Raw genomic sequence first — 72,089 nt, 5'->3', positions numbered from 1 at the left:
TCTATGTAGCTGTTATAAACTGACTTTATGAAGGCTCTATGTAGCTGTTATAAACTGACTTTATGAAGGCTCTATGTAGCTGTTATAAAACTCAACAAGTTGCTGTTAATTTTAAGTCTGTTTTTTTTGGTATCTTTCCCAGAGCCTCCTCTCGTTCTAACACCTGTCTCCATCTCTTCCTCAGTGACGGCCCCCAGCTCCCCTCTCAGCCCCCCTGTCTCCCCCACCCTGTCTCCCCCACCCTGTCTCCCCCACCCTGTCTCCCCCACCCTGTCTGCCCCAGAGCTGCCTTCTGGCGGTAAGAACGGGGAGTGCACAGTCTGTTTCGACCAGGAAGTGGACACAGTCATCTACACCTGTGGTCACATGTGTCTGTGTAACAGCTGTGGGCTAAAGCTGAAGAGACAGGTCAATGCCTGCTGTCCAATCTGCCGCAGGTCCATTAAAGACGTCATCAAGACATACAGACCATGACGGGGACATTACTGCAGCAGGTCTATTAAAGACGTCATCAAGACATACAGACCATGACGGGGACATTACTGCAGCAGGTCTATTAAAGACGTCATCAAGACATACAGACCATGATGGGACCGGGACATTACTGCAGCAGGTCTATTAAAGACGTCATCAAGACATACAGACCATGACGGGGACATTACTGCAGCAGGTCTATTATTAAAGACGTCATCAAGACATACAGACCATGATGGGACCGGGACATTACTGCAGCAGGCATTGTCTAGAGCAGGGATATTCAATTCTGACCCTACGAGATCCGGAGTACTTGCTGGTTTCCTGTTCTACGTTATAATTCATTGCACACCTGTTGTCCCGGGTCTATAATCAGTCCTTGATTAGAGGGGAATATATATTTTTGTTTATAAGCAGTGGAACTGGCTTTGAGTTCCAGATGTATTATTTGAGGGCTATAGAGATAGACTGGACACTATTTCAACAGGCCCATCAAGGTCATCATTAAGCCCTACCATCCACGAGAGGAGGAACTACTGGGACAGGGCAGGCAGGGCTCTGTCTCCACCCCAGAGACGTCTCTTACCAAACTGGACACTCTACACTACAGCAGTTCATCAAGGACCTCCCTCATCAAGACATATTGGCCCTGATAGACTGGACACACTGCCGCAGGCAGGCAGACTCTCTCTCTCTCTCTCTCTCTCTCGCTCTCTACCCGAGACTCTGTCTCTCTCTCTATCTGAGACTTTCTCTCTCTCTCTCTCTCTCTCTCTCTCTCTCTCTCTCTACCCGAGACACTCTCTCTCTCTCTCGCTCTACCCAAGACTCTCTCTCTCTCTCTCTCTCTCTCTCTCTCTCTCTACCCGAGACACTCTCTCTCTCTCTCTACCCGAGACACTCTCTCTCTCTCTCTCTCTCTCTCTCTCTCTCTCTCTCTCTCTCTCTCTCTCTCTCTCTCTCTCTACCCGAGACTCTCTCTCTCTCTCTCTCTCTCTACCACTCTCTCTCTCTACCACTCTCTCTCTCTCTCTCTCTCTCTCTCTCTCTCTAGACACTCTCTCTCTCTCTCTCTCTCTCTCTACACACTCTCTCTCTCTCTCTCTCTCTCTCTCTCTCTCTCTCTCTCTCTCTCCTCTACCACTCTCTCTCTCTCTCTCTCTCTCTCTCTCTCTCACCATAGCTGAGGGCGGCAGGGCTTTCTTCTCCTGTTTGTCTGTCTGTCACATGGTTTTCTAACTGTGTGGTTTTAACCCTTCACGTGTTGGAAGGACAGCTGAGGGGACTCTTCTGTGAGCCACCACTCTGCCAAATACCTTCTATCTTTGTGCCTTTTAGACAATGTTTGTCGAATGTCTTTATATCCAAGTTCTAAATATGACGGCAATCCTATTTGTAAATGAAGGTGTTGCGGGGTTAATGAAGAAGCTCATTGGTCACCGCAGACAGTTTATGTAAAATAAGAAGAGACTTTTTTATGTGATGTTTCTAAATGAGAAAAATATATAACCTTATGTTGATGAATTGTTCAGGGTTTTTTACTATGAAGAGAAAGATGTTTGAACAAGACATGTACAGTGTTATTAAATGGAATGTGCTGTACAGACGTCTCCTTATTGTGTTCCATTTATAGGGTTCCATTTGGGGCACAGCCTTATTCTGTGGTGTGCTAGAATGTAAATGTGATTTCTTGTGTAGTCAGGTGCTCTCTCTGGCCCCGTTTTATAAATGGTGCTTTGTCCTGTTCTCTCTGGACCCGTTTATACCTGGTGCTTTGTCCTGTTCTCTCTGGCCCCGTTTTATACCTGGTGCTTTGTCCTGTTCTCTCTGGACCCGTTTATACCTGGTGCTTTGTCCTGTTCTCTCTGGGCCCCGTTTATACCTGGTGCTTTGTCCTGTTCTCTCTGGACCCGTTTATACCTGGTGCTTTGTCCTGTTCTCTCTGGGCCCCGTTTATACCTGGTGCTTTGTCCTGTTCTCTCTGGGCCCCGTTTATACCTGGTGCTTTGTCCTGTTCTCTCTGGGCCCCGTTTATACCTGGTGCTTTGTCCTGTTCTCTCTGGACCCGTTTATACCTGGTGCTTTGTCCTGTTCTCTCTGGGCCCCGTTTATACCTGGTGCTTTGTCCTGTTCTCTCTGGACCCGTTTATACCTGGTGCTTTGTCCTGTTCTCTCTGGGCCCCGTTTATACCTGGTGCTTTGTCCTGTTCTCTCTGGACCCGTTTATACCTGGTGCTTTGTCCTGTTCTCTCTGGGCCCCGTTTATACCTGGTGCTTTGTCCTGATCTGTTCTACATTCTGATTGTGCCCATATTTACATAAATATGTCTACACAAGGTATTAAAAGTGTCTGTTATCCATCCACTGTCTGCATTGTGACCACATTTCCTGGTCCCTTCATTTAGGCAAATTATTTCAAAGCAATTATTTCAAAAAATAATATTTATTTATTGCAAGACACAAATGTAATCAGTCAATGGTGCCACCGATCAATGATTTTTCGGGGCCAGAATATTTATGATTTAAATGATTTTTCTGTCCAGATCTGTCTACACTTGTACGATATCCAGACACAATGTCTGTCTGACTACCTCTGCAGGTGATCAGGAAGATCTGACCACAATGAGATCACAATGTGTCCTTTGTTTTGTCTACATTGGTCAACAACAACAAAAAAATGTGGGCACAATCAGAATTCGGACAAGGTCAGGACAAAGGACTCAAGTCAGAAGCAGATACAGAACAGGGCTTCTGTGAGAGGAAAGAGACGTGACGTCATTTAGCAGACGCTCTTATCCAGAGCAACTTACAAATTGGTGCATTCACCTTATGATATCCAGTGGAACAACCACTTTACAATAGTACATCTAAATCTTTTATGGGGGGAGGGGGGGGTTAGAAGGATTACTTTATCCTATCCTAGGTATTCCTTAAAGGTGTCTGAAACACCACCTCTTTAAGGAATACCTAGGATAGGATAAAGTAATCCTTCTAACCCCCCCATAAAAGATTTAGATGTACTATTGTAAAGTGGTTGTTCCACTGGATATCATAAGGTGAATGCATCAATTTGTAAGTCGCTCTGGATAAGAGCGTCTGCTAAATGACTTAAATGTAAATGTAAATGGATTTATTTAGTGAATTCACCCCTAGGGGGCAGCCTCTGCATTGAGACGTAATAATCATCCTAAATCAAGAGACATTACTATGGCAATCACAACGTTTCACTCGACCTTCCCACTGTACCATTTATAGGAATCATAACGACTAAACAAAAACAACAAGACGTTATGGGTCATCCAGAACCAGTTCCTCCACGTTTCAGCCTGTCATCCAGAACCAGTTCCTCCACATTTCAGCCTGTCATCCAGAACCAGTTCCTCCACGTTTCAGCCTGTCATCCAGAACCAGTTCCTCCACGTTTCAGCCTGTCATCCAGAACCAGTTCCTCCACGTTTCAGCCTGTCATTCAGAACCAGTTCCTCCACGTTTCAGCCTGTCATTCAGAACCAGTTCCTCCACGTTTCATCCTGTCATTCAGAACCAGTTCCTCCACGTTTCAGCCTGTCATTCAGAACCAGTTCCTCCACGTTTCAGCCTGTCATCCAGAACCAGTTCCTCCACGTTTCAGCCTGTCATCCAGAACCAGTTCCTCCACGTTTCAGCCTGTCATCCAGAACCAGTTCCTCCACGTTTCAGCCTGTCATTCAGAACCAGTGCCTCCACGTTTCAGCCTGTCATCCAGAACCAGTTCCTCCACGTTTCAGCCTGTCATCCAGAACCAGTTCCTCCACGTTTCAGCCTGTCATTCAGAACCAGTTCCTCCACGTTTCAGCCTGTCATTCAGAACCAGTTCCTCCACGTTTCATCCTGTCATTCAGAACCAGTTCCTCCACGTTTCAGCCTGTCATTCAGAACCAGTTCCTTCACGTTTCATCCTGTCATTCAGAACCAGTGCCTCCACGTTTCAGCCTGTCATTCAGAACCAGTTCCTCCACATTTCATCCTGTCATTCAGAACCAGTTCCTCCACGTTTCAGCCTGTCATTCAGAACCAGTTCCTCCACATTTCATCCTGTCATTCAGAACCAGTGCCTCCACGTTTCAGCCTGTCATTCAGAACCAGTTCCTCCACATTTCATCCTGTCATTCAGAACCAGTTCCTCCACGTTTCAGCCTGTCATCCAGAACCAGTTCCTCCACGTTTCAGCCTGTCATCCAGAACCAGTTCCTCCACGTTTCAGCCTGTCATCCAGAACCAGTTCCTCCACGTTTCAGCCTGTCATCCAGAACCAGTTCCTCCACGTTTCAGCCTGTCATCCAGAACCAGTTCCTCCACGTTTCAGCCTGTCATCCAGAACCAGTTCCTCCACGTTTCAGCCTGTCATCCAGAACCAGTTCCTCCACGTTTCAGCCTGTCATCCAGAACCAGTTCCTCCACGTTTCAGCCTGTCATCCAGAACCAGTTCCTCCACGTTTCAGCCTGTCATCCAGAACCAGTTCCTCCACATTTCAGCCTGTCATCCAGAACCAGTTCCTCCACGTTTCAGCCTGTCATCCAGAACCAGTTCCTCCACATTTCATCCTGTCATTCAGAACCAGTGCCTCCACGTTTCAGCCTGTCATTCAGAACCAGTTCCTCCACATTTCATCCTGTCATTCAGAACAAGTTCCTCCACGTTTCAGCCTGTCATTCAGAACCAGTTCCTTCACGTTGCAGCCTGTCATTCAGAACCAGTTCCTCCACGTTTCACCCTGTCATTCAGAACCAGTTCCTCCACGTTTCAGCCTGTCATTCAGAACCAGTTCCTTCACGTTTCAGCCTGTCATTCAGAACCAGTTCCTCCACGTTTCAGCCTGTCATTCAGAACCAGTTCCTCCACGTTTCAGCCTGTCATTCAGAACCAGTTCCTCCACGTTTCAGCCTGTCATCCAGAACCAGTTCCTCCACGTTTCAGCCTGTCATCCAGAACCAGTTCCTCCACGTTTCAGCCTGTCATTCAGAACCAGTTCCTCCACGTTTCAGCCTGTCATCCAGAACCAGTTCCTCCACGTTTCAGCCTGTCATCCAGAACCAGTTCCTCCACGTTTCAGCCTGTCATCCAGAACCAGTTCCTCCACGTTTCAGCCTGTCATCCAGAACCTGACAAGGAAACAACACAACCTTCCAGGTTGAAGCTCATTGGACGTAGCAGACAGTAACAAAAATAAGAAGACTGTATAAAATGTTTTTAAATGAGAAAGATTAAGCCAACATAAGGTTCTTTGTTCAGGTTGTTTTACTATGAAAATACAGAGCCATCAGAAAGTATTCATACCCCTTGACTTATTCCACGTTTTGTTGTGTTAAAGCCTGAATTCCAAATTGATTTGAGGCTGGTGAGGGGAGGACGGCTCATAATAATGGCTGGAATGGAGCGGACGGAACTGGAATGGAGCGGACGGAACTGGAATGGAGCGACCGGAACTGGAATGGAGCGGACGGAACTGGAATGGAGCGGACGGAACTGGAATGGAGCGGACGGAACTGGAATGGAGCGGACGGAACTGGAATGGAGCGACCGGAACTGGAATGGAGCGGACGGAACTGGAATGGAGCGGACGGAACTGGAATGGAGCGGACGGAACTGGAATGGAGCGACCGGAACTGGAATGGAGCGGACGGAACTGGAATGGAGCGAACGGAACTGGAATGGAGTGAACGGAACAGTATCAAACACATGTTAATTCCGTTGCAGCATCACAATGAGCCATTAAAGTGCCAGCAGCAAACCCCTGAGTAGAACAGAGCAGGAGGAGAGTAGCAGAGATGCTGTATAGGTCTGTAGGTAGAGATGCTGTATAGGTCTGTAGGTAGAGCTGCTGTATAGGTCTGTAGGTAGAGATGCTGTACAGGTCTGTAGGTAGAGATGCTGTATAGGTCTGTAGGTAGAGATGATGTATAGGTCTGTAGGTAGAGATGCTGTATAGGTCTGTAGGTAGAGATGCTGTATAGGTCTGTAGGTGGTGATGCTGTATAAGGTCTGTAGGTAGAGATGCTGTATAAGGTCTGTAGGTAGAGATGCTGTATAGGTCTGTAGGTAGAGATGCTGTACAGGTCTGTAGGTAGAGATGCTGTATAGGTCTGTAGGTAGAGATGATGTATAGGTCTGTAGGTAGAGATGCTGTATAGGTCTGTAGGTGGTGATGCTGTATAAGGTCTGTAGGTAGAGATGCTGTATAAGGTCTGTAGGTAGAGATGCTGTATAGGTCTGTAGGTAGAGATGCTGTATAGGTCTGTAGGTAGAGATGCTGTACAGGTCTGTAGGTAGAGATGCTGTATAGGTAGAGATGCTGTATAGGTCTGTAGGTAGAGCTGCTGTATAGGTCTGTAGGTAGAGATGCTGTATAGGTCTGTAGGTAGAGATGCTGTATAGGTCTGTAGGTAGAGATGCTGTATAGGTCTGTAGGTAGAGATGCTGTATAGGTCTGTAGGTAGAGATGCTGTATAGGTCTGTAGGTAGAGATGCTGTATAGGTCTGTAGGTAGAGATGATGTATAGGTCTGTAGGTAGAGATGCTGTATAGGTCTGTAGGTAGAGATGCTGTACAGGTCTGTAGGTAGAGATGCTGTATAGGTCTGTAGGTAGAGATGATGTATAGGTCTGTAGGTAGAGATGCTGTATAGGTCTGTAGGTAGAGATGCTGTATAGGTCTGTAGGTGGTGATGCTGTATAAGGTCTGTAGGTAGAGATGCTGTATAAGGTCTGTAGGTAGAGATGCTGTATAGGTCTGTAGGTAGAGATGCTGTACAGGTCTGTAGGTAGAGATGCTGTATAGGTCTGTAGGTAGAGATGATGTATAGGTCTGTAGGTAGAGATGCTGTATAGGTCTGTAGGTGGTGATGCTGTATAAGGTCTGTAGGTAGAGATGCTGTATAAGGTCTGTAGGTAGAGATGCTGTATAGGTCTGTAGGTAGAGATGCTGTATAGGTCTGTAGGTAGAGATGCTGTACAGGTCTGTAGGTAGAGATGCTGTATAGGTAGAGATGCTGTATAGGTCTGTAGGTAGAGCTGCTGTATAGGTCTGTAGGTAGAGATGCTGTATAGGTCTGTAGGTAGAGATGCTGTATAGGTCTGTAGGTAGAGATGCTGTATAGGTCTGTAGGTAGAGATGCTGTATAGGTCTGTAGGTAGAGATGCTGTATAAGGTCTGTAGGTGGAGATGCTGTATAGGTCTGTAGGTGGTGATGCTGTATAGGTCTGTAGGTGGTGATGCTCTATAGGTCTGTAGGTAGAGATGCTGTATAGGTCTGTAGGTGGAGATGCTGTATAGGTCTATAGGTAGAGATGCTGTATAGGTCTGTAGGTAGAGATGCTGTATAGGTCTGTAGGTGCAGCGGAGATGGCAGTTCTAACTTATGTAACCTTTATTTAACTAGGCAAGTCAGTTAAGAACAAATTCTTATTTACAATGACGACCTGCCAAAAGGCAAAAGGCCTCCTGCGGGGTAGGGGGCCTGGGATTAAAATAAATAAATAAATAAATTCAATACAGTATGAATATGAATATGAATATATAGAGAGACCTAAGACAACAACATAGCAAGGCAGCAACACATGACAACACAGCAAGGCAGCAACACATGACAACACAGCAAGGCAGCAACACATGACAACATAGCAAGGCAGCAACACATGACAACACAGCAAGGCAGCAACACATGACAACATAGCAAGGCAGCAACACATGACAATACAGCAAGGCAGCAACACATGACAACATAGCAAGGCAGCAACACATGACAACACAGCATGGTAGAAACACATGACAACACAGCATGGTAGAAACACATGACAACACAGCATGGTAGCAACACATGACAACACAGCATGGTAGCAACACATGACAACACAGCAAGGCAGCAACACATGACAATACAGCATGGCAGCAACACATGACAATACAGCAAGGCAGCAACACATGACAATACAGCAAGGCAGCAACACATGACAACACAGCATGGTAGCAACACATGACAACACAGCAAGGCAGCAACACAACATGACAACACAGCATGGTTTGATTTGATGACGGACCGTAACAAATCAAGTTTCACTTTCATTGTTTTCTTTGTAATGAGAGGTGAGGTAGTTAGTACCAGTTCTTTGTAATGAGAGGTGAGGTAGTGTATACCAGTTCTTTGTAATGAGAGGTGAGGTAGTTTATACCAGTTCTTTGTAATGAGAGGTGAGGTAGTTTATACCAGTTCTTTGTAATGAGAGGTGAGGTAGTTAATACCAGTTCTTTGTAATGAGAGGTGAGGTAGTTTATACCAGTTATTTGTAATGAGAGGTGAGGTAGTTTATACCAGTTCTTTGTAATGAGAGGTGAGGTAGTTAATACATGGGCGTGATTGATGGCACTGGGCACAGTGTTTGACTCGCCACTTCGTCTTGCCCGCTCTGGCACACCAATGGAGACCAGTTGATAGAAGCAATTAATTGCAGAGGAAATTCCCGAAATCAAAAGGAAATGGGTGGGAGGAGGTGTTGTTGGCAAACTGAGAGCATAATTCCAATGCGCTCTCTTATTATGAAACATAGTAAATAGGGAATATAGAGAATAGGAAACAGGAAATAGGGAATAGGAAACAGGAAATAGGGAAAACAAATCATAGTGGTTAGAAGGGATGATCTGTTGTATATTTAGAGGAAAATACAATATGTTTCTGTGTGGACATTAATCCCTTGAATGTGGTGATATGAGAACACCAAGCAAACCCCTCTACCACCTCACTGTGTTTAATAGAAGTACTACAACTCAAAATGGAGGCCGACATTATATTTGTGTGTTGCATAAAGCTTTTCTTCTTCTTTTACGCTTCGTTAAGTTAGCTAAGTAATAGAAACAACCGTTTAATTAAATGTTTTTTTTTTTTTTTTACTGATGATGCTTCTCTTCGAACGATGACCGCTAACCATTAATCACGCTGCACACCTCATTTCCAACGACAACAGCGCCGGTCGGCAGGACTGGGATGAGGGCTCGACGCGGCGCAGAAGCATGAATCATCACGGTCTTCCCAGTAAATCACTAGCTGGTTCATTAAGAAAGCAACACACTGGAATCCCTATAGTCCCAACCTCACAGCTATTCACTGAACCAAACATCAGCATACTAGTTAACCACCAGCAAACCACATTACACGTGACATAATAATAATAATAATAATAATAATGTTTTATTTATCAGTATGTTCTGGTAGAAGCAGAAAGTAACACAATCAAATCATATTATACTCACTGTCAAAGCATCCAAAGCACTGATAGAGGTAGAAAGGGATTCCAGTGGGTTACTATCTCATTGATAAGAGAATTATCTAATAAAAGGTAAATGAATCAATAAACCATGATGAATTATTAGTCATACAGCATGGTTTAATGAATAATCAATGTAATGATCAATGTAGTGATCGATTGGTCTGATTAGTCCCAGAAAGTCCAGGAACCACTGGAGAGGGAAAGAAATGTGTGTATGTAATTAGTATAGAGAGCAGGGGACAGATGGTCAAGGGAGTGAAACTTCAAAGGGTTCTTAACCTTGAGGGAATGGAACAGGCTGAGCTAGAATAGTGATAAACAGTGTGTGTGAAGTCAATGGGGGATGCAGGTCACCAACAGTTTGTGTGTAAATGCGTGTGCGTAAGTAAGCAAGAAACTATATAAATGACTGTTTTGTGTTCCTGACCTCAGAACGTTCTCATGAATAAAGCTACAGAAACCTTTCGCAGAAAGCTGAGTCCTTGCCTAATTATTATAACCCATTGTCTTACAAACCTTGGGCATTAGTCAAGGCGAATTGATTATTGATTATTATCATCAAGATATCAAATTATTCTAACACTCATCCACACACACACACACACACACACACACACACACACAAAGTGAAAATATGTTTTTAGACATGTTTACTAACTAATTGTAAATGAAATTACAGAAATCTCTAATTTCTGTACATTTTCACACCCCCCAAGTCAATACTTTGTAGAAGCACCTTTGGCAGCGATTACAGGTTTGATTCGTCCTGGGTATGTCTGTATCAGCTTTGAGTCGTCTTGGGTATGTCTGCATCAGCTTTGAGTCGTCCTGGGTATGTCTGTACCAGCTTTGAGTCGTCCTGGGTATGTCTAACAGCTTTGAGTCGTGTTGGGTATGTCTGTATCAGCGTTGAGTCGTCCTGGGTATGTCTGTACCAGCTTTGAGTCGTCCTGGGTATGTCTAACAGCTTTGAGTCGTCTTGGGTATGTCTGTATCAGCTTTGAGTCGTCTTGGGTATGTCTGTATCAGCTTTGAGTCGTCTTGGGTATGTCTGTATCAGCTTTGAGTCGTCTTGGGTATGTCTGTATCAGCTTTGAGTCGTCTTGGGTATGTCTGTATCAGCTTTGAGTCGTCTTGGGTATGTCTGTATCAGCTTTGAGTCGTCTTGGGTATGTCTGCATCAGCGTTGAGTCGTCCTGGGTATGTCTGTACCAGCTTTGAGTCGTCTTGGGTATGTCTGTATCAGCTTTGAGTCGTCTTGGGTATGTCTGTATCAGCTTTGAGTCGTCCTGGGTATGTCTGTACCAGCTTTGAGTCGTCCTGGGTATGTCTGTACCAGCTTTGAGTCGTCTTGGGTATGTCTGTATCAGCTTTGAGTCGTCTTGGGTATGTCTGTATCAGCTTTGAGTCGTCTTGGGTATGTCTGTACCAGCTTTGAGTCGTCTTGGGTATGTCTGTATCAGCGTTGAGTCGTCTTGGGTATGTCTGTACCAGCTTTGAGTCGTCTTGGGTATGTCTGTATCAGCTTTGAGTCGTCTTGGGTATGTCTGTATCAGCTTTGAGTCGTCCTGGGTATGTCTGTACCAGCTTTGAGTCGTCCTGGGTATGTCTGTACCAGCTTTGAGTCGTCCTGGGTATGTCTAACAGCTTTGAGTCGTCTTGGGTATGTCTGTATCAGCTTTGAGTCGTCTTGGGTATGTCTGTATCAGCTTTGAGTCGTCTTGGGTATGTCTGTATCAGCTTTGAGTCGTCTTGGGTATGTCTGTATCAGCTTTGAGTCGTCTTGGGTATGTCTGTATCAGCTTTGAGTCGTCTTGGGTATGTCTGTATCAGCTTTGAGTCGTCTTGGGTATGTCTGTATCAGCTTTGAGTCGTCTTGGGTATGTCTGTATCAGCTTTGAGTCGTCTTGGGTATGTCTGCATCAGCTTTGAGTCGTCCTGGGTATGTCTGTACCAGCTTTGAGTCGTCTTGGGTATGTCTGTATCAGCTTTGAGTCGTCTTGGGTATGTCTGTATCAGCTTTGAGTCGTCCTGGGTATGTCTGTACCAGCTTTGAGTCGTCTTGGGTATGTCTGTACCAGCTTTGAGTCGTCTTGGGTATGTCTGTATCAGCTTTGAGTCGTCTTGGGTATGTCTGTACCAGCTTTGAGTCGTCTTGGGTATGTCTGTACCAGCTTTGAGTCGTCTTGGGTATGTCTGTATCAGCTTTGAGTCGTCTTGGGTATGTCTGTACCAGCTTTGAGTCGTCTTGGGTATGTCTGTATCAGCTTTGAGTCGTCTTGGGTATGTCTGTATCAGCTTTGAGTCGTCCTGGGTATGTCTGTACCAGCTTTGAGTCGTCCTGGGTATGTCTGTACCAGCTTTGAGTCGTCTTGGGTATGTCTGTATCAGCTTTGAGTCGTCTTGGGTATGTCTGTATCAGCTTTGAGTCGTCCTGGGTATGTCTGTACCAGCTTTGCACATCTAGATTTGGAGTTTCCTCCAATTGTTCCTTGCAGATTTTGTCAAGCTCTGTTAAATTAGATGGGGAGCGGCTGTGAACAGCAATCTTCAAGTCTTTCCACGGGTTTTCAATGTGATTCAAGTCTGTGCTTTTGCTGGGCCACTCAAGGACTTTGACATTCTTGTTCTGAAGCCATTCCAGCGTAGCCTTGGCTGTATGCTTGGGGTCATTGTCCTGTTGGAACGTAAATCTTTGCCCCCCCAGTCTAAGGTCGTTTACACTCTGAAGCAAGTTCTCATCAAGGATTTGACTGTATCTGACTCCATTCATTGTTCCCTCTATACTTACCAGTCTCCCAGTACCTGATGTTGCCACCACCGTGCTTCACGGTAGGGATGGCGTTAGGTGGGTGATGAGATATGTGTCTGGTTTTCCAGACATAGCACTTTGCATTCAGGCTAAAGAGTTAAAATCTTAGTCTCATCAGACCGCAGAATATTTTTTTGCCTTATGCTCTGTCTTTCACATGCCTTTTTTGCAAACATCAGGTTTTCGATACTCCTGTTTTTCTAGTCCTCCCGGTTCCGACCTTTTCTGCCTTCCCTGACCCTGAGCCCGTCTGCCATACCATTCTGTCTGCCCTGACCTCGAGCCTGCCTGCCATCCTGTACCCGACTAAGACCTGGTTTACGAACTTCTGCCTGTCCTTGACCTGCCTCTTGACCTGCCCCCTTGTCTGTCATGTACCTTTTTCTCAGAAGCCGTGTCCGTCTGGCCGCTCTTCCATAAAGCCCAGATTGGTGAAGTGGAGACTGTTGTCCTTCTAGCAGGTTCTCCCATCTCAGCCGTGGAACTCTGTAGTTCTGTCAGTGTGGTGATTGGGTTCTTGGTCACCTCCCTGACCAAGGTCCTTCTTGCCCCGGTTGCTCAGTTTGGTCAGACGACCAGCTCTAGGCAGAGTCTGGGTAGTTCCATATTTTTTTCCAATTTCTCAATGATGGAAACCACTATGCTCTCTGAAACTTCAACACTATAAACATTGTTTTATACCCTTCCCCAGATATATGTTTCAGCACAATTCTAGCTCAAAGATCTAAGGACAGTTCCTTGGACTTCATGGTATAGTTTCTGCTCTGCTCATGCTCTGTCAACTGTGGGACCTTATATAGACAGGTGTGTTTCTTTCTAAATCATGTCCAAACAATTGAATTGGCCACAGGTGGACTCAAATCAAGTTGTTGTGACACCTCAAGGATGATCAAAGGAAATTGGATGCACCGGAACTTAATTTGGTGTCATAGCAAATTGGTGTGAATACTTATGTAAATTATATATTTCTGTATGTAATTTTTAATACAATAATTTGCTAAAAAATATCTAAAAACATGGTTTTCACTTTGTCATTATGGGGTATTGTGTGTAGGATGGGTGAGAAAAAAAATATTTTATCCATTTTGAATTCAGGCTATAAGAAAATGTGAAATAAGTCAAGGGGTATGAACACTTTCTGAAGAAACTGTAAATATATACTTTGAAACATTAAGGCAATCAATGAAAAATGTATAATTCTGCACATAGAACGTGCCATTAAAAAGGTGTCTATACAGAGTCAGAGAGAAGAACGCTTCAAACACACTAAGAAATGTAGGCAGGCCTCAACAAAACAGCCAGACATTTCAGGTAAATATTTCCAACAGGTCACAGTAATGCTAATGTTATGACAACATTTACTTAGGCCTCTATTCAATCCACATCACAGAAGCTCAGCTTTCACAGCGTGATTGACATTTAGAGGCATAGTTCCTGCTGTAGTGGAGATGTTACGGTAAAACAGCAAATATGCCGTGCTCCATTACCTTCATATTTCTATCATGGAATCTGTAACACTGAAGGTAACCTGCCTAAACGACTACCGACCCGTAGCACTCACGTCTGTAGCCATGAAGTGCTTTGAAAGTCTGGTCATGGCTCACATCAATACCATCATCTCAGAAACCCTAGACCCACTCCAATTTGCATACCACACCCACAGATGAGGCAATCTCTATTGCACTCTACACTGTCCTTTCCCACCTGGACAAAAGGAACACCTATGTGAGAATGCTGTTCATTGACTACAGCTCAGCGTTCAACACCATAGTGCCCACAAAGTTCATCACTAAGCTAAGGACCCTGGGACGAAACACCTCCCTCTGCAACTGGATCCTGGACTTCCTGACTGGCCGCCCCCAGGAGGTAAGGGTAGGTGACAACACATCCGCCACGCTGATCCTCAACATGGGGGCCCCTCAGGGGTGCGTGCTCAGTCCCTTCCTGTACTCCCTGTTCACTCATGACTGCGTGGCCAGGCACGACTCCAACACCATCAAGTTTGCTGATGACACAACAGTGGTAGGCCTGATCTCCGACAACGATGAGACAGCCTATAGGGAGGAGGTCAGAGACCTGGCAGTGTGGTGCCAGGACAACAACCTCTCCCTCAATGTGAGCAAGACAAAGGTGCTGATTGTGGACTACAGGAAAAAGAGGGCCGAACACGCCCCCATTCTCATCAACGGGGCTGCAGTGGAGCAGGTTGAGAGATCAAGTTCCTTGGTGTCCACATGACCAAACTAACATGGTCCAAGCACACCAAGACAGTCGTGAAGAGGCCACGACAAAACCTATTCCCTCTCAGGAGACTGAAAAGATTTGGCATGGGTCCTCAGAAGGTTCTACAGCTGCACCATCGAGAGCATCCTGACGGGTTGCATCACTGCCTGGTACGGCAACTGCTCAGCCTCCGACCACAAGGCACTACAAAGGGTACTGCGTATGGCCCAGTACATCACTGGGGACAAGCTTCCTGCCATCCAGGACCTCTATACCAGGCGGTGTCAGAGGAAGACCCATGAAATGGTCAAAGACTCCAGCCACCCTAGTCATAGACTGTTCTCTCTGCTACCGCACGGCAAGCGGTACCGGAGCGCCAAGTCTAGGTCCAAGAGGCTTCTAAACAGACTACATGCATCCCCCCCCCCCCCAACACTGCTGCTACTCTCAGTCATCTATGCATAGTCACTTTAATAACTCTATATATTACCTCAACTAACCGGTACCACCGTGTAGATTGACATTTTACTGCTGCTCTTTAATTATTTTCTTAATTACTTTCATCAAACTGCATTGTTGGTTTGTAGTCAGCGCATGTGATAAAAATACAATTTTATTTCAGCTTTACAGATTAAATTGAAACCTTATTCCATGGTGCACAGGAATCAATATGCAATGAATGGTGCTTTCACTAACCAAGTTAAACATTCAACTACATGCAGGCGTATAGACAGTGCCATCAGAAAGTATTCAGACCCCTTGATTTTTTTTCACATTTTTGCCTCGGCCTTACTATAAAACGTATTACATTTCATCCTTTTGTATTTTAAACACATTGTTTTCCATTCCCACTGTACCTTTTATAGGAATCATAATGACTAAACAAAAACAACAAGACGTTATGGGTCATGCAGAACCAGTTCCTCCACGTTTCAGCCTGTCATCCAGAACCAGTTCCTCCACGTTTCATCCTGTCATTCAGAACCAGTTCCTCCACGTTTCAGCCCGGCATCGAGAACATTCCAGTTGACAAGGAACTTTGGTAAAATTGTTTTAATTACAGATAAAAATAGGTGGACACGTAAAAAAAAAAAAAAAGGCACAATTAAGATTATTCCATTTTAAAAAATACAATTTTACCACCAAGACGTACGCTACACAAGTCTTAAAGACTAGGTAGTGAAGGGTTAAGTGCTCTACAGAAGACAGACAGGGAGCCCATAAGGATTGGAGAAGGAAACAGGTGTTGAGGAAAACAATTCAAAGTACATTGAAGCACTTGTGACTTACTGACTCCTCAGCATATAGAAAGCAATAGAATAGATGTCAGAATAGATGTCAGTGTTTTTGACAAGGCAACAGGAAATGATTTAAAGTAATGTTGAGAGGCCTGGTGGGTCACTGAGACAATGGATGATGGTCATGTCTGGTTCAGCACTCTCCTTTACTCTGGATGAGAATGTTAGTGTTCCACTCCCTGGGAACAGACACGGAGCAGAATTTAAAAACACCGAGCGAAACAAGGCAGGCAGACCGAACAAGACAGTCACAGAGCAAGAGAAGTCAGTTAAACGTTTAAGTTGGATACTTACATGTTTTGAAAGCACAGCATGCATTCGTTAGAGTAGGTGATGCCGTCGCTTCCACACACTGGATCGAAGTTACGGGGGCACATGGGCAAGCTGTACTGGGAACAGTCAGGCTGTTGGACAAAGACCAGGTTATGTAATAAAGGTGTTGGTAATCGTTGTACTGGGAACAGTCAGCCTGTTTTTTGGTCCAACAGACTATGTAATAAAGGACTTGTCTCAATAAATAAATAAAAGTATTGGGAACAGTGTACTGGTATAACACCATATGAAGAGAACAGGGTTATAATACAGTGTACTGGTATAACACCATATGAAGAGAACAGGGTTATAATACAGTGTACTGGTATAACACCATATGAAGAGAACAGGGTTATAATACAGTGTACTGGTATAACACCATATGAAGAGAACAGGGAACAAAACATACGTTTCTTGCTGGCACAGTCCACCCGGGGTGTATTCATTAGTCAGATTCTGTTGCAAAACGTTTTGCAAATGGAAGCTAATTACAGTTTACTCTTGGAAACGTTTTACACGGAGTAAATGGTTCGTTTCATAAACGTTAAGCAACAGAATCCAACTAATGAATACAGCCCTGACTAACGTCAACTAAGGAAATGACTGTAAACATACGGGTGTACTTGTTGAACAATTGAACGTTGTCCTGAGGAAGACCCATACCACTGTTCTACATTAAGTAATGCAGCACATAGAGCTACGTGTTTTAGAAATACGCATATCCTTTCACTACACGGAGTAAACAACGCGTTCAGCCTGCTTACCTCTGTGGCGCCGTCCAGGAGACTCGCTCCTCGTACCAAAACTAAAACAGAGAGAGATGTTAAACCGGGGAATAATTCATTATTTAACGTCAGAATGTTATTTCCAGGAGTTTCAATCTAAAAACGACAAAATGGTTAAGGTTTTCTCTAGTCGAAAATATGCGCGTCGGTCATCAAGGCAGTTCGCTGGAAGTATCGACTACTGTGTGTGTCTGTCTAAACTGCTCTTAGAGGTTAATGGACCGGTGTTTTATTGTTATTTAATACAACGATTTGACTGCCACTTGGTACTAATTATGTAAAAGGTGAACAACACTCACCGGCAACACTGAGAAGGCACATCGTTAGCAGTGTAAAGTTCCACATTCTCTCCGGTGTGAAGGTGCGTAGGCAGGTGACTCTCCCAGCCACCGGAACCGTATTTATACCTTGTAGGTCTCCACCCGACCGCTTAAAGATCAGCCCCTTTATTTCAAATTTCCGCCTAAAATGACATCCCCAAATCTAACTGCCTGTAGCTCAGGCCCTGAAGCAACGATATGCATATTCTTGGTACCATTTGAAATGAAACACTTTGAAGTTTGTGGAAATGTGAAATGAATATAGGAGAATATAACACATTAGATCTGGTAAAAGATAATACAAAGAGAAAAAAAAACTGTATTTTTTTGTATTTTTTTTTGTACCATCATCTTTGAAATGCAAGAGAAATACATTTTCAAGTTCATAACTGTGCACTCTCCTCAAACAACAGCATGGTATTCTTTCACTGTAATAGCTACTGTAAATTGGACAGTGCAGTTAGATTAAAAAGAGTTTAAGCTTTCTGCCAATATCAGATATGTCTATGTCCTGGGAAATGTTCTTGTTAATTACAACCTCATGCTAATCGCATTAGCCTACGTTAGCTCAACCGTCCCGCAGGGGACCCACCAATCCTGAAGAAGTTGGTTCGTCACTAGTTACCAGAGTCACAAATCATTAACTCCGACTATTTCTACAATGTATCTTCTTAAAATGTGCCTATTGTTAGGGTTGAACTGGCTATTTTGTTTGCATAACCTATATAATATACCGGGGAAGCTATGCTACAATATTAAGTATATAAACTACGGATAAGTCAACTGCTGAAGACAAGAACTACACCCGGCGACAGGAAGTGCGTCACGAGGCTGGGACCAGCCTGCACGCCGACGACAGGATGAGGAAGTTTAAACCACGCTCATCCTCGCTCTGACAGGCCAGCAGTAAGCCGGAACTATCTCTGTCAGAGTATATAAGGATGAACAAAGGATATGTCGTGCTCTTCTCTGTCTGCCCTGCGTGGTGTCACAGAGAGACCGTATATACGAACATCATATTTACCATTTGTACTATCATTCTATTTATGAATTAAATAATCATTGCAAAACTAAGTTGCATGGTTTGTTTATATCCTAATACCAGATTCGAATTGACGCGACTTGACAAAAACCCTCTTAACCTTACATTTTAATGAAATTTGGCTATGGAAACTAGTACCTTTGTGAGAATGTTGTGATTAAGCATACCAAAGTGACTTACATCAATTTATTCCCCTCAAAATATCCGGAGAACATAATATGTAAGATAGTATGGGAACATAGGCTACACAAGCTTTCTAGATAACACTGATTCTATAACAACAACATCGGCCTATCAGTAGTCTGCTGTTATGGGCATGTGGTATCTGCGGGGGCGTCATGGTTACTACAGCGAAAACAGCTTCTAGACCAATCAGGGCCCGGTTTTTTCCCCGATAGAACTAAAAGGCTTTCCATGGTCGATCAGACGCCTGCATTGACCGTAGAGCATCAAGCTTCATGTCCATCAGATGCGTCAAAAATATTACGTAGCGTTTTTTTTGTTGTGTTTTTAAATAACATTTTTATACAATCTTTATTTAACTAGGCATTGCAGCGGAAGTCATTCATTGTCAATGAAGCAGTCGCTGCGTTTCATTTTAGTCATTTAGCAGACGCTCTTATCCAGAGCGACTTACAGTAGTGAATGCATACATTTCATACATTTTTTTTTTTTTGTGTGTACTGGCCCCCCGTGGGAATCAAACCCACAACCCTAGCATTGCAAACACCATGCTCTACCAACTGAGCCACAGGGAAGGCTGGGGATGCTGCACTGTGATCCGCATGTGGTCAATAGTTTCAACTCATGTTTTGCTTTTCCATGCGGTGGTACAAACAGAAGTTCATAAACAGTCAATCCAGTTAGCTAGCTATCTAATTACAAAGCTAACCATTTTGCTAGATACACTATATATACAAAAGTATGTGAACACCTCTTCAAATTATTTCAGCCACACCGTTGCTGACAGGTGTATAAAATCGAGTACACAGCCATGCTATCTCCAAAGACAAATATTGGCAGTAGAATGGCCTTTTCTGAAGAGCTCAGTGACTTTCAACGTGGCACCGTCATAGGATGCCAACTTTCCAACAAGTCAGTGTGTCAATTTCCTGCCCTGCTAGAGCTGCCCCCCGGTCAACTGTAAGGGCTGTGATGTGGAAACGTCTAGGAGCAACAACGGCTCAGCTGCCAAGTGGTAGGCCACACAAGCTCACAGAACGGGACCGCCGAATGCTGAAGCACGTAGCGCGTAAAAATAGTTTGTCCTCGGTTGCAACAGTCACTACCGAGTTCCAAACTGCCTCTGGAAGCAACGCCAGCACAATAACTGTTCATCAGGAGCTTCATGAAATGGGTTTCCATGGCCGAGCAGCCGCACACAAGCCTAAGATCACCATGCACAATGCCAAGCGTCGGCTGGAGTGGTGTAAAACTCGCCGCCATTGGACTCTGGAAAAGTGGAAACGCATTCTCTGGAGTGATGAATCACGCTTCACCATCTGGCAGTCCAACGGACGAATCTGTGTTTGGCGGATGCCAGGAGAACGCTACCTGCCAGAATGTATAGTGCCAACTGTAAAGTTTGGTGGAGGAGGAATAATGGTCTGGGGCTGTTTTTCATGGTTCGGGCCCCTTAGTTCCAGTGAAGGGAAATCTTAACGCTACAACATTCAATGACATTCTAGATGATTTTGTGCTTCCAACTTTGTGGCCACAGTTTGGGGAAGACCCTTTCCTGTTTCAGCATGACAATGCCGCTGTGCACAAAGCAAGGTCCAGACAGAAATGGTTTGTCGAGATTGGTGTGGAAGAACTTGACTGGCCTGCACAGAGCCCTGACCTCAACCACATCGAACACCTTTGGGATGAATTGGAACGCCGACTGCGAGCCAGGCCTAATCGCCCAACATCAGTACCCGACCTCACTAATGCTCTTGTGGCTGAATGGAAGCAAGTCCCCGCAGCAATGTTCCAATATCTAGCGGAAAGCCTTCCCAGAAGAGTGGAGGCTGTTATAGCAGCAAAAGGGGGACCAACTCCATATTAATGCCCATGATTTTGGAAAGTGATTTTCGACGTGCGGTTGTCCACATACTTTTGGTCATGTAGTTTAGTGTAGCTTAGCTATGAAATTGCCAACACCTAGCTTCCACTGTCCAGCTAATTATTTCACATTCAACTGACCAGGTACATTGTGTTTTGTTTAACCTTTGTTTAGCTAGGCAAGTCAGTTAAGAACAAATTCTTATTTACATTGATGGCCTAGGAACAGTGGGTTAACTGAGGGTTCAGGGGCAGAACGACAGATTTTAATCTTGTCAGTTTGGGGATTCAACCTAGCAACCTTTTGGTTACTGGCCCAACACTCTAGCCACTAGGCTACCTGCCTAGAAGGCCAGCATCCCGGAGTCGCCTCTTCACTGTTGACGTTGAGACTGGTGTTTTGCGGGAACTATTTATTGAAGCTGCCAGTTGAGGACTTGTGTGGCGTCTGTTTCTCAAACTAGACACTCTAATGTACTTGTCCTCTTGCTCAGTTGTGCACAGGGGCCTCCCACTCGTCTTTCTATTCTGGTTAGAGCCAGTTTGTGCTGTTCTGTGAAGGGAGTAGTACACAGCGTTGTACGAGATCTTCAGTTTCTTGCCAATTTCTCGCATGGAATAGCCTTCATTTCTGAGCACAAGAATAGACTGATGAGTTTCAGAAGAAAGTTCTTTGTTTCTGGACATTTTGAGCCTGTAATCGAACCCACAAATGCTGATGCTCCAGATACTCAACTAATCTAAAGAAGGCCAGTTTTATTGCTTCTTTAATCAGGATAACAGTTTTCAGCTGTGCTAACATAAGCTAACACAACGTGCCATTGGAACACAGGAGTGATGGTTGTTGATAATGGGCCTCTGTACGCCTAAGTAAATATTCCATTAATCGTGCTAAAAATCGGACGTTTCCAGCTACAATAGTCATTTACAACATTAACAGTTGTCTATCCTCCTAAGAACCTGTGTTGAAGACTTGAGGTGTGAGGAAGTTTTGGTTGTATGGTCTGTCAGAACAGTGTGTTGTCCACGCTGTGACCAGTCTCCTCCTCTCCTCCTCCTCTCCTCCCCAGTGGAAGGAGAACCCGGCTCTAACGGAGGCCCAGGTCCAGGCCATGGCTCTGGGGAGACAGGCCAGTGTAGAGATGGAACTCAAACGAAGAGAAGCTGCCTACAGAGACGTCCTCAATAAGCAACAGACTGTAAGATCACAACTTCTAACCTGACACGACCTAACACGACATGATACAAGCTAGCACGACCCGACCTAACACAACATGATACAAGCTAGCACGACCCGACCTGACATGACCTAACACTGATTTATAAGGCCATATTGGGTAAAATTCAATTTTATCTCTGTTCTTTTTTTAGTCAGGTCGGTAAATAAATATCAATTACGGTCCTATTCTCATTTGCGTCTAACAGTACCAAAAATTAAAACAGGTCATGGTAGGAATAGTTTTAGTTACTCAGCTCCGTGGTCCTGGAATTCTCTCCTGAACATTTGTGATTTAGTTTTGTTGGTGGAGTTTAAACATGATCGATGTTTATATTATAGATTATATTTATAGAGTGGAATTGTTTTTAGTCAAGACTTTTGTGTTTTTTAACGTAAAATGTTTTTGTTGTACTGTATGTGTGTTTATAGCTGTGTTTAATGTTGTGTTAGTGTATGCAGGGGCGGAAATCCCGGGGGGGACGGGGGGACACGACCCCCCCCCCATCCTGGGAAAAATATGATTTGTCCCCCCCAATATATCACTGAAACATAACTATGTAATTTAAATAATATTAATAATACACAATGAAAGCAATTGTGCTGATTATAGACACTTAATAGCGCATTTTTAAGTTTCAAAAGATTGCGACCCCCCCCACCCTTTGCCTCACAATGGTTTGATCCACTGCCAGTTCCTTAGTTGGCAAGGTAACAGAGGGGTCGTATCCACTGTCTGAAAGGCACTCAATGAACGTAACTGACGTGAGGTTTATCCAGTCAATCGCGCACACACACTAGCTGAATATGCAGAGCTAGCGCGCAAATATTAACTATTAAGCTAGCTAGTACCTATTCCATTTATGTGGCGTCGTCAAAGATGGAATCTTTGCTATGGTTAATTTATTCCGAGATCAGCATGCAGATGATGTAAGTTAGTGCTTCAAAGTCCCTGTGATAAGGTTAGCGATAAACTGAAGTCCAAACTGAACAGAACTACTCTCTTCTACCATTGTCTTAAATATATTTAATGGTCTCGTTGCAAAAGCTAAATTGTCGCAAGGGAACTTTTATTTATTTATTTTATTTCACCTTTATTTAACCCGGGTAGCAAAGATTATAGCAAACACCACTGAAACTGAATTGGTGCTCGCTAGCTTTGCAAATTCAGCTATTGTTGGAAGCCAGCCAATATGAAACAAACTATTAAAATTACAAAAGGTTGCAGCATATGTTGTGTAAATGGTGAACTCATACAGCTGTCAACTCTTGTCATTTTAATCCGTTTCACATTTGCTAGCTACCTTTTAGATCGAAGCCCAAATAGAATGATAGAAGATGATAGAAGCCCATCTCCTACTGTAAATAACCTACACACTGTGTGTGTGTGTGTGTGTGTGTGTGTGTGTGTGTGTGTGTGTGTGTGTGTGTGTGTGTGTGTGTGTGTGTGTGTGTGTGTGTGTGTGTGTGTGTGTGTGTGTAGCCAGCCAGCCAGCCAGGTAGAAAAATGGCAGAAAAATAAAAGACGGACATCAGAGTATTTTTCAGTACACCAAAACGCATAGTAAGAACCCGAGTAGCCTAATATCTCAAAGACTAGTTGATAAAATGTTCATAAGAAAGAAATGAAATTCTAATGGAAATGTTTCACAATGATGTCATTAGGCAGAGCAGGCAACAGATGGCACACAGACAGCAGAGTTGGGGACAGATATGCAGGGACAGACTGGCAGAGACAGGGAGTCTCAGGTAAGTTTGTTGAGTCTTTGTTTGGCAACATTATGAAAGGTTCTCCATTTTTTTGGACTTGTAAAATAGGAACATAATTGGAAAATGCCATGGATACCCCCACTCTCAACTTAAACTGGTGACTGAACTAAGATTTGTTAAAGGCAATGGTATTGCTGTTGTGATTAGTTGTGTAGTTTTGGGTACCGGTAGTTAGGAGTACGGCAAACACCTTATTTCTTTGGTTACTCAATATACATTTACCATATTACAATGTAGGCTATGTGTTACAGCACTACTTTTGGTGTCCCCCTCAGGAATTGCTCTTGAAAAAATTTCATGTAATTGTCCCCTCCAAAGTTGATATCAGATTTTCGCCCCTGAGTGTATGTAAGTTGTTTTGTCTGAAACGTTGTTCCCCCCTGCTGCTATTGGACCAGGTCTCTCTTGGAAAAGAGATGTTATCTCAATGAGGAAAAACCTGTGTAAATAAAGGTCAAAATATATATATTTTTAAAACACGACATGATACAAGCTAGCACGACCCAGCACGACACGACCCAGCATGACAACACTACCTTAATTAAACGTTTCCTTTCCACCTGTTATCTAAACCTCTCCTGCTTCTCTTTCTATTGTTCAGGCTGATCACCACCTAGTCTCTCTAACCTCCCTCCATCTGTCTCTCTCTGATGAATATCTGGTGTTTCCCTCACTTTGTGAGCATATATTTATGTGATAAAGTCCATACCTTTGGCCAATTTACAACATATTGCAAGTTCCCACCTCCATTTTGCTATTGGAACATCACTGTCATAAAAAGCTTTTTTAATGACTGAATTGTAGATTTTTTTTCATCAGTAATTGAGACACTGTTAACTACTATGGTTGGATTTCCAAGTGATGGATCTGTATTGAACCCAGTTGGTTTCTGAAGGGTTACAACACCACCTGGTATTGTATTGAACCCAGTTTGTTTCTGAAGGGTTACAACACCACCTGGTTTTGTATTGAACCCAGTTTGTTTCTGAAGGGTTACAACACCACCTGGTATTGTATTGAACCCAGTTTGTTTCTGAAGGGTTACAACACCACCTGGTTTTGTATTGAACCCAGTTTGTTTCTGAAGGGTTACAACACCACCTGGTATTGTATTGAACCCAGTTTGTTTCTGAAGGGTTACAACACCACCTGGTATTGTATTGAACCCAGTTTGTTTCTGAAGGGTTACAACACCACCTGGTTTTGTATTGAACCCAGTTTGTTTCTGAAGGGTTACAACACCACCTGGTATTGTATTGAACCCAGTTTGTTTCTGAAGGGTTACAACACCACCTGGTTTTGTATTGAACCCAGTTTGTTTCTGAAGGGTTACAACACCACCTGGTTTTGTATTGAACCCAGTTTGTTTCTGAAGGGTTACAACACCACCTGGTATTGTATTGAACCCAGTTTGTTTCTGAAGGGTTACAACACCACCTGGTATTGTATTGAACCCAGTTTGTTTCTGAAGGGTTACAACACCACCTGGTTTTGTATTGAACCCAGTTTGTTTCTGAAGGGTTACAACACCACCTGGTATTGTATTGAACCCAGTTTGTTTCTGAAGGGTTACAACACCACCTGGTTTTGTATTGAACCCAGTTTGTTTCTGAAGGGTTACAACACCACCTGGTATTGTATTGAACCCAGTTTGTTTCTGAAGGGTTACAACACCACCTGGTATTGTATTGAACCCAGTTTGTTTCTGAAGGGTTACAACACCCACCTGGTTTTGTATTGAACCCAGTTTGTTTCTGAAGGGTTACAACACCACCTGGTTTTGCTTTACACACCATTTCATTTTCCTTCGATGAGACAGGGAACTCATACATTGTAATTAAAAACTCATTGTATGTATACAGATTTCAGTCTGAGGTGAGCAGCTGGCCCACAAGTAAAATGTCCTTCTTTATGGCAAGATTATTCCATATAACATACTTATGAGTGGGGAGATTGTTTGTTTTGAAGGGATCGTTTGTTGTCTGTGAAAATCAGACGTTTTACAGGAAGTTTTTCAAACGCATAAGGAAACCTAAGCCATCAAATGTATTGAAAATAAGATATGGTATTGTAAACCAAAAACTGTTTTGTGTCCTTAAAGTAACGCTTTCTCCAGGGAATCTTTAAGACTTGGTAAAAATGTGTGAAGTCCAACACATTAGCACTGCCCTCATTCACTCTGTTTAAGAACATGTTTTTTTTTTCTTCCACTTTGTGAGGTTTATTTTTCCATATAAAGTTAAACAGTGTCTTATCTAATTGGGAGAAAATAGATTTGAGACTGTCAAGACAGGAGAACACATACGAAGGCCTTAGATAAGCCTTAGTCAGAAAAAGTCTCTGTCTAACCATGAGTTGAATTTATTTTTTATTGACAACTGGGGAAAGATAAAGGTTCTTCATTATTTCCTTGTCTTTTAATATTTTTATCCCTAAATAATTCACTATGATCTGTCCTATGGTATATTTGTGTAGAACCATATTAAAGTCTCCCCCCCAAATATCTTGCAATAGTTTTTGCATTTCTTGAATTATAAACATTACAGAGTAAGAACTGTTTTCCAGCAGTTTCAATTACAAAAAAATCCCTGTGACCTCTTGTATCAGTCTTACTTTTCCTTTAAACTTGTTTTTTTGAGAACAGCGACCCCTGGTCTGTAATTGGAATAAAATGTGATCTGATTTGCAGAATGATCTTCGCCATGTGTGTCGTAATGATCAGACCAAAATGCAGCGGGAACATTCTTTTTAATGTGAAGAAGGACAAAACAAACGACACTAACAGTCCTGTCAGGAGACAACTACCCACAAATCCCATAGAAAAAAACACCGCCTCTTAAATAAGACCTTCAATTAGAAGCAACGAGGAGCAGCTGCTTCCAATTGAAGGTCAACCCCCATTAACTAAACATAGACATAGAAAGACTAGAACTAACATAGAAATAAACAGACAAGAACATAGCCCAAAAACCCCGGAACACTCTAAACAAACACCCCTCTTACATAACAACATAACCCAACAAACCCCGAACCACATAAAACAAACACCCCCTGCCACGTCCTGACCAAACTACAATAACAAATAACCCCTATTACTGGTCAGGACGTGACAATGTGATAACGTTCGATCCTTGCACCACTGATTTCCCCAAAATTGCACATCCTATGAGCATGAAAAGCATTCCTGTAAGAAGATCAAATCTGACTCGTTTAGGCCCTCAATAGATTTAGAGCGTCTTGTACTGAGCGATTAGAGAGAGTGTTTCTGCTGAGGCTGTTAAAACCTCTTACATCTAGACGTTCCGCTAGCGGAACACCTGCTCCAATATCCAATGATAGGCGTGGCGCGAATTACAAATTCCTCAAATCCAAAAACTTCCATTTTTCAAACATATGACTATTTTACACCATTTTAAAGACAAGACTCTCCTTTATCTAACCACACTGTCCGATTTCAAAAAGGCTTTACAGCGAAAGCAAAATATTAGATTATGTCAGCAGAGTACCCAGCCAGAAATAATCAGACACCCATTTTTCAAGCTAGCATATAATGTCACAAAAAACAAAACCACAGCTAAATGCAGCACTAACCTTTGATGATCTTCATCAGATGACACGCCTAGGACATTATGTTATACAATACATGCATGTTTTGTTCAATCAAGTTCATATTTATATCAAAAACCAGCTTTTTACATTAGCATGTGACGTTCAGAACTAGCATTCCCACCGAACACTTCCGGTGAATTTACTAAATTACTCACGATAAACGTTCACAAAAAAACATAACAATTATTTTAAGAATTATAGATACAGAACTCCTTTATGCAATCGAGGTGTCCGATTTTAAAATAGCTTTTCGGTGAAAGCACATTTTGCAATATTCTGAGTAGATAGCTCGCCATCACAGGCTAGCTATTTTGACACCCACCAAGTTTGACCCTCACCAAACTCAGATTTACTATAAGAAAAATTGGATTACCTTTGCTGTTCTTCGTCAGAATGCACTCCCAGGACTTCTACTTCAATAACAAATGTTGGTTTGGTTCAAAATAATCCATAGTTATATCCAAATAGCGGCGTTTTGTTTGTGCGTTCAAGACACTATCCAAGGGTGACGAAGGGTTACGCGCCCGACGCGTTTCGTGACAAAAAAATTCTAAATATTCCATTACCGTACTTCGAAGCATGTCAACCGCTGTTTAAAATCTATTTTTATGCTATTTTTTTCGTAAAAAAGCGATAATATTCCGACCGGGAGTCGTTGTTTTCGTTCAAAGACGAAAAAATAAAAACATGGGGTTGCCTCGTGCACGAGCCTCCAGTCTCTGTTCTCTGATCAACCACTATCTAAATGCGCTAGTGTTTTTCAGCCAGGGCCTGCAAAGCCACCATTCAGCTTTTTGCCGCCTTCTGAGAGCCTATGGGAGCCGTAGGAAGTGTCACGTTACAGCAGAGATCCCTTGTTTTGGATAGAGATGATCAAGAAGGCCAAGAAATGGTCAGACAGGGTACTTCCTGTACAGAATCTTCTCAGGTTTTGGCCTGCCAAATGAGTTCTGTTATACACACAGACACCATTCAAACAGTTTTAGAAACTTTGGAGTGTTTTCTATCCAAAGCTAATAATTATATGCATATTCTAGTTTCTGAGCAGGAGTAATAATCAGATTAAATCGGGTACGTTTTTTATCCGGCCGTGAAAATACTGCCCTCTATCCATAACAGGTTAAGGTGTGAAGGCCATGCGGCATTGGTTGTTGAAACAACAGATAAATATGTGTGTCCTGGTGCCAATGAAGAGGTTTACATGGGCTGATAAAAAAGCTTTCAAGGTCACTCTTCGCGACTGTCTTGACGCGCTTGGACCTTTCTAGTTTGTTGGTGATGTGGACACCAAGGAACTTGAAGCTCTCGACCTGCTCCACTACAGCCCCGTCGATGAGAATGGGGGGGGGGGCGTGCTCAGTCCCCATTTGCCTGTAGTCCACAATCATCTCCTTTGTCTTGATCATATGACATTTTACAATTTACAATTCGTATGATATGTTACAAATTTGCAAAATAGGGTATGATGTGTTACGAGTTCCAATTTGTTGTGGTGGCTAACGTTAGCTAGGCGGCTAACGTTAAGGTTAGGAGTTAGGTTAAAAGGTTACGGGTTAGGGGTTAGGGGTTAGGAGTTAGGAGTTAGGAGTTAGGTTAAAAGGTTAGGGGTTAGGGGTTAGGAGTTAGGTTAAAAGGTTAGGGGTTAGGAGTTAGGTTAAATGGTTAGGGGTTAGGGGTTAGGAGTTAGGAGTTAGGGGTTAGGGTTAGGGGTTAGGGGTTAGGAGTTAGGTTAAAAGGTAAGGGGTTAGGGGTTAGGGGTTAGGGGTTAGGGGTTAGGTTAAAAGGGTTAGGGGTTAGGAGTTAGGAGTTAGGGGTTAGGAGTTAGGAGTTAGGTTAAAAGGTAAGGGGTTAGGAGTTAGGAGTTAGGTTAAAAGGTAAGGGGTTAGGAGTTAGGTTAAAGGGTTAGGGGTTAGGAGTTAGGGGTTAGGAGTTAGGAGTTAGGGTAAGGGTTAGGGGTTAGGAGTTAGGGTAAGGGTTAGGGGTTAGGAGTTATGGTAAAAGGTAAGGGGTTAGGAGTTAGGGGTTAGGGTAAGGGTTAGGGGTTAGGAGTTAGGGTAGGGGTAAGGGTTAGGGGTTAGGGGTTAGGGTAAGGGTTAGGGGTTAGGGTAAGGGTTAGGGGTTAGGGTAAGGGTTAGGGGTTAGGGGTTAGCTAATATGGTAAGCAGTTGCAAAGTAACAAAAAAGTAGTAAGTAGATGCTAATTAGCTAAAATGCTAAAGTTGTCCGTTATGAGATTCAAACAGACAACCGTTGGGTTGCTAGACGATCGCATGACACGCCTACCCATCCAACCTACTTTTGTTTTTGCATTAAGTGATCTTCTGTCTCATAACAAACGTAACATATCATACTCATTTCAGTGTTTTCGTATTTACATGTATTATGTTATGTCTAGTCTATGAGACCAGGCTGATTTCCTCGCCAGCAGAAATGTGAGTTTATTTGTGCCTGTCCTCAAGACTCCGCGCCCCAAACTGATACTGTTGGGTAGCCAGCCAGCCAGTCAGCCAGCCAGCCAGTCAGCCAGCCAGCCAGTCAGCCAGCCAGCCAGTCAGCCAGCCAGCCAGTCAGCCAGCCAGCCAGTCAGCCAGCCAGCCAGCCAGTGTCGTGGAAAATTGTCTTAAGAATAACACTTCTTACAAGAACTTGTAAATTCAATATAGACTTTAATACAGAGTAGTAAAGCCGAGCCGGTCCGCGGACAACAACTCCCTTCCTTCGGCCCCGGCTCTGCTTTTATGCACATACAATACATAGGTCCATCCTTTATGTAAATGAAGTAAAACCCCCTATGCGTTCTGCCACCATTTTCTTTCAACCCAATGGATAACGCCCATATCTGCTTTTAGCTCTAACATAGTAGTGGCTGGTTAACGCACATATCTGCTTTTAGCTCTAGCATAGTAGTGGCTGGATAACGCCCATATCTGCTTTTAGCTCTAACATAGTAGTGGCTGGATAACGCCCATATCTGCTTTTAGCTCTAACATAGTAGTGGCTGGATAACGCCCATATCTGCTTTTAGCTCTAACATAGTAGTGGCTGGATAACGCCCATATCTGCTTTTAGCTCTAACATAGTAGTGGCTGGATAACGCCCATATCTGCTTTTAGCTCTAACATAGTAGTGGCTGGATAACGCCCATATCTGCTTTTAGCTCTAACATAGTAGTGGCTGGATAACGCCCATATCTGCTTTTAGCTCTAACATAGTAGTGGCTGGATAACGCCCATATCTGCTTTTAGCTCTAACATAGTAGTGGCTGGATAACGCCCATATCTGCTTTTAGCTCTAACATAGTAGTGGCTGGATAACGCCCATATCTGCTTTTAGCTCTAGCATATTGATGGCTAGACTCTCCTCATATGGATATGAAAATAATGCATGCATTGCAGGCTTACGCTTGGCATAAGTCATGGCCATACATACAGCTTGCCTGGCCGTTCCTACTTGGGGATGTATGGCCATCTGTTATCTCCACTCAGGGCCTGCTGCCAGTCTCCTCTTTCGCTAGCTAATGTATTTCTATCTTTCTTTCCCTCAGCAAGTCTACCTTTCTCCCACACCAGCCAGTCAGCCAGTCAGCCAGTCAGCCAACCAGCCAACCAGCCAGTCAGCCAGTCAGCCAGTCAGCCAGCCAGCCAGCCAGTCAGCCAGCCAGCCAGCCAGTCAGCCAGCCAGCCTGCCGGGTTCTCTGTTCATTGCGCAGACAGGAACAAAGAACTCTGCAGGAAACAAAGAGGTGGAGAGGTCATGATTAACCACTCAGAAACTCAAGTCTTTTTGTTGTCCTGATCTGGAATACCTCACCATCAAATGCCGACCGCATTACCTCCTGAGAGAATTCTCTTCGGGTTATAGTCACTGCCGTGTACATTCCCCTACAAGCCGACACCCCCCGATGACTCTCAAGGAGTGTTAACCATTGCAAGGCTCAGACGGCATCACAAGCCGCGTCCTCGGAGCATGCGCAGACCAGCTGGCTGGAGTGTTTACGGACATATTCAATCTCTCCATTTCCCAGTTTGTAGTCCTCATTTGTTTTTAGGATGACCACCATCATTCCTGTTCCCAAGAAAGTGAAAGTATCTCAACTAAATTACTATTACCACATAACACTCAGTTCTGTCATCATGAAATGCTTTGAGAGGCTCGTTGAGGATAATATCACCTCTACCTTACCTGACACTTCAATTTGCTTACCGCCCCAATAGATCCACGGACGATGTTATCGCCATCGCACTGCACACTGCCCTATCCCATCTGGACAAGAGGAAAAACTATGTAAAAATACTTTTCATCAACAACAGCTCGGCCTTCAACACCATAGCGCCTGCCATCCAAGCTCATCAGTTAGCTCAAGGCTCTGGCTCTGAACACCCTCCCTGTGCAACTGTGCTCAGCCCCCTCTTGTACTCCCTGTTCACCCATGACTGCGTGGCCACGCACATCTCCAACTCAATCATCAAGTTTTACTGACGACACATTTACTTTCTTTCTTTATGCAGACGCTTCCTTTCTCCCTTTTATCCATCCCTACATAGTCCTATCTTAGTCCACAACACTGGTAGGCCTGATTTACCAATTATGACGAGACGGCCTACGAGGAGGAGGTGAGTGCAACGGCGGAGTTGTGTCAGGAAAACAACATCTCCCTCAACGTCAACAAAATGAAGGAGACAGCGGAGAGGGCACGCCCACTTCCACAGGGCCGAAGAGGGTCGAAAGATTGAAGTTCCTCTGCGTGAACATCACAGATGACGTGAAATGTTCCCTTAACACAGACAGTGTTGTGAAGAAGGTGCAACAGTGCCTCTTCAACCTCAAGAGACTGAAGAAATTTGGCTTGGCCCCTAAGACCCTCACGATTTTACATTTTAGTCATTTAGCAGACGCTCTTATCCAGAGCGACTTACAGTAGAGTGCATAAATTTGTACTACATTTTAAATACTGGCCCCCCGTGGGAATCGAACCCACAACGCTGGCGTTGCAAGCGCCATGCTCTACCAACTGAGCTACAGTGGGACATCCTGTCAGGCTGTATCACCGCCTGGTATGGCAATTTCACCCTCCGCAATCGCAGGGCTCGCCAGAGGGTGGTGCGGTCTGCCCAACGCATCACCGGGGGCAAACTACCTGCCCTCCAGGACACCTACACCACCCGATGTCACAGGAAGGCCAAAAAGATCATCAAGGACAGCAACCACCCGAGCCACTGCCCACACCTGCTGCTATTAAACATGTTTAATGCATTGGAAGTCAACAGAGATTCTTTGCATAGTCACTTCACCCCTACCTGTACCCCTGCACATTGACACATTACCCCCTGTATATAGCCTCGTTATTGTTATTTTATTGTGTTACTTATTTTTATTTTTTTTACTTTTGTTTATTTTGTAAATATTTTCTTAACTCTTCTTGAACTGCACTGTTGGTTAAGGGCTTGTAAGTAAGCATTTCACGATAAGGTCCACACTTGTATTCGACGCATGTGACAAATAAAGTTTGATTTGATTTGGATTTGAGATTACATCAAATAAAATTGTATTTGTCACATGCGTCGAATACAACAGGTGTAGACCTTGTAATGAAATGATTACTTACAAGCACTTTCAGAGATTACATCACACACACACACACACACACACACACACACACACACACACACACACACTCTCAAGTGAATCAAGTGCCATTTCCTTCCAACCCAGTTGATGACGCACCGAGCCAATGGAAAAGAAGTCACGTGCTTGTCCCGTGATCAAATGCGGAAGTGTTGAAAATATCCATAGCGACGACAGCTCACCCTCTGTCTATTCCATATACATTTTCTTGTTGTATTTGCTGTATTTCTCAGAGAAATGGAAGGATATGCCAAAACACCTCTTAGCAACACGTATGCTGGTGCCCCAGATTTCAGAGGGTAAGAGAATGCTAATTATCCCAGTCGTCGTATTAGCTAACGTTACTAACAGTAGCTAGTTAGTTAGCGTTAGCCCATTCATTAGATAGCTAGCTCTAACAGTAGCTAGTTAGTTAGCCCATTCATTAGATAGCTAGCTCTAACACTAGCTAGTTAGTTAGCCCATTCATTAGATAGCTAGCTCGGCGCTTTAGCCAGCACCTTTGATGTATAAGGACAGTGATTCCTAACTGGGGGGTCGTGGCACTTGTGTAAGAAAAAATATGTATATAACACATACAAAAATATATATATATTTTGAAAGGTAACCGCCGCATCGAAACTTTTATATTGAAAGGATGTCGTCGCACCGCTTATTGTTGCTGAATTTACACGTGTAGCTGGTCCGTAGTGGAGAAATGTCACACACTCACTGACCAATACAATAATGATCCAATGAAATGACAGATTTCTAGGCACACACACACACACTGACCAATACAATTATGATCCAATGAAATGACAGATTTCTAGACACACACACACACACTGATCCAATAAAAATGTCATTCTGACACATTGTTTTGTTTTAAATGTGACACGTCCAATCAGATAATACAGATTTTCAGTTAGCTTGATTGACAGCTAACTATCCAGAGGTGTTCTGCAGGCGTGGATAGTAAGCTGTCAGAGTAAAATCATAGACACATTTTTAAAATGTTGGTCCCTCTTCATCCTCCCTCTTCATCCACTGCTGCTTCCAATGTCAACGACAAGGCAGACAACCCGGACCCCTGTCGAGAGGAGAAGATATGACTCCGACTTCATCGAATATGGTTTTCCATATAAAGAAGACCGGCAGGGGTCTGGATAGACCACTATGTGTCCTACGCAACGAGCTGTTGGCTAATGAGAGCATGAAACCCTCCAAAATGAAAAGACATCTGGACACCAAGCATCCAAGCCACAAAGATAAGACAGCTGACTTTAAAAAAAAAAAAGTCAATATCTGGAGGCCTCACAAGATTCATTGACAAACGTATGTCCCGTACATGAAAAGGCACTTTGCGCTAAGTGCAAAAAAGCCCACACCTGCTGCTATTGATATGCTGCTGCTCCAGTTTCAACTGTTCTGCCTGCGGCTATGGAACCCTGACCTGTTCACCTGGCCGTGCTGCTGCTCCAGTTTCAACTGTTCTGCCTGCGGCTATGGAACCCTGACCTGTTCACCGGACGTGCTACCTGTCCCAGACATGCTGTCCCAGACCTGCTGGAACCCTGACCTGTTCACCGGACGTGCTACCTGTCCCAGACCTGCTGATTTCAACTCTCTAGAGACAGCAGGAGCTGTAGAGATGCTCTCAATGATCGGCTATGAAAAGCCAACTGACATTTACTCCTGAGGTGCTGACTTGTTGCACCCTCTACAACCACTGTGATTATTATCTGACCCTGCTGGTCATCTATAAACGTTTGAACATCTTGGCTATGTTCTGTTATAATCTCCGCCTGGCCCTCAGAGCCTGGTTCCTCTCTAGGTTTCTTCCTAGGTTTTGGCCTTTCTAGGGAGATTAATCCTAGCCACCGTGCTTCTACACCTGCATTGCTTGCTGTTTGGGGTTTTAGGCTGGGTTTCTGTACAGCACTTTGTGATATCAGCTGATGTAAGAAGGGCTTTATACATACATTTGATTGATATGTGCACTGAAATCTTGGGAGAGTCACACGCCAATAAACTTAAAACCACACACCTATCCAATGACACCAGGAGAAGAATCCAGGACACACCAGACATCAGAGAGGACACCAGGAGAAGAATCCAGGACACACCAGACATCAGAGAGGACACCAGGAGAAGAATCCAGGACACACCAGACATCAGAGAGGACACCAGGAGAAGAATCCAGGACACACCAGACATCAGAGAGGACACCAGGAGAAGAATCCAGGACACACCAGACATCAGTGAAAACAGCCATTACCCACTGCAGCTTGATGAGTGTGGCTAACCAGGCCATTCTAATGGGTCTGTTAGACACGTCTGGGATAATACCTTTAGGACAGGCTAGAGGCTGTCTTTAACACAGTGGATATGTACCTGGGCTCCGTGGGACTGACCAGAGGCTGTCTTTAACACAGTGGATATGTGATCAAGTGGGTCAATTATTTTTTTTTAAAAGAGTTCCAGGAAAAGCAGGCCGTCTGGCCGTCTGCAGCGATATGAGGGAGGAGGACCAGCAGGTGTTTTATCATGCGGAGGTCCGCTGTCTTTCCAGGGGTAAAGTGTTGGCTCACCTTTATGAGCTTCGCGTTGAGATACCTGCGTTTCTTTCGGGGAAACAAGTCACCTCTGGCAGAACATATTTTGATTGTGAGGAATGGTTCGCGCAGGTTGCCTACCTGGGAGATATTTTTCATCATCTGAATTTTCTCAATGTGTCAATGCAAGGGAGGGGGGCACACGGCGACACACTGGAAGAAAACCCCCCCCAAAAAAACATTCAACATCTTGTCGAGCTGTATGGAAAGTTTTGCCACTACTTCCTGGAGGAGCTATGGAACCCTGACCTATTCACCGGACGTGCTACCTTGTCCCGGACCTGCTGTTTTCAACTCTCTCTCTCTCTCGCTCTCTCTACCGCACCTGGACAGGATACCGGACCCCCTTTCGAGTGGAGATGGGAAGCGTCACCTTGCCAAGGGCCGTGCTGAAAACAAACCGGACAGCCAGCATGACCTCCGAGTTGACTTGTCAACCATCACCCCAGAATTCAATAAACTTATTGACGAAACACCCCGCAGCTTTCCCACACACACACACACACACACACACACACACACACCACACACCACACACACACACACACACACACACACACACACACACACACACCACACACACACACCACACACACACACACACACACACACACACACACCACACACACACACACACACACACACACACACACCACACACACACACACACACACACCACACACACACACACACACACACACACACACACACACACACCACACACACCACACACCACACACCACACACACACACACCACACACCACACACCACACACACACAGGTTAATGAGTTATTGTTCTTTATGTTCTTTATTATTGGTCATTCATATTACATTTATATTACATTCATATTACATTTATATTACATTCATATTACATGCTATTGAACTGGTTAACAAACACCTTTTAACACTTTTCATGGTTATGAGACTATTCACATGGTTATTGATGATTAGTAATTCCTAATGATAGAACAAAAACTATTTTAAACACTAGTGTGTGTTCCTGTTAACATTATAGGCCTGGTGTGTGTTCCTGTTAACATTATAGGCCTGGTGTGTGTTCCTGTTAACATTATAGGACTGGTGTGTGTTCCTGTTAACATTATAGGACTGGTGTGTGTTCCTGTTAACATTATAGGACTGGTGTGTGTTCCTGTTAACATTATAGGACTGGTGTGTGTTCCTGTTAACATTATAGGCCTGGTGTGTGTTCCTGTTAACATTATAGGACTGGTGTGTGTTCCTGTTAACATTATAGGACTGGTGTGTGTTCCTGTTCATTAACATTATAGGACTGGTGTGTGTTCCTGTTAACATTATGGGACTGGTGTGTGTTCCTGTTAACATTATAGGCCTGGTGTGTGTTCCTGTTAACATTATAGGACTGGTGTGTGTTCCTGTTAACATTATAGGACTGGTGTGTGTTCCTGTTAACATTATAGGACTGGTGTGTGTTCCTGTTAACATTATAGGACTGGTGTGTGTTCCTGTTAACATTATAGGCCTGGTGTGTGTTCCTGTTAACATTATAGGCCTGGTGTGTGTTCCTGTTAACATTATAGGACTGGTGTGTGTTCCTGTTAACATTATAGGCCTGGTGTGTGTTCCTGTTAACATTATAGGACTGGTGTGTGTTCCTGTTAACATTATAGGCCTGGTGTGTGTTCCTGTTAACATTATAGGACTGGTGTGTGTTCCTGTTCGTTAACATTATAGGACTGGTGTGTGTTCCTGTTAACATTATAGGACTGGTGTGTGTTCCTGTTCGTTAACATTATAGGACTGGTGTGTGTTCCTGTTAACATTATAGGACTGGTGTGTGTTCCTGTTAACATTATTGGACTGGTGTGTGTTCCTGTTAACATTATAGGACTGGTGTGTGTTCCTGTTAACATTATAGGACTGGTGTGTGTTCCTGTTCAACATTATAGGACTGGTGTGTGTTCCTGTTAACATTATAGGACTGGTGTGTGTTCCTGTTAACATTATAGGCCTGGTGTGTGTTCCTGTTAACATTATAGGACTGGTGTGTGTTCCTGTTAACATTATAGGCCTGGTGTGTGTTCCTGTTCATTAACATTATAGGACTGGTGTGTGTTCCTGTTAACATTATAGGACTGGTGTGTGTTCCTGTTAACATTATAGGACTGGTGTGTGTTCCTGTTAACATTATAGGCCTGGTGTGTGTTCCTGTTAACATTATAGGCCTGGTGTGTGTTCCTGTTAACATTATAGTCCTGGTGTGTGTTCCTGTTAACATTATAGGCCTGGTCTTGATGTTCTGATCATGTATTACATCCCCCTGCTGAACTGGTCTCTTCATTAAACAGCTCATTCTCTTCAGTTAATAATACATGTTTTCTCAGTTAATTTGTCTGCGTAATGACTGTCTTTAATACCATAGTAGTAGACCATTGAGACAGTCTATTGTTTTGTGAAGCCTGCATTACAACATGGACCCATCGGACAGTCCATGATATTGGGTCACGACTCAATAGCCATTGTCAAATTTGGGTCCCCAGGCAGAACCAGTTGAGAAACACTGGTATACAGTGTTGATCATTCTGAGTTTCCCCACTAGAGGGCAGCACCACTGGTCTACAGTGTTGATCATTCTGAGTTTCCCCACTAGAGGGCAGCACCACTGGTCTACAGTGTTGATCATTCTGAGTTTCCCCACTAGAGGGCAGCACCACTGGTCTACAGTGTTGATCATTCTGAGTTTCCCCACTAGAGGGCAGCACCACTGGTCTACAGTGTTGATCATTCTGAGTTTCCCCACTAGAGGGCAGCACCACTGGTCTACAGTGTGGATCATTCTGAGTTTCCCCACTAGAGGGCAGCACCACTGGTCTACAGTGTTGATCATTCTGAGTTTCCCCACTAGAGGGCAGCACCACTGGTCTACAGTGTTGATCATTCTGAGTTTCCCCACTAGAGGGCAGCACCACTGGTCTACAGTGTGGATCATTCTGAGTTTCCCCACTAGAGGGCAGCACCACTGGTATACAGTGTTGATCATTCTGAGTTTCCCCACTAGAGGGCAGCACCACTGGTCTACAGTGTTGATCATTCTGAGTTTCCCCACTAGAGGGCAGCACCACTGGTCTACAGTGTTGATCATTCTGAGTTTCCCCACTAGAGGGCAGCACCACTGGTCTACAGTGTTGATCATTCTGAGTTTCCCCACTAGAGGGCAGCACCACTGTTCTAAGGTATTTTAACTAGCTCTGTCTGTATTAGCGTCCCATAGCTAACAGTAGGTCTAGGCATTCAATAATATCAAACACATGCAGTTCACATAATGTACTCACCCAGAGCCAACGCCAAGACATGATATGATGGAGGATGTATGTTGTCTCTCCTGCAGGAATGACAGTTCTCTGGTGTCTGCTCTGAAAACTCTTCTCTTCTTCACCATCCTGATGGTCACCCTGCCCATAGGACTGTACTTCGCATCAAAGGCATACATCTTTGAAGGTAAATCATTATTTCTTGTCTGAGACGCGGCCTAAATATCCCAATCAATATTCAAAACAATTTATTTGAATTGACTTTCTTCTTCCTTCCTCTCTCCCCTCCTCCCCTGTCCTTCCTCCCCACCTCTCTCCCCTCCTCCTCTCTCCTTCCTCCCACCTATCGCTCCTCCTCCCCTCTCCTTCCTCTCTCTGCTCCTCTCCTCCTCACCTCTCCTGCTCTCCTTCCTCCCCATCTCTCTCTCCTCCTCCTCCCCTCTCCTTCCTCTCTCTCCTCCTCACCTCTCTTGCTCTCCTTCCTCTCTCTCCTCCTCACCTCTCCTGCTCTCTCCTCCTCCCCTCTCCTCCTCACCTCTCTCTCCTCCTCACCTCTCTCTCCTCCTCACCTCTCTCTCCTCCTCTCCTTCCTCACCTCTCCTTCCTCCCCAACTCTCTCTCTCTCTCCTCTCTCCAGGTTCCCTACAGATGTCTAACTCAGACAGTTATTTCTATGCTGCCATCGTAGCTGTGCTGGCCGTACATGTGGTCCTGGCTCTGTTTGTCTACGTGGCCTGGAACGAGGGATCCACCAAGGACAAGGGAAAACACGACTAACCCTTAACCTGGCCCTGCTGCTGGCCCAGAGAAAGCATGGACCAAGGGATGGAGGCCCAGCCACTTCCAGCCCTCACTCCAGCCTGGCTTCTCTCTAGCCCCCAGCCCAGCCTGGCTTCTCTCCAGCCCCCAGCCCAGCCTGGTTTCTCTCCAGCCCCCAGCCCAGCCTGGCTTCTCTCCAGCCCAACATCTCGCAGCCTGCCAGCCATGGAGGGGTTCCAAAGTCCATCTGCTGGTGGTGCGAGAGAATAATGTATTGGGTGTTTATGTGAGCTTCTCCTAGCTCCGTGTATTTTGTAACAGACTGAACACCGTCCCTGCCATAAACTGGGCCCCGGCCAGAGACGGCTGTGAAATGCCAGTTCACAACTGGAGCGCGCATGAAGGAATGTATTGTCTGCTTCCAACCCTATTCCCTATTTAATGCACTACGTTTGACCAGGGCCCCCCCCCCGGTAAGGCTGTTTGACCAGGGCCCCCCCAATAAGGCTGTTTGACCAGGGCCCCCCCCCCAATAAGGCTGTTTGACCAGGGCCCCCCCAATAAGGCTGTTTGACCAGGGCCCCCCCTGTAAGGCTGTTTGACCAGGGCCCCCCCAATAAGGCTGTTTGATCAGGGGCCCCCCAATAAGGCTGTTTGACCAGGGCCCCCCCCGTAAGGCTGTTTGACCAGGGCCCCCCCCCCGTAGGCTGTTTGACCAGGGCCCCCCCCGTAAGGCTGTTTGACCAGGGCCCCCCCCGTAAGGCTGTTTGACCAGGGCCCCCCCCGTAAGGCTGTTTGACCAGGGCCCCCCCCGTAAGGCTGTTTGACCAGGCCCCCCCCCGTAAGGCTGTTTGACCAGGGCCCCCCAATAAGGCTGTTTGACCAGGGCCCCCCCCGTAAGGCTGTTTGACCAGGGCCCCCCCCGTAAGGCTGTTTGACCAGGGCCCCCCGTAAGGCTGTTTGACCAGGGCCCCCCCGTAAGGCTGTTTGACCAGGGCCCCCCCGTAAGGCTGTTTGACCAGGGCCCCCCCGTAAGGCTGTTTGACCAGGGCCCCCCGTAAGGATGTTTGACCAGGGCCCCCCCCCCGTAAGGCTGTTTGACCAGGGCCCCCCCGTAAGGCTGTTTGACCAGGGCCCCCCCGTAAGGCTGTTTGACCAGGGCCCCCCCCCGTAAGGCTGTTTGACCAGGGCCCCCCCCGTAAGGCTGTTTGACCAGGGCCCCCCCCGTAAGGCTGTTTGACCAGGCCCCCCCCGTAAGGCTGTTTGACCAGGGCCCCCCCGTAAGGCTGTTTGACCAGGCCCCCCCCGTAAGGCTGTTTGACCAGGCCCCCCCCGTAAGGCTGTTTGACCAGGGCCCCCCCCCCCCATAAGGCTGTTTGACCAAACGTAGTGGATTATACAGAGAATAAGGTGCCATTTTGTTTTCTGTTGTGACCAACATCATGTCACTGCTGTTGTGGTTTGATCTGTCCGTCCTTGTTGAGTTGCCTGGATTCGTTTATGAACGGTGTGTTTTATTTGTGTGACTGTCTGTAAACGTTTTATTTTTGGTTGTAATTTGATGTCTTCAGGACTGTAGTTTAATCGTCAGGGTACTCGAGAGAGGAGCATTTCAAGTCCACAGTGGTTGTTATGATGAAACATTAAACAAGTCGAAGGATCAATGACCCGTACTCTGATGAACTGTAGAAACATTTTAGTCCTGTTAGTAGATGCTCCTATCTTATCCACTACATTTTTTAAAAATTATTTTTAATTCACCTTTATTTAAAAACCAGGTAAGCCAGTTGAGAACAAGTTCTCATTTCCAACTGCGACCTGGTCAAGATAAAGCAAAGCAGTTCGACACAACAACACAGAGTTACACATGGAATAAACAAACATACAGTTAATAACACAACAGAAAAATAAAATAAAGTCTATATACAGTGTGTGCAAATGGCGTGAGGAGGTAAGGCAATAAATAGGCCATAGTGGCGAAGTAATTACAATTTAGCAGATTAACACTGGAGTGATAGATGAGCAGATGATGATGGTGTGTAAGTAGAGATACTGGTGTGCAAAAAGAGCAGAAAGTAAATAAAAACAATATGGGGATGAGGTAGGTAGATTGGATGGGCTATTTACAGATGGGCTATGTACAGCTGCAGCGATCGGTTAGCTGCTCAGATAGCTGATGTTTAAAGTTAGTGAGGGAAATGTAAGTCTCCAACTTCAGCGATTTTTGCAATTCGTTCCAGTCATTGGCAGCAGAGAACTGGAAGGAAAGGCAGCCAAAGGAGGAATTGGCTTTGGGGATGACCAGTGAGATATACCTGCTGGAGCGTGTGCCAAGGGTGGGTGCTGCTATGGTGACCAGTGAGCTGAGATAAGGCGGGGCTTTACCTAGCAGAGACTTATAGATGACCTGGAGCCAGTGGGTTTAGCGACGAGTATGAAGCGAGGGCCAGCCGACAAGAGCATACAGGTCGCAAGTGGTGGGTGGTATATGGGGCTTTGGTGACAAAACGGATGGCACTGTGATAGACTACATCCAGTTTGCTGAGTAGAGTATTGGAAGCTATTTTGTAGATGACATCACCGAAGTCGAGGATCGGTAGGATAGTCAGTTTTACGAGGGTATGTCTGGCAGCATGAGTGAAGAATGCTTTGTTGCAAAATAGGAAGCCGATTCTAGATTTAATTTTGGATTGGAGATGCTTAATGTGAGTCTGGAAGGAGAGTTTACAGTCTAACCAGACACCTAGGTATTTGTAGTTGTCCACATATTCTAGGTCAGAACCGTCCAGAATAGTGATGCTAGTCGGGCGTGTGGGCAGCGAACGGTTGAAAAGCATGCATTTGGTTTTATTTGCGTTTAAGAGCAGTTGGAGGCCATGGAAGGAGAGTTGTATGGCATTGAAGCTCGTCTGGAGGTTAGTTAACACAGTGTCCAAAGAAGGGCCAGAAGTATACAGAATGGTGTCGTCTGCGTAGAGGTGGATCAGAGAATCACCAGCAGCAAGAGCGACATCATTGATATATACAGAGAAGAGAGTCGGCTCGAGAATTGAACCCTGTGGTACCCCCATAGAGACTGCCAGAGGTCCGGACAACAGGCCCTCCGATTTGACACACTGAACTCTGGCAATTATGATGTCGTTTAGTACCTTGAGCGTGGCTGAGGTGCACCCATGACCAGCTCTGAAACCAGATTGCATAGCGGAGAAGGTACGGTGGGATTCGAAATGGTCGGTAATCTGTTTGTTAACTTGGCTTTCGAAGACCTTAGAAAGACAGGGTAGGATGGATATCGGTCTATAGCAGTTTGGGTCTAGAGTGTCACCCCCTTTGAAGAGGGGGATGACCGCGGCAGCTTTCCAATCTTTGGGGATCTCGGACGATACGAAAGAGAGGTTGAACAGACTGGTAATAAGGGTTGCAACAATTGCGGCAGATAATTTTAGAAAGAGAGGGTCCAGATTGTCTAGCCCAGCTGATTTGTACGGGTCCAGGTTTTGCAGCTCTTTCAGAACATCTGCGATCTGGATTTGGATGAAGGAGAAGCTGGGGAGGCTCAGGCAAGTAGCTGTGGGGGGGCGGCGCTGTTGGCCGGGGTTGGACTAGCCAGGTGGAAAGCATGGCCAGCCGTAGAGAAATGCTTATTGAAATTCTCGGTTATCGTGGATTTATCGGTGGAGACACAGCAAGCACCTGCTCTACTGACAGAGACACAGCAAGCACCACGCTCTACTGACAGACACAGCAAGCACCACGCTCTACTGACTGACACAGCAAGCACCACGCTCTACTGACAGAGACACAGCAAGCACCACGCTCTACTGACAGACACAGCAAGCACCACGCTCTACTGACAGACACAGCAAGCACCACGCTCTACTGACAGACACAGCAAGCACCACGCTCTACTGACAGACACAGCAAGCACCACGCTCTACTGACAGACACAGCAAGCACCACGCTCTACTGACAGACACAGCAAGCACCACGCTCTACTGACAGACACAGCAAGCACCACGCTCTACTGACAGACACAGCAAGCACCACGCTCTACTGACAGACACAGCAAGCACCACGCTCTACTGACAGACACAGCAAGCACCACGCTCTACTGACAGACACACAGCAAGCACCACGCTCTACTGACAGACACAGCAAGCACCACGCTCTACTGACAGTCACAGCAAGCACCACGCTCTACTGACAGTCACAGCAAGCACCACGCTCTACTGACAGTCACAGCAAGCACCACGCTCTACTGACAGACACAGCAAGCACCACGCTCTACTGACAGATACACAGCAAGCACCACGCTCTACTGACAGACACAGCAAGCACCACGCTCTACTGACAGACACAGCAAGCACCACGCTTCTACTGACAGACACACAGCAAGCACCACGCTCTACTGACAGACACAGCAAGCACCACGCTCTACTGACAGACACAGCAAGCACCACGCTCTACTGACAGACACAGCAAGCACCACGCTCTACTGACAGACACAGCAAGCACCACGCTCTACTGACAGACACAGCAAGCACCACGCTCTACTGACAGACACAGCAAGCACCACGCTCTACTGACAGACACAGCAAGCACCACGCTCTACTGACAGACACACAGCAAGCACCACGCTCTACTGACAGACACACAGCAAGCACCACACTCTACTGACAGAGACACAGCAAGCACCACGCTCTACTGACAGACACAGCAAGCACCACGCTCTACTGACAGTCACAGCAAGCACCACGCTCTACTGACAGTCACAGCAAGCACCACGCTCTACTGACAGACACAGCAAGCACCACGCTCTACTGACAGATACACAGCAAGCACCACGCTCTACTGACAGACACAGCAAGCAGCACGCTCTACTGGCAGACACAGCAAGAACCACGCTCTACTGACAGACACACAGCAAGCACCACGCTCTACTGACAGACACACAGCAAGCACCACGCTCTACTGACAGAGACACAGCAAGCACCACGCTCTACTGACAGACACAGCAAGCACCACGCTCTACTGACAGTCACAGCAAGCACCACGCTCTACTGACAGTCACAGCAAGCACCACGCTCTACTGACAGACACAGCAAGCACCACGCTCTACTGACAGATACACAGCAAGCACCACGCTCTACTGACAGACACAGCAAGCACCACGCTCTACTGACAGACACAGCAAGCACCACGCTCTACTGACAGACACACAGCAAGCACCACGCTCTACTGACAGACACACAGCAAGCACCACGCTCTACTGACAGAGACACAGCAAGCACCACGCTCTACTGACAGACACAGCAAGCACCACGCTCTACTGACAGTCACAGCAAGCACCACGCTCTACTGACAGTCACAGCAAGCACCACGCTCTACTGACAGACACAGCAAGCACCACGCTCTACTGACAGATACACAGCAAGCACCACGCTCTACTGACAGACACAGCAAGCAGCACGCTCTACTGGCAGACACAGCAAGCAGCACGCTCTACTGACAGACACAGCAAGCACCACGCTCTACTGACTGACACAGCAAGAACCACGCTCTACTGACAGATACACAGCAAGCACCACGCTCTACTGACAGATACACAGCAAGCACCACGCTCTACTGACAGACACAGCAAGCACCACGCTCTACTGACAGACACACAGCAAGCACCACGCTCTACTGACAGAGACACAGCAAGCACCACGCTCTACTGACAGACACAGCAAGCACCACGCCCTACTGACAGATACACAGCAAGCACCACGCTCTACTGACAGATACACAGCAAGCACCACGCTCTACTGGCAGACACAGCAAGCACCACGCTCTACTGACAGACACAGCAAGCACCACGCTCTACTGACAGACACAGCAAGCACCACGCTCTACTGACAGACACACAGCAAGCACCACGCTCTACTGACAGACACACAGCAAGCACCACGCTCTACTGACAGAGACACAACAAGCACCACGCTCTACTGACAGACACAGCAAGCACCACGCTCTACTGACAGTCACAGCAAGCACCACGCTCTACTGACAGTCACAGCAAGCACCACGCTCTACTGACAGACACAGCAAGCACCACGCTCTACTGACAGATACACAGCAAGCACCACGCTCTACTGACAGACACAGCAAGCAGCACGCTCTACTGGCAGACACAGCAAGCACCACGCTCTACTGACTGACACAGCAAGAACCACGCTCTACTGACAGACACACAGCAAGCACCACGCTCTACTGACAGACACACAGCAAGCACCACGCTCTACTGACAGAGACACAGCAAGCACCACGCTCTACTGACAGACACAGCAAGCACCACGCTCTACTGACAGTCACAGCAAGCACCACGCTCTACTGACAGTCACAGCAAGCACCACGCTCTACTGACAGACACAGCAAGCACCACGCTCTACTGACAGATACACAGCAAGCAGCACGCTCTACTGGCAGACACAGCAAGCAGCACGCTCTACTGGCAGACACAGCAAGCACCACGCTCTACTGACAGACACAGCAAGCACCACGCTCTACTGACAGAGACACAGCAAGCACCACGCTCTACTGACAGACACAGCAAGCACCACGCTCTACTGACAGATACACAGCAAGCACCACGCTCTACTGACAGACACAGCAAGCACCACGCTCTACTGACAGACACAGCAAGCACCACGCTCTACTGACAGACACAGCAAGCACCACGCTCTACTGACAGACACAGCAAGCACCACGCTCTACTGACAGACACAGCAAGCACCACGCTCTACTGACAGACACACAGACATCATTATATATGACTCTCAAACCACCATGCAGAACAAGTCCCTGTTAGCTCAGTGTAGGAGTAGTCTCCCCATTGTAGGAGTGTTTTCACTGTAGTGTCTTGCGCCACCTGGTGGGCTGTTGGACTTCTCACCCATATCATGCATCATAAATAATACTATTTTATAAATAGTTCCAATTAAGGGTGTGAACATTTTAAATATTTAAACAACATTGGGATTGTTAATGTTTATTAAAAAAAAATACCTAAGCTAATATTTTATCAAATTAAAATCACAGTGCAGTTATCACAATTAGCACTAACAGGTCCCGATCATAAAGGAAAAATATTTACATTAAACAAACGACTAACGCAACAATGCTGTGATGTTCGTCATCCATGATTCACCTAACGATATTCTGAAAAAGAGGAAGCAAAGTACTTCGAGCAGACGAAGGAGCGCCCGGTGTTACAGGAAGTCCAAGGAGATCATCAAGGACAACAACCACCCGAGCCACTGCCTGTTCACCCCGCTAACATCCAGAAGGCGAGGTCAGTACAGGTGCATCAAAGCTGGGACCGAGAGACTGAAAAAGCAATATATTTATATGGGGCGGCAGGTAGCCTAGTGGTCAGTGGCTGTTCTAGACCATTTCAACTGGGGCCAGTTGTACTGTTAGAGGGGCCAGTTGTACTGTTAGAGGGGCCAGTTGTACTGTTAGAGGGGCCAGTTGTACTGTTAGAGGGGGCCAGTTGTACTGTTAGAGGGGCCAGTTGTACTGTTAGAGGGGCCAGTTGTACTGTTAGAGGGGCCAGTTGTACTGTTAGAGGGGGCCAGTTGTACTGTTAGAGGGGCCAGTTGTACTGTTAGAGGGGGCCAGTTGTACTGTTAGAGGGGGCCAGTTGTACTGTTAGAGGGGCCAGTTACATTAGACGTTATTGTTGTCATATCGTTTTCTTCACTGCATTGCAGGCAAAAGACCATGTTCATAATCATTAGTGTTCCGCGTTGCCACTGTCTAATAATGGATGTAAAAAAAGGAACGATAGCAAAAATGAGTTATGTAAAAGTGATTTCATACTCCACATTTAGGGGGGCCACACGGGGGTCCCAAATTGTTGTCACAGAGGCACTGCCCTCACCCCCAGAACCGCCCCTGCTAGTGGTTAGAGCGTTGAGCCAGTAACCGAAAGGTTGCTAGATCGAATCCACGAGCTGACAAGTTAAAAAATCTGTCGTTCTTCCCCTGAACAAGGCAGTTAACCCACTTTAGGCCGTCATTGTAAATAAGAATTTGTTCTTAACTGACTTGCCTACTTAAATTAAAAAATAATAATCATATGTAAAGTAAAGGAAAATACACTCTGATTAATTCTATCATTTTCCAATTTACTTATGGCCCTGCCGAACAACTTTATTTTTTTTTAATTATATGTGCAAAATATATTCCGCTTTATTTGGAATGGCAAGCCAGACAAAATTAGATGGGTCTATTTATATAATGGGTTAGTTCAATGTTCATTCAGAGGGCTGAAATTATTAAATATTAAATAATTTAATCTCTCGGTCATACAAAAGTTGTACTTAAATCCAAACAGTTTTCCAGCAGATCACACACAAAACACCAGTCTCAACGTCAACAGTGAAGAGGCGACTCTGGGATGCCATATCTCAGACTGGCCAATAAAAAGAAAAGACCATTTCTCATGGTCCGAGTCCTTTAGGTGCCTTTTGGTAAACTCCAAGCCGACTGTGCCTTTTACTGAGGAGTGGCTTCCGTCTGGCCACTCTACCATAAAGGCCTGATTGGTGGAGTGCTGCAGAGATGGTTGTCCTTCTGGAAGGTTCTCCCATCTCCTCAGAGGAACTCTGGAACTCTGTCAGAGTGACCATCAGGTTCTTGGTCACCTCCCTAACCAAGGCGCTTCTCCCCCGATTGCTCAGTTTGGCCGGGCGGCCAGCTCTAGGAAGAGTCTTGGTGGTTCCAAACTTCTTCCATTTAAGAATGATGGAGGCCACTGTGTTCTTGGGGACCTTCAATGCTGCAGAAATGTTTTGGTACCCTTCCCCAGATCTGTGCATCGACACAATCCTGTCTCTGAGCTCTACGGACAATTCCTACGACCTCATGGCCTGGATTTAGCTCTGACATGCACTGTCAACTGTGGGACCTTATATAGACAGGTGTGTACCTTTCCAAATCATGTCCAATCAATTTAATTCACCACAGGTGGACTCCAATCAAGTTGTAGAAACATCTCAAGAATCATCAATGGAAACAGGATGCACCTGAGCTCAATTTCGAATCTCATAGCAAAGTGTCTGAATACTTACATAAATAAGATTTTTTTTTTTTTTTTTAAATGTTAATACATTTGGCAAAAATGTCAAATCTGTTTATGCTTTGTCATTATGGGGTATTGTGTGTAGATTGATGAGGGAAAACAATAAATGTAATCAATTTTACAATAAGGCTTTAACTTAACAAAATGTGGAAAAAAGGAAAGGGGTTTGAATACTTTCCGGAATGTTTCTCAGGGACGGAAGGACACTCATGACCTGGAAAACGACTAACCCAAAAAATGAAAACTCACTCTTAATTAGTGCTTGACTTGGGCAGGAGATCAAATCAAATTTTATTTGTCACATACACATGGTTAGCAGGTGTTAATGCGAGTGTAGCGAAATGCTTGTGCTTCTAGTTCCGACCGTGCAGTAATATCTAACAAGTAATCTAACCTAACAATTTCACAACAACTACCTTGTACACTCAAGTGTAAAGGAATGAATAAGAATATGTACATATAAATATATAAATGAGTGATGGCCGAACGGCGTAGGCAAGATGCAGTAGATGGTATAGAGTACAGTATATACATATGAGATGAGTAATGTAGGTTATGAAAACATTATATAAAGTGGCATTGTTTAAAGTGGCTAGTACTCAACAGTACTGTGGTGCTCCTCTACCTGAATATAAACAGTACCAGAACCTATTTCAGTCCAAGTCAAGCACTGCCTTTACCTTATCCCTAACCTTAACCTTAATCTAAACCCTTAACCCTAACCTAATTTTAACCAATTCTGAAAGTACATTTCGGTTTGCAGGTCAGGAGTGTCCGTATAGCCTTTTCTGTCCGTCTCCGCATCTGTCATGTTGAAGATTCATGGCTGGGTCTAAAATGATACCCTAATTCTAAAAATTCACCCCCTCCTCTCACCTGTAACTGGTCCCCAGGTCGTTGCTGTAGATGAGAATGTGTTAAGGATAAGCAAATACAGCCTTTCTGTGGTGGTTCCCCCAGGTGATGACACGTGTCCTCAGGGCTTGGGGCTCAGGGCTTGGGGCTCAGGGCTTGGGGCTCAGGGCTTGTGTCCTCAGGGCTTGGGGCTCAGGGCTTGGGGCTCAGGGCTTGGGGCTCAGGGCTTGTGTCCTCAGGGCTTGGGGCTCAGGGCTTGTGTCCTCAGGGCTTGGGGCTCAGGGCTTGTGTCCTCAGGGCTTGGACCAATCAGAACCATCTAATGGATAGATCAGGGGAACAAGACCAATCAGAACCATCTAATGGATAGATCAGGAGGACAAGCCAATCAGAACCATCTAATGGATAGATCAGGGGAACAGGACCAATCAGAACCATCTAATGGATAGATCAGGAGGACAAGCCAATCAGAACCATCTAATGGATAGATCAGGGGAACAGGACCAATCATAACCATCTAATGGATAGATCAGGAGGAACAAGCCAATCAGAACCATCTAATGGATAGATCAGGGGAACAAGACCAATCAGAACCATCTAATGGATAGATCAGGAGGACAAGCCAATCAGAACCATCTAATGGATAGATCAGGGGAACAGGACCAATCAGAACCATCTAATGGATAGATCAGGAGGACAAGCCAATCAGAACCATCTAATGGATAGATCAGGGGAACAGGACCAATCATAACCATCTAATGGATAGATCAGGGGAACAGGACCAATCAGAACCATCTAATGGATAGATCAGGGGAACAGGACCAATCAGAACCATCTAATGGATAGATCAGGGGAACAGGACCAATCAGAACCATCTAATCCCTAAATAAACACCCAGTATCTAGCACAAAGACATTGACTGTCCACTTTTGGAAATGTTTCAGATTGATAGTTTCTTGAATGATTCAGCAAACATCTCATTTTGCCCACTGCTCGCCCTTCTTTTTCCGCAGCTCTCTCGCTCAGTGGTTCGGCTCAGAAGCCCTCTGCCCCGCCCCTCCAAGCACAATAAATAATGTGGCATGGGACTCAGGCCTTTTTGTGTCCACACAGATTCTTTCTACTGTATGTTCTGCAGGGGGGGGGTAGGCAGAAAGCAGGGTGTTTTATCCGAATAACACAGAGTCTTGTTGGGGCTCTGATAAAGGGCAGCATTGTATGGTAATAGTTTATATGAGACCATATGACCCGCTGGGCTGCGCTGGGCTCTGCTACGGTGCAGGGTAGTGGCTAGTGTCGCGGGAATGATTAGCATTTCACCAACACATCGTGTTCACAAGCCTTCTGGTTCGATATATGAAATAAACACTCATTTCATTTAACCCTTCTTTGTACACATTTTGTGTACCACCACAGCTGAAGGTAAAATCCATCATATCTCTGATTCTCTTTATTATTAACCATTTGGATGATGATGATGATGATGATGATGATGATGATGATGTGTTGAGATTCATGAGGAGAAAAAAGAAGAGGGTCTGACTATCTGAGGTGTTCTGGAGTTCTGCAGTTCTCTTCTAGAATTCCAGACTAGATTCTAGAATGGTTCTGCAGAAAGAGAGCAGTTACTGACCATGAAACATCTGTTCACTCGAATACAATAACTTCTCTTGTTTTGATCTGGGTGTATTTTATGATTGGCATAGTTTAAAGACTGTTTTAAAATGTGGCTATATTTCTTCAGTTACAATAGAGGTCTTAGACGGTGTCTGTCTGAAGTTAGTTGTAAGATTCTTCTAGTGAGATGGATGTTTGAGTCGTTGCTTGGGAGAATATATCTCGGGCTGTCTGTCTGGTGCAGCCGTGTCCGTCTGTCTGAAGGTCAGGTTGCGGTCAGTCAGTATTAATACTTGTTGAATGGATCACATGTCTCCCTAATCGTTTCGCTATTGGCTATCGGAGTGTTACGTGGCGTGATGCTGCACTGTGTTAGGCCATCGCCCAAGGTTCTTAAAGCGCAGGTCAGAGATTGGCTGAGTATTGTTTGGCATTGCTGTGACCAGACCGCTCCAGCTCCATGGCCAGGCTACACCTGACGGTGGTGGTTTACGGACCCGGTGCTGCCGACACCGCCTGCGGAGACTGGTAGGTCCAACAGCTCAGGGAATACTGGGGCTACTTTATATATCACAGCCTATTTAGTGGGCCCTGGTTGAAAGTAGTGCACTTTTATAGGGAAAAAGGGTATCATTTGGGACATAGACAAGGGTGTGTTTGGTTGGGGTTTGTTGACTATGTAGGAGGAAAGTTTTTTGTCTACGTTAGTACGTTTGAGAATGTTTTTCTGTCCGATGTGTCTGGTGTTTTAGGATTTAAGCTCAAGCATTTCTGATGATTGTTGGTTGGATACATACAATAGGAGTAGGGTTCTTTAAGAACTCTTTCTTCCTCACTACAGGTTTGATTGATTGCCTACCCATATTAAATGATTGACTCAGAAATTGTACAGTTTCAATGATTGTATCCAACATGTTATGTACTTTGATGTCCCCTAATTCCTTCATTACACGTTTCCTTGACATGGTCGTTCTTATAAAGAATGGTCGCCCTTTCGAGTGTGATCGAACGTCAGCTTGTATCAATACATTGTCAACATAAAGTTGTTCCCTGACTCCTATATTCTTTTAAAGAACAGTTATTCTCCTGAGTGTGATCATCAGCTTGACATTTCTCTTTTCCAGACTGGGCTTGAGAAAAGCTTTTAGAGCTGAAACGTCAACATTAAACAGTCTGAACTATATCCCTTGTTGTTTCTCCTCTCCAGACCTGGAATCGAAAATGAACTGGGGGTCCTTTTACGCCGTGATCAGCGGCGTAAACAGGCATTCCACCGGCATTGGCCGCATCTGGCTGTCTGTCATCTTCATCTTCAGAATCCTTGTCCTCGTCGTGGCGGCCGAGTCGGTCTGGGGCGACGAGAAGTCTGGCTTCACCTGCAACACCCAGCAGCCCGGCTGCAACTCTGTCTGCTATGACCAGTTCTTTCCCATCTCACACATCCGCCTGTGGGCCTTGCAGCTCATCCTGGTGTCCACGCCTGCTCTCCTAGTGGCCATGCATGTAGCCCATCGCAGACACATCAACAAGAAGATCCTGAAGAAGTCCGGGCGCGTTTCCCCTAAAGAGCTGGAACAAATCAAGAACCAGAAGTTTGCGATCGCAGGCGCCCTTTGGTGGACCTATATGATCAGTGTGCTGTTTAGGATCGTTCTGGAAGTCATCTTCCTTTATATTTTCTACCTGATCTACCCTGACTTCAAGATGTTTCGTCTGGTCAAGTGTGACTCGTACCCTTGCCCCAACACTGTGGACTGCTTCGTGTCGCGACCCACGGAGAAAACCATCTTCACCGTGTTCATGCTCTCCGTGTCGGGGTTGTGTGTTCTCCTCAACCTGGCCGAGGTGGCCTACCTGATTGGCCGAGCGTGTCTGAGGTGTATCCACGGTAACCAGGAAGAGACTAAGGTAGCAGGGATCGGTCAGAAACTGTCCTCCTACAAACAGAATGAAATCAACCAGATGATCGCTGACCAGTCGAAGTTCAAGTTCAACGTGGGAGCTAGGAAGACCTCTATGGAGAAGGGAGAGAGGTGCTCTGCATTCTAATAGGCTGCCCTGGAGGGAGAGAGGTGTTCTGATTTGCTGCCTACGGAGAAGGGGAAGTGGTGCTCTGCATTTCTGATAGTCTGTCTAGTCCTAGTTCCCAATAATTTTCACTGCTTCAAACTAATGAACTGTAACCAGCTTGGAACCATACTGTATAGAAATCCTCATCAGCTCCATCTAGTCATAACATCAATCATTTCTTCATCTATTTATTCTAGCGGCTGGTGCTAGGTTCTCAACATTCCTGACTGCGGTAAGATATAAAGGAGAAGAAGAAACAAGCCCAGACGAACTCATTGCTGGATTGGAGGGGAAACTTGGTTTCATCGTGATCGACACAGTCACTGTTTTGTCTCACAACCTTGAGGCAGGAACTGGTGGATAAAGGAACATTTGTTTCAGCAAATGACTTGACAAACCCATTGTATTGGAACTCACTGACTACTCCTACAGCGGGGAGACTACTCCTACAGCAGGGAGACTACTCCTACAGCGCGGAGACTACTCCTACAGCACGGAGACTACTCCTACAGCAGGGAGACTACTCCTACAGCAGGGAGACTACTCCTACAGCGGGGAGACTACTCCTACAGCGGGGAGACTACTCCTACAGCGGGGAGACTACTCCTACAGCAGGGAGACTTCTCCTACAGCGGGGAGACTACTCCTACAGCAGGGAGACTACTCCTACAGCGGGGAGACTACTCCTACAGCGGGGAGACTACTCCTACAGCAGGGAGACTACTCCTACAGCGGGCAGACTACTCCTACAGCGGGCAGACTACTCCTACAGCGGGGAGACTACTCCTACAGCGGGGAGACTTCTCCTACAGCGGGCAGACTACTCCTACAGCGGGGAGACTTCTCCTACAGCGGGGAGACTACTCCTACAGCGGGGAGACTACTCCTACAGCGGGGAGACTACTCCTACAGCAGGGAGACTACTCCTACAGCGGGGAGACTACTCCTACAGCGGGGAGACTACTCCTACAGCGGGCAGACTACTCCTACAGCGGGGAGACTACTCCTACAGCGGGCAGACTACTCCTACAGCGGGGAGACTTCTCCTACAGCGGGCAGACTACTCCTACAGCGGGGAGACTACTCCTACAGCGGGGAGACTACTCCTACAGCGGGGAGACTACTCCTACAGCGGGGAGACTACTCCTACAGCGGGGAGACTTCTCCTACAGCGGGGAGACTACTCCTACAGCGGGGAGACTACTCCTACAGCGGGGAGACTACTCCTACAGCGGGGAGACTACTCCGACAGTGGGGAGACTACTCCTACATTTACATGTAAGTCATTTAGCAGACGCTCTTATACAGAGCGACTTACAAATTACTACAGTGGGGAGACTACTCCTACAGCGGGGAGACTTCTCCTACAGCAGGGAGACCACTCCTACAGCGGGGAGACTTCTCCTACAGCAGGGAGACTACTCCTACAGCAGGGAGACTACTCCTAGAGCAGGGAGACTACTCCTAGAGCAGGGAGACTACTCCTACAGCAGGGAGACTACTCCTACAGCTGGGAGACTACTCCTACAGCACAGAGACTACTCCTACAGCAGGGAGACTACTCCTACAGACTACTCCTACAGCAGGGAGACTACTCCTACAGACTACTCCTACAGCAGGGAGACTACTCCTACAGACTACTCCTACAGCTGGGAGACTACTCCTTCAGCGGGGAGACTACTCCTACAGCAGGGGACTACTCCTACAGCACGGAGACTACTCCTACAGCAGGGAGACTACTCCTACAGCAGGGAGACTACTCCTACAGCACGGAGACTACTCCTACAGCACAGAGACTACTCCTACAGAAAGGAGACTACTCCTACAAAAAGGAGACTACTCCTACAGAAAGGAGACTACTCCTACAGCTGGGAGACTACTCCTACAGCAGGGAGACTACTCCTACAGCACGGAGACTACTCCTACAGCACGGAGACTACTCCTACAGCGGGGAGACTACTCCTACAGCTGGGAGACTATTCCTACAGCGGGCAGTCTACTCCTACAGCAGGGAGACTACTCCTACAATGGGGAGACTACTCCTACAGACTACTCCTACAGCGGGGAGACTACTCCTACAGCGGGGAGACTACTCCTACAGCTGGGAGACTACTCCTACAGCGGGGAGACTACTCCTACAGAACAGAGACTACTCCTACAGTGGGGAGACTACTCCTACAGCACGGAGACTACTCCTACAGCTGGGAGACTACTCCTATAGCACGGAGACTACTCCTACAGCGGGGAGACTACTCCTACAGAACAGAGACTACTCCTACAGTCGGGAGACTACTCCTACAGCACGGAGACTACTCCTACAGCTGGGAGACTACTCCTATAGCACGGAGACTACTCCTACAGACTACTCCTACAGCGGGCAGACTACTCCTACAGCAGGGAGACTACTCCTACAGCAGGCAGACTACTCCTACAGCAGGGAGACTACTCCTACAGCGGGGAGACTACTCCTACAGCAGGGAGACTACTCCTACAGCAGGGAGACTACTCCTACAGCGGGGAGACTACTCCTACAGCAGGGAGACTACTCCTACAGAATGGAGACTACTCCTACAGCAGGGAGTCTACTTCTACAGCGGGCAGACTACTCCTACAGCGGGAACGGATCACTCATTAAGACATTAAAGGTATTTTTAATGGTGCACAGCAATGGAGCTTTACTACATTGTTTTAGTACTATCTGTACCAAGAGGGTTAGCAGCAGCGACGTGGAAAACTGGATGTCCTAAAATGGATTACTGACAACTTCCATTAACGGTTGTTAACCAGTACAAATGTATGATATGTTCATATCCCACATTATAGTGATATATATGATATGTTCATATCCCACATTATAGTGTTATTTAAGATATGTTCATATCCCACATTATAGTGTTATATATGATATGTTCATATCCCACATTATAGTGTTATATATGATATGTTCATATCCCACATTATAGTGATATATATGATATGTTCATATCCCACATTATAGTGTTATATATGATATGTTCATATCCCACATTATAGTGTTATATATGATATGTTCATATCCCACATTATAGTGATATATATGATATGTTCATATCCCACATTATAGTGTTATATATGATATGTTCATATCCCACATTACAGTGTTATATATGATATGTTCATATCCCACATTATAGTGTTATATATGATATGTTCATATCCCACATTATAGTGTTATATATGATATATTCATATCCCACATTATAGTGATATATATGATATGTTCATATCCCACATTATAGTGATATATATGATATGTTCATATCCCACATTATAGTGTTATATATGATATGTTCATATCCCACATTATAGTGATATGTTCATATCCCACATTATAGTGTTATTTATGATATGTTCATATCCCACATTATAGTGATATGTTCATATCCCACATTACAGTGTTATATATGATATGTTCATATCCCACATTATAGTGTTATATATGATATGTTCATATCCCACATTATAGTGTTATATATGATAGGTTCATATCCCACATTATTCTGTTATATATGATATGTTCATATCCCACATTATAGTGTTATATATGATATGTTCATATCCCACATTACAGTGATATGTTCATATCCCACATTATAATGTTATTTGCTGCAGTACTCAGAATATTATGAGGATGTTTACACGACAACATCCTCAGCTGCAAACTAAACCTGTTGTTGTGGTTACGGCTCACAGCATCTCATAGTCTTTACGTTGTGCAAATCAAAATCAAATCGTATTTGTCACATGCGCCGAATACTACAGGTGTAGACCTTACAGTGAACTGCTTACTTACAAGCCCATAACCAACAATGTTTTAAGAAAATACAACAACAAAAAAAAGGTAAGAGATAAGAATAACAAATAATTTAAGAGCAGCAGTAAATAACAGTAACGAGGCTGTATACAGGGGGTACCGGTACAGAGTCAATGTGGAGGCTATATACAGGGGGTACCGGTACAGAGTCAATGTGGAGGCTATATACAGGGGGTACCGGTACAGAGTCAATGTGGAGGCTATATACAGGGGGTACCGGTACAGAGTCAATGTGGAGGCTATATACAGGGGGTACCGGTACAGAGTCAATGTGGAGGCTATATACAGGGGGTACCGGTACAGAGTCAATGTGGAGGCTATATACAGGGCATTACGGTACAGTGTCAATGTGGAGGCTATATACAGGGCATTACGGTACAGAGTCAATGTGGAGGCTATATACAGGGGGTACCGATACAGAGTCAATGTGGAGGCTATATACAGGGGGTACCGGTACAGAGTCAATGTGGAGGCTATATACAGGGGGTACCGGTACAGAGTCAATGTGGAGGCTATATACAGGGGGTACCGGTACAGAGTCAATGTGGAGGCTATATACAGGGGGTACCGGTACAGAGTCAATGTGGAGGCTATATACAGGGGGTACCGGTACAGAGTCAATGTGGAGGCTATATACAGGGGGTACCGGTACAGAGTCAATGTGGAGGCTATATACAGGGGGTACCGGTACAGAGTCAATGTGGAGGCTATATACAGGGGATTACCGGTACAGAGTCAATGTGGAGGCTATATACAGGGCATTACGGTACAGAGTCAATGTGGAGGCTATATACAGGGCATTACGGTACAGAGTCAATGTGGAGGCTATATACAGGGCATTACGGTACAGAGTCAATGTGGAGGCTATATACAGGGCATTACGGTACAGAGTCAATGTGGAGGCTATATACAGGGCATTACGGTACAGAGTCAATGTGGAGGCTATATACAGGGGTTACCGGTACAGAGTCAATGTGGAGGCTATATACAGGGGGTACCGGTACAGAGTCAATGTGGAGGCTATATACAGGGGGTACCGGTACAGAGTCAATGTGGAGGATATATACAGGGGTACCGGTACAGAGTCAATGTGGAGGCTATATACAGGGGGTACCGGTACAGAGTCAATGTGGAGGCTATGTACAGGGGGTACCGGTACAGAGTCAATGTGGAGGCTATATACAGGGTGTTACGGTACAGAGTCAATGTGGAGGCTATATACAGGGCATTACGGTACAGAGTCAATGTGGAGGCTATATACAGGGGGTACCGGTACAGAGTCAATGTGGAGGCTATATACAAGGGGTACCGGTACAGAGTCAATGTGGAGGCTATATACAGGGGGTACCGGTGTCGAGGTAATATGTACATGTAGGTAGAGTTATTAAAGTGATTATGCATAGATAATAACAGAGAGTAGCAGCAGCGTAGAAGGGTGGGGGGGCAATGCAAATAGTCTGGGTAGCCATTTGATTAGATGTTCAGGAGTCTTATGGCTTGAGGGTAGAAGCTGTTTAGAAGCCTCTTGGACCTAGACTTGGCGCTCCGGTACCGCTTGCCGTGCGGTAGCAGAGTGAACAGTCTATGACTTGGGTGACTGGAGTCTTTGACCATTTCATGGGTCTTCCTCTGACACCGCCTGGTATAGAGGTTCTGGATGGCAGGAAGCTTGGCCCCAGTGATGTACTGGGCCATTCGCACTACCCTCTGTAGTGCCTTGCGGTCAGAGGCCGAGCAGTTGCCATACCAGGGAGTGATGCAACCGTCAGGATGCTCTCGATGGTGCAGCTGTAGAACCTTTTGAGGATCTGAGGACCCATGCCAAATCTTTTTAGTCTCCTGAGGGGGAAAAGAGGGAATAGGTTTTGTCGTGGCCTCTTCACGACTGTCTTGGTGTGCTTGGACGATGTTAGTTTGTTGGTGATGTGGACACCAAGGAACTTGAAGCTCTCAACCTGCTCCACTACAGCCCCGTCGATGAGAACGGGGGCGTGCTCGGTCCTCCTTTTCCTGTAGTCCACAATCATCTCCTTTGTCTTGATCACATTGAGGGAGAAGTTGTTGTCCTGGAACTACACGGTCAGGTCTCTGACCTCCTCCCTATCGGCGTTAGTCACAGTGTTTCTATCTTCTCAGACCAGTACTATACTGAACAAATATATAAAACGCAACATGCAACAATTTCACTTTTAGAAAAATGTATTTGGCCCGAATCTATGGATTTCACAGATGACTGGGCATTGGCCCACCCACTGGGGAGCAGGGGCCCAAGCCAATCAAAATTAGTTTTTCCCCACAAAAGAGCTTTATTACAGACATAAATACTTCTCAGTATCCCCCCCCAGATGATCCTGCAGGTGAAGAAGCCGGATGTGGAGGTCCTGGGCTGGTGTGGTTACAGGTGGTCTGTGGTTGTGAGTCCGGTTGGACGTACTGCTAAATTCTCTAAAAGAACGTTGGAGGTGGCTTATGGTAGAGAAATTCATATTAAATTCTCTAAAACGACGTTGGAGAAGGTTTATGGTAGAGAAATTAGCATTAAATTCTCTGGCTTCAGCTCTGGTGGACATTCCTGTAGTCAGTATGCCAATTCCACGCTCCCTCAAAACTTGAGACATCTGTGGCATTGTGTTGTGTGACAAAACGGCACATTTTAGAGTGGCCTTTTATTGTCTCCCCCAGCACGAGGTGCACCTGTGTAATGATCATGCTGTTTAATCAGCTTCTTGATATGCCACACCTGTCAGGTGGATGGATTATCTTGTCAAGGGAGAAATGCTCGCTAACAGGGATGTAAACAAATTGGTGCACAACATTTTAGAGAAATAAGCTATTATCTGCGTAATAAAACATTTCTGTGATTTTTCTTTAAGAATCATCAGTCATCTCAACATGTTACCGATTGGTGTTTCTAGATACTCAGACATGTTAAACATCAGTCATCTCAACATGTTACCGATTGGTGTTTCTAGATACTCAGACATGTTAAACATCAGTCATCTCAACACAATGAACTGAGTTTGAACGGGTCATTATTCTGGATCTGCCCAGAAATGGTGTCATTGTTGAGAAGTCACATGATGTGCAGTGGAACCTATGAAGAGGCAAGATTAGAGAGAGAATACATTTTTTCTTTCTTCAGGTGTGGGCGTTGCCAGGCAAAGTAGATTAGCCAATAACATCCTGGTTTTTGATTCTTTTGAAAACCGGCTGCTGCCATTTGTCATTTACCTACAGTTTTTTTTTTTATGCCATTAAATCATTTTATTTGTATAATATTATTTATTTTTCATATTTAATGTAGAAAAGTTATTGTACTGTAATATAATTATTCTCCTCTCTATTCCTGTCTAGTTTCCAGTTTATAATTTAAATCATACACATTGTTCTCATAAAAGGCTAAATTTATTTTGTTGTACAGTAAAATTACAAGAATTATAAAGATATTGAATTGCTTGTCGTTCAGCTGTACAGCAGCTCTTTATTTCTGCTTTAGTTATTAAATGTTCATCTACTGTGGAGAAAAAACACTCCCTCTCTGGCCTCTGGGTAACCAGGCTGCTCGTTATGGCGCACACCTGTCGCCATCGTTACGCGCACCTGTCGCCATCGTTACGCGCACCTGTCGCCATCGTTACGCGCACCTGTCGCCATCGTTACGCGCACCTGTCGCCATCGTTACGCGCCCCTGTCACCATCGTTACGCGCACCTGTCGCCATCGTTACGCGCACCTGTCGCCATCGTTACGCGCACCTGTCGCCATCGTTACGCGCACCTGTCGCCATCGTTACGCGCACCTGTCGCCATCGTTACGCGCACCTGTCGGCATCGTTACGCACACCTGTCGCCATCGTTACGCACACCTGTCGCCATCGTTACGCACACCTGTCGCCATCGTTACGCACACCTGTCGCCATCGTTACGCGCATTATGACACATCACCTGGACTCCATCACCTCCCTGACGACCTTCCCTGTATATGTCCCTCCCTTTGGTTCCTTCCCTGTATATGTCCCTCCCTTTGGTTCCTTCCCTGTATATGTCACTCCCTTTGGTTCCTTCCCTGTATATGTCCCTCCCTTTGGTTCCTTCCCTGTATATGTCACTCCCTTTGGTTCCTTCCCTGTATATGTCACTCCCTTTGGTTCCTTCCCTGTATATGTCACTCCCTTTGGTTCCTTCCCTGTATATGTCACTCCCTTTGGTTCCTTCCTGTATATGTCACTCCCTTTGGTTCCTTCCCTGTATATGTCACTCCCTTTGGTTCCTTCCCTGTATATGTCACTCCCTTTGGTTCCTTCCCTGTATATGTCACTCCCTTTGGTTCCTTCCTGTATATGTCCTCCCTTTGGTTCCTTCCCTGTATATGTCACTCCCTTTGGTTCCTTCCTGTATATGTCACTCCCTTTGGTTCCTTCCCCAGGGGTAGTTGTTTCTGTGTCATGTCTGTGCGTTGTTCGTGTTTCTTGTTTGTGTATTACAGTGTGTTTATTTTATTAAAACACTCCCTCCCTGAACTTGTTTCCTGACTCTCTGCGCACATCGTTACAGCTGGAGGATACCAGATTTCCTGCTTATTCCGTCTTGATTCCTGGAATTCTAAAAACAGGATTTCTGGGAATTTGGGGAAAGTAAACGGAATTTTGCAACCCTAATCCATATTATATATATATATATTACTGTACATTAAGGAATAAAATCCACAATGATTTGAACAAATGATGTGTTAACATGCTTTATAACATTGACTGACATTGCAAAGTGTCAGTAGCGGTATGTTTGTTCTAGATCCCAACCTCTGGTTTCACGTCCTAGTGTACAGTATATCCATGTAGATGTCGTCTGTGTTTAGCAGCGCTCCCTATAGCAGCCTTCCCGGAGTCCTGTTATTCCCCCGTCATTGGTGGCTTTAACATTCTTCGCCTGCCTGTCATTGGTGGCTTCAGGACCTGAACGGCTGCTCTTCTCCAAAGCTGTGTCCCCAAATGGCACCTTGTTCCAAATGTAGTGCACTATTTACAAATGTAGTGCTCATAGGGCTCTGGTCACCCATAGGGCTCTGGTATAAAGTAGTGCACTATATATATATAGGGAATAGGGATCCATAGGGCTCTGGTATAAAGTAGTGCACTATATAGGGAATAGGGTGCCATAGGGCTCTGGTCTAAAGTAGTGCACTATATAGGGAATAGGGTGCCATAGGGCTCTGGTCTAAAGTAGTGCACTATATAGGGAATAGGGTGCCATAGGGCTCTGGTCTAAAGTAGTGCACTATATAGGGAATAGGCTGCCATAGGGCTCTGGTCTAAAGTAGTGCACTATATAGGGAATAGGCTGCCATAGGGCTCTGGTCTAAAGTAGTGCACTATATAGGGAATAGGCTGCCATAGGGCTCTGGTCTAAAGTAGTGCACTATATAGGGAATAGAGTGCCATTAGGGACACACACATGAAGTCATGCCCCCTGCCCTCCTACACCACAGTGACAGAGACACCCTTCCCCTATATTTAGCACTGAGCTGCACTTGATGCCAGACAGACCAGAAAGTCAAGCTTATTGGCCAGCTGCCCTGTCAATCACCTCGACAGGCTGGGGAGTTGGGCCAGGGGCTCCCATAGCTGACGTTAGAGAGTGCCCTCAGCCCTGGGCCAAATGTAACCCTGGGGGATAGAGGGAGGGGATAGAGGGAGGGAGAGTTGCTCTTGGCTAGCAGCAGTATCAGTAGCAGTGGTGTTTTGCTGGTTGGAAGGGAGAGAGAGAGGGTCGGAGAGGAACTCTAGGAGTGAAGACAGGGAGAGAGAGGGGATCGGAGAGGAACTCTAGGAGTGAAGACAGGGAGAGAGAGGGTCGGAGAGGAACTCTAGGAGTGAAGACAGGGAGAGAGAGAGGGTCGGAGAGGAACTCTAGGAGTGAAGACAGGGAGAGAGAGAGGGTCGGAGAGGAACTCTAGGAGTGAAGACAGGGAGAGAGAGGGTCGGAGAGGAACTCTAGGAGTGAAGACAGGGAGAGAGGGGGTCGGAAAGGAACTCTAGGAGTGAAGACAGGGAGAGAGAGGGTCGGAGAGGAACTCTAGGAGTGAAGACAGGGAGAGAGGGTCGGAGAGGAACTCTAGGAGTGTAGACAGGGAGAGAGAGGGTCGGAGAGGAACTCTAGGAGTGAAGACAGGGAGAGAGAGGGTCGGAGAGGGACTCTAGGAGCGAAGACAGGGAGAGAGAGGGTCGGAGAGGAACTCTAGGAGTGTAGACAGGGAGAGAGAGGGTCGGAGAGGAACTCTAGGAGTGAAGACAGGGAGAGAGAGGGTCGGAGAGGGACTCTAGGAGCGAAGACAGGGAGAGAGGGGATCGGAGAGGAACTCTAGGAGTGAAGACAGGGAGAGAGGGGATCGGAGAGGAACTCTAGGAGCGAAGACAGGGAGAGAGGGGGTCGGAGAGGAACTCTAGGAGCGAAGACAGAGAGAGAGGGTCGGAGAGGAACTCTAGGAGCGAAGACAGGAGTGTGTCCCGTAGTGTGGAACGGCCTTGTCTTGTTGTGGTCAGCGGTGAGCTGGTCTGGTGTTTCCTGTCCATTCAAGGGCATTTCATCTGCTGAGACCTGGACAGGAGAGAGACAGCGGAGAAGAGCAACCAGCTACATAGGCCTCACTGGGTTGGAGAGAGAGAGAGAGGGACGGGGGGAGGAGGGAGAGACACAGAAGGAAGGAGGCTACGAGGGGAACCACATGGTCTCAGTCCCACAGGGAGTTACTCTTCTGGGGACAGTAGACTGACAAGGTAGGTACTTCCATATTCTACTTCCTGTTTCAGTCTTCCACTCTGGATTGTTGTGTGTGATACTGTTAGGATGGAGTGAAAATATGTAGTTTCAAAGTAAAGGTGGGGACTTGGCCCAGTAACCCAGAAAGGTGGGGACTTGGCCCAGTAACCCAGAAAGGTGGGGACTTGGCCCAGTAACCCAGAAAGGTGGGGACTTGGCCCAGTAACCCAGAAAGGTGGGGACTTTGCCCAGTAACCCAGAAAGGTGCGGACTTGGCCCAGTAACACAGAAACACAACATACATCATGGTAAGAGTCCTCCCGTATACCAAATATGAAAATCAGTTTGAAATATATTGTGAATCATTCTGAAACATATATTTTATCCTCTAGTAATTCTCATTATTCGAGAGGGGGAATTGTTACTCCAAATGAGTAACTTTTATAAGATGTAAATGAATACAGTGTTGTAAAGAGTTGAGAACTCTGAATGAACCCCAGTATTGAAAAGTAATATGCAGGTATGGTCATTAGTGTTATGGTTGTATTCCAGAAGAGGATACGGTCATTAGTGTTATTGTTGTATTCCAGAAGAGGATACGGTCATTAGTGTTATGGTTGTATTCCAGAAGAGGATACGGTCATTGGTGTTATTGTTGTATTCCAGAAGAGGATATGGTCATTAGTGTTATTGTTGTATTCCAGAAGAGGATACGGTCATTAGTGTTATGGTTGTATTCCAGAAGAGGATACGCTCATTAGTGTTATTGTTGTATTCCAGAAGAGGATATGGTCATTAGTGTTATTGTTGTATTCCAGAAGAGGATACGCTCATTAGTGTTATTGTTGTATTCCAGAAGAGGATATGGTCATTAGTGTTATTGTTGTATTCCAGAAGAGGATACGGTCATTAGTGTTATTGTTGTATTCCAGAAGAGGATGCGGTCATTAGTGTTATGGTTGTATTCCAGAAGAGGATACGGTCATTAGTGTTATTGTTGTATTCCAGAAGAAGATATGGTCATTAGTGTTATTGTTGTATTCCGGAAGAGGATACGGTCATTAGTGTTATTGTTGTATTCCAGAAGAAGATATGGTCATTAGTGTTATTGTTGTATTCCAGAAGAAGATATGGTCATTGGTGTTATGGTTGTATTCCAGAAGAGGATATGGTCATTAACTGTTGCTCTTTCCCACACCGTAGAGTAGCATCCCAATCTCACCAGCTGATTCCACTGTTAGACCTGTTGATTACAGTCCAAACTCAGTCATGGATCATATCCAGTAGCAGTCTGTAACGACTGTTAGACTGGCTTTAGTCTCTAGACACACGCAGGCCTCTCTCTATACTATCCCTGGCTACAACCTGCTGTCCCCCTGTCCACACTCCAAATATACCCGATCCTATATGTAATATAAACCTTTCAGTGTCACTACCTGCCCTGTAGTCAGAGGTGTGAAGACACACACACACACACACACACACACACACACACACACACACACACACACACAAGACACACACAGAGATCTTGGTCCTCCTGCTGTGAGTCAGTTTATTGAAAGCCAGGGACAGGACACTCGACACTACTTTTAAAAATCCACCTCTCTAAAAACAAGTCTATCACCGATGCCGCCAGCTATAGGCCCCCTCTGCCCCCAGCTGTGCTCTGGACACCATACAGTGAGGGGGGAAAAAGTATTTGATCCCCTGTTGATTTTGTACGTTTGCCCACTGACAAAGAAATGATCACTCTATAATTTTAATGGTAGGTTTATTTGAACAGTGAGAGACAGAATTACAACAACAAAAAATCCAGAAAACCGCATGTCAAAAATGTTATAAATTGATTTGCATTTTAATGAGGGAAATAAGTATTTGACCCCTCTGCAAAACATGACTTAGTACTTGGTGTCAAATCCCGTGTTGGCAATCACAGAGGTCAGACGTTTCTTATAGTTGGCCACCAGGTTTGCACACATCTCAGGGGGGATTTTGTCCCACTCCTCTTTGCAGATCTTCTCCAAGTCATTAAGGTTTCGAGGCTGACGTTTGGCAACTCGAACCTTCAGCTCCCTCCACAGATTTTCTATGGGATTAAGGTCTGGAGACTGGCTAGGCCACTCCAGGACCTTAATGTGCTTCTTCTTGAGCCACTCCTTTGTTGCCTTGGCCGTGTGTTTTGGGTCATTGTCATGCTGGAATACCCATCCACGACCCATTTTCAATGCCCTGGCTGAGGGAAGGAGGTTCTCAACCAAGATTTGACGGTACATAGCCCCGTCCATCGTCCCTTTGATGCGGTGAAGTTGTCCTGTCCCCTTAGCAGAAAAACACCCCCAAAGCATAATGTTTCCACCTCCATGTTTGACGGTGGAGATGGTGTTCTTGGGGTCATAGGCAGCATTCCTCCTCCTCCAAACACGGCGAGTTGAGTTGATGCCAAAGAGCTCTATTTTGGTCTCATCTGACATGCGTTTTTCTGGAATTTTTTGTTGTTATTCTGTCTCTCACTGTTCAAATAAACCTACCATTGAAATGATAGACTGATCATTTCTTTGTCAGTGGGCAAACGTACAAAATCAGCAGGGGATCAAATACTTTTTTCCCTCACTGTATGTGAACTGATTGCCCCCCATCTATCTTCAACGCTCTTGCTGCTAGATGACCTAAACTGGGACATGCTTAACACCCCGGCCATCCTACAATCTAAGCTTGATGCCCTCAATCTCACACAAATTATTGTCATGACGTTGGCCTGTGGGTAAGGTTTATGACCCCCCCATAAATACCTTTCCCCCTTCCCTCTCTCTCTCTGACTCTACTGAAGGACTCTTGAATAGCCTTTGTTAAACATAGAGAGTCTGGGAACATAAAACAAGTGGGGGGAAAGGAACCATATTTCGGTAATAGAACCAGTTGAAAATATGCCCTGGAACTTAATGAATATGATGTCAGTTCGGTTGTCATCTGAGACATTATGACTGATGACAGGACGACATAAACTGTATCTGGGAAAGTCTACACATTCTAGTTATCAGATTCACATGAAATTGTTGTTCAATTTAAATGCAATTTAAATGAAGCTATTTGTGAAAAGATTAAATGTAATTTTAGCTTCCAAATTAGAGAATTGGGTTTTCATAAGGTTAGAGCCCTGCTCAATCAGTGGCCAACACGGCCAGCATCTACGACCAATCTACCGAAGCGCAGCTCAGAGTAAATATTTATTGCATTTTCCTTTTCCAAATGGGCGGTAATTTAGAATGCATAAGATTCTGTATTTACGATAGCATAGCTGCTGTTTCTTTGATCCTAAGTCTTCCCGCTCTTTCATTCAAGCCCAACCCCCTCTCTTTGAGTAACAAGCCATCATACAGGTTCCGTCCACCAGGGACGTTTTCTGTATGACATAATTAGCATTCTGTGTATATGTAATTCTGTGTGATTAGTTAGGTATTTAGTCAATAAATAATTGAATCAGCAATACAAAATTGGGTTTAACTTGTTAACCAGGGTTCGTGAAGATAACCAAGAATTTACAACTTTCAGATGAGACTGAAATAAGGTGATGATTAATATTGACTGCTATTGATGTAAAATATTACTAGGTCTTTCAGAGTTTATTCGGAAGATAACAGCTCTATAAACACTCTTTCGTGGTGCCCCGACTTTCTAGTTAATTACATTTACATGATTAGCTCAATCAGGTAATATTAATTACAGAGAAAGGATTTTATAGAAATAGCATGTCATATCACTTAATCCGGCATAGCCAAAGACACGATATTATTAATGAACCCACCAGGTACAACCCCAAATCTGTAAACACGGGCACCCTCATAGATGTCATCCTAACTAACTCGCCCTCCAAATACACCTCTGCTGTTTTCAACAAAGATCTCAGCGATCACTGCCTCATTGCCTGCATCCGTAATGAGTCTGCGGTCAAACGACCTCCACTCATCACTGTCAAACGCTCCCCGAAACACTTCAGTGAGCAGGCCTTTCTAATCGACCTGGCCCGGGTATCCTGGAAGGATATTGACCTCATACCGTCAGTCGAGGATGCCTGGTTATTTTTTTTAAATGCCTTCGTCTCCATCTTATATAAGCATGTCCCTTTCAAGAAATGTAGAACCAGGAACAGATATAGCCCTTGGTTCTCTCCAGACCTGACTGCCCTTGACCAGCACAAAAACATCCTGTGGCGTTCTGCATTAGCATCGAACAGCCCCCGTGATATACAACTTTTCAGCGATGTTAGAAACCAATATACACAGGCAGTTAGAAAAGCCAAGGCTAGCTTTTTCAAGCAGAAATTTGCTTCCTGCAACACAAACTCAAAAAAGTTCTGGGACACTGTAAAGTCCATGGAGAATAAGAACACCTCCTCCCAGCTGCCCACTGCACTGAGGATAGGAAACACTGTCACCACCGATAAATCAACTATAATAGAGAATTTCAATAAGCATTTTCCTACGGCTGGCCATGCTTTCCACCAGGCTACCCCTACCGCGGTCAACAGCCCTGCACCCCCCACAGCAACTCACCCAAGCCTCCCCCATTTCTCCTTCTCCCAAATCCAGTCAGCTGATGTTCTGAAAGAGCTGCAAAATCTGGACCCCTACAAATCAGCCGGGCTAGACAATCTGGACCCTTTCTTTCTAAAATGATCTGCCGAAATTATTGCAACCCCTATTACTAGCCTGTTCAACATCTCTTTCGTGTCATCTGAGATTCCCAAAGATTGGAAAGCAGCTGCGGTCATCCCCCTCTTCAGAGGGGGGGAAACTGTTGACCCAAACTGCTACAGACCTATATCTATGCTACCCTGCCTTTCTAAGGTCTTCAAAAGCCAAGTCAACAAACAGATTACCGACCATTTCGAATCCCACCGCACCTTCTCCACTATGCAATCTGGTTTCAGATTGCCGGTCATGGGTGCACCTCAGCCACGCTCAAGGTCCTTAACGATATCATAACCGCCATCGATAAGAGACATTACTGTGCAGCTGTATTCATCGACCTGGCCAAGGCTTTCGACTCTGTCAATCACCACATTCTTATCGGCAGAATCAACATCCTTGGTTTCTCAAATGATTGCCTCTCCTGGTTCACCAACTACTTCTCTGATAGAGTTCAGAGTGTCAAATCGGAGGGCATGTTGTCCGGACTTCTGGCAGTCTATGGGGGTGCCGCAGGGTTCAATTCTCGACTCTTTTCTCTGTGTACTTCAATGATGTCGCTCTTGCTGCTGGTGATTCTCTGATCCACCTCTACGCAGCCGACACCATTCTGTATACTTCTGGCCCTTCTTTGGACACTGTGTTAACTAACCTCCAGACGAGCTTCAATGCCATACAACTCCCCTTCCGTGGCCTCCAACTGCTCTTAAATGCAAATAAAACTAAATGCATGCAATTCAACCGATCATTGCCCGCACCTGCCCGCCCATCCAGCATCACTACTCTGGACGGCTCTGACTTAGAATACGTGGATAACTACAAATACCTAGGTGTCTGGTTAGACTGTAAACTTTCCTTCCAGGCTCACATTAAGCATCTCCAATCCAAAATTAAGTCTAGAATCGTCTTCCTATATCGCAACAAAGCATCCTTCACTCATGCTGCCAAACATACCCTCGTAAAACTGACCATCCTACCGATCCTCGACTTGGGTGATGTCATCTATAAAATAGCCTCCAACACTCTACTCAACAAATTGGCTGTAGTCTATCACAGTGCTATTCGTTTTGTCACCAAAGCCCCATACACTACCCACCATTGCGACCTGTATGCTCTCGTTGGCTGGCCCTCGCTTCATACTCGTCGCCAAACCCACTGGCTACAGGTTATCTACAAGTCTCTGCTAGGTAAAGCCCCACCTTATCTCAGCTTGCTGGTCACCATAGCAGCACCCACCTGTTGCACGAGCTCCAGCAGGTATGTCTCACTGGTCATCCCCAAAGCCAATTCCTCCTTTGGCCGCCTTTCCTTCCAGTTCTCTGCTGCCACTGACTGGAACGAACTACAAAAATCACTGAAGCTGGAGATTCCCATCTCCCTCACTAACTTTAAACACCAGCTGTCAGAGCAGCTCACAGATCACTGCACCTGTACATAGCCCATCTGTAAACAGCCCATCTATCTACCTACCTCATCCCCATACTGTATTTAATTATTTATCTTGCACCTTTGCACCCCAGTATCTCTACTTGCACATTAATCTTCTGCACATCTACCATTCCAGTGTTTAATTGCCATATTGTAATTACTTCGCCACCATGGCCTATTTATTGTCTTAATTCCCTGATTTTACCTAATTTGCACTCACTGTATATAGACTTTTTGTTTTCTTTTGTTCTATTGTATTATTGACTGTATGTATGTTTTACTCCATGTGTAACTCTGTTGTTGTATGTGTCGAACTGCTTTGCTTTATCTTGGCCAGGTCGCAGTTGTAAATGAGAACTTGTTCTCAACTGGCCTACCTGATTAAATAAAGGTGAAATAAAATAAATAAAATAGTCTAGTCTCTCTCCTCCAGACACATTAACTAGTCTAGTCTCTCTCCTCCAGACACATTAACTAGTCTAGTCTCTCTCCTCCAGACACATTAACTAGTCTAGTCTCTCTCCTCCAGATATATTAACTAGTCTCTCTCTCTCCTTCAGACACATTAACTAGTCTCTCTCTCTCTCCTCCAGATATATTAACTAGTCTCTCTCTCTCCTTCAGACACATTAACTAGTCTCTCTCCTCCAGACATATTAACTAGTCTCTCTCCTCCAGACACATTAACTAGTCTAGTCTCTCTCCTTCAGACACATTAACTAGTCTCTCTCCTCCAGACACATTAACTAGTCTCTCTCCTCCAGACACATTAACTAGTCTCTCTCCTCCAGACATATTAACTAGTCTCTCTCCTCCAGACACATTAACTAGTCTCTCTCCTCCAGACACATTAACTAGTCTCTCTCCTCCAGACACATTAACTAGTCTCTATCCTCCAGACACATTAACTAGTCTCTCTCCTCCAGACATATTAACTAGTCTCTCTGTCCATCCACATATGCGATCTGTGGTTAGCTAGTAATTTTCTCGCCCTACAGCCAGGGCTCTGATCTGTCACTTCCATGGGGGGGGACTGGAACCTGCTGTCTATGTTTTAACTAGTCCCTCTCTCTCCCCCTTCGCTGTCCCTCCCTACAGCCACAGTAATCTGCTTCTACCATGGGAGACTGGAATCTGTTGGGGAAGTTGTTGGAGAAAGCCCAGGAACACAGCACCGTAGTCGGAAAGGTCTGGCTCACCGTCCTCTTCATCTTTAGGATCCTGGTCCTGAGCGCCGCAGCAGAGAAGGTGAATAATTCCAAGTTATTTGACACCTTTAAAAATATGTTTAGAATTGCGTCAGCCATTGGAGTACAACAATAAACACAGTAAAATGTATTATTTTTGTATTTAAAAAAAAAAATGCAACTTGTTATTTCCATTGTGTTCCTGGTAGGTGTGGGGAGACGAGCAATCAGGGTTCACCTGCGACACCAAGCAGCCTGGATGTGAGAACGTCTGTTATGACATCACCTTCCCCATCTCTCACGTCCGCTTCTGGGTCCTCCAGATCATATTTGTCTCCACGCCCACCCTCATTTACCTGGGTCATATATTACACCTGGTGAGGATGGAAGAGAAACAGAAGCAGAGAGAGAAGGACGCAGAGCGGGCCGGGGACAAACCACCTTTGCTGGAAACCAAGACCTGTAAGGCCCCGGTGAGGGACGACAGGGGTAGGGTTCGACTGAAGGGGGAACTACTGAGAACCTACGTGTTTAACGTCATCTTCAAGACGCTGTTCGAAGTGGGCTTCATCGTCATGCAGTACCTGCTCTATGGCTTCCAGCTGCAGCCCATGTACACCTGTGATCGCTCGCCTTGCCCCAACACGGTCAACTGCTACATCTCCCGTCCCACAGAGAAAACCATCTTTATCATCTTCATGCTAGTAGTGGCCAGTTTGTCTCTGTTCCTCAACCTGATAGAGATGTACCACCTGGGGTGCACTAAGTGTCGTCAGGGCATCAAGTACAACCGAGAGGATCTGAGCTCAGACTCTGTCTCCAAGGAGCCCAGCGAGGTGGACGAGGCTGTACCGTACGCTCCCAGCTACGACCATTACCACGGAGGCCAGCCAGCCTACCCCCAACTCCAACCAGCCAAGCAGGTCCAGTCAGCATACCCTCCTGTCCCCAGCTATAACATGTCCCCTCTATCTGAGGAGACTGACTCCACCTACCAGCCCTACCACAACAAGGCAGCCTACAAGCA

General features: G+C 45.5%; 5 protein-coding genes across 7 annotated transcripts in view; 4 read left to right on the top strand and 1 right to left on the bottom strand.

Annotated features, from left to right (window-relative positions):
- Window positions 1-1,291, top strand: part of neurl1b (neuralized E3 ubiquitin protein ligase 1B) — a 29,989-nt gene extending 28,698 nt beyond the window's left edge. For 2 of the 3 annotated variants that reach the window (XM_045717810.1, XM_045717809.1), the window contains exon 7: window positions 185-1,291. In XM_045717810.1, the coding sequence (XP_045573766.1) occupies window positions 185-474 (290 nt within the window). In that variant the 3' untranslated portion in view covers window positions 475-1,291. The remainder of the gene's footprint in view (window positions 1-184) is intronic. The other variant, XR_006769809.1, reaches the window with a different exon arrangement.
- A 14,570-nt stretch (window positions 1,292-15,861) lies between these two features.
- isk1 (Pancreatic secretory trypsin inhibitor) lies at window positions 15,862-17,588 on the bottom strand. Its single transcript, NM_001146622.1, is given in 4 exon segments — window positions 15,862-16,286; window positions 16,402-16,511; window positions 17,184-17,224; window positions 17,504-17,588. Coding segments are annotated over 4 exon segments (243 nt in total). The 5' UTR covers window positions 17,550-17,588; the 3' UTR covers window positions 15,862-16,240.
- Window positions 17,589-32,947: 15,359 nt separating this feature from the next.
- Window positions 32,948-40,017, top strand: LOC106604103 (vacuolar ATPase assembly integral membrane protein vma21). The gene is made up of 3 exons (XM_014198499.2): window positions 32,948-33,131; window positions 38,802-38,911; window positions 39,362-40,017. Exons 1-3 carry the CDS (start codon window positions 33,070-33,072, stop codon window positions 39,499-39,501), a joined length of 312 nt encoding a protein of 103 aa, XP_014053974.1. The 5' UTR covers window positions 32,948-33,069; the 3' UTR covers window positions 39,502-40,017.
- An 11,491-nt stretch (window positions 40,018-51,508) lies between these two features.
- Window positions 51,509-53,670, top strand: LOC106604102 (gap junction beta-1 protein-like). The gene is made up of 2 exons (XM_014198497.2): window positions 51,509-51,610; window positions 52,290-53,670. The coding sequence occupies exon 2, from the start codon at window positions 52,304-52,306 to the stop codon at window positions 53,129-53,131; it is 828 nt and encodes a 275-aa protein (XP_014053972.1). The 5' UTR covers window positions 51,509-51,610; window positions 52,290-52,303; the 3' UTR covers window positions 53,132-53,670.
- A 9,417-nt stretch (window positions 53,671-63,087) lies between these two features.
- The window catches only part of LOC106604101 (gap junction alpha-3 protein), a 9,895-nt gene continuing 893 nt past the window's right edge, over window positions 63,088-72,089 (top strand). The window contains exons 1-3 of the mRNA XM_014198495.2: window positions 63,088-63,776; window positions 70,974-71,123; window positions 71,272-72,089. The exon at window positions 71,272-72,089 is cut by the window's right edge and continues 893 nt beyond it. Of these exons, the coding sequence (XP_014053970.1) occupies window positions 70,995-71,123; window positions 71,272-72,089 (947 nt within the window). The 5' untranslated portion in view covers window positions 63,088-63,776; window positions 70,974-70,994. The remainder of the gene's footprint in view (window positions 63,777-70,973; window positions 71,124-71,271) is intronic.

This window comes from Salmo salar, chromosome ssa05 (genome assembly GCF_905237065.1).
Source record: "Salmo salar chromosome ssa05, Ssal_v3.1, whole genome shotgun sequence".
Classification (NCBI taxonomy): domain Eukaryota; kingdom Metazoa; phylum Chordata; class Actinopteri; order Salmoniformes; family Salmonidae; genus Salmo; species Salmo salar.
This window is presented reverse-complemented; position numbering and strand designations above follow the sequence as displayed.

What these genes read in the sequence shown, in the direction of transcription:
- LOC106604103 (XM_014198499.2), top strand. Translation starts at nt 33,070, where the DNA reads ATGGAAGGATATGCCAAAACACCTCTTAGCAACACGTATGCTGGTGCC. An exon ending in GGTGCCCCAGATTTCAGAGG is followed by an intron (nt 33,132 to 38,801) that starts GTAAGAGAATGC and finishes TCTCTCCTGCAG; the next exon opens with GAATGACAGTTCTCTGGTGT. An exon ending in AAAGGCATACATCTTTGAAG is followed by an intron (nt 38,912 to 39,361) that starts GTAAATCATTAT and finishes TCCTCTCTCCAG; the next exon opens with GTTCCCTACAGATGTCTAAC.
- LOC106604102 (XM_014198497.2), top strand. Translation starts at nt 52,304, where the DNA reads ATGAACTGGGGGTCCTTTTACGCCGTGATCAGCGGCGTAAACAGGCAT.